Source organism: Saimiri boliviensis, chromosome 1 (genome assembly GCF_048565385.1).
Source record: "Saimiri boliviensis isolate mSaiBol1 chromosome 1, mSaiBol1.pri, whole genome shotgun sequence".
NCBI lineage: Eukaryota > Metazoa > Chordata > Mammalia > Primates > Cebidae > Saimiri > Saimiri boliviensis.
This window is the reverse complement of record NC_133449.1, coordinates 262,805,918-262,878,006: the sequence shown is the minus strand read 5'-3', so window position 1 is coordinate 262,878,006 and position 72,089 is coordinate 262,805,918. Positions and strand designations below refer to the sequence as shown.

At 38.3% G+C, this 72,089-nt stretch overlaps 1 long non-coding RNA gene across 2 annotated transcripts; it reads left to right on the top strand.

Moving 5' to 3' along the window:
- The first annotated feature begins 21,083 nt into the window (after positions 1 to 21,083).
- LOC141581273 (uncharacterized) lies at positions 21,084 to 54,055 on the top strand. 2 transcript variants are annotated; one of them, XR_012513841.1, is made up of 4 exons: positions 27,892 to 29,235; positions 30,276 to 30,382; positions 33,935 to 33,974; positions 53,675 to 54,055. It is a non-coding gene; the product is annotated as an uncharacterized LOC141581273 (long non-coding RNA). The 2 variants fall into 2 exon arrangements; XR_012513842.1 differs by lacking the exons at positions 27,892 to 29,235; positions 33,935 to 33,974; positions 53,675 to 54,055 and adding exons at positions 21,084 to 21,248; positions 24,303 to 24,457 and having other exon boundaries at positions 30,276 to 30,741.
- Positions 54,056 to 72,089: the final 18,034 nt, after the last annotated feature.

Below are 72,089 nucleotides of genomic sequence, written 5' to 3'. Positions count from 1 at the left end.
ATGTGTGTGTGTGTGTGTATGTTTGTGCATGTGTGTATGTACACGTACACACACACACAGAAAAAAAATAAATATCTTTCTTTTTGCATATGGTTTTAGTTTCCTATGGCTGCTGAAACAAATTGCCACAAACTGGGTGGTTTAAAACAATACAGTTCTGGAGGCAGGAGGCATGAAATCAGTTTCACTGGGCTGAAGGTGTGGGCAGGTGGGGAGGTCTGGTTCCTTCTAGAGGTCCCGGGGAGAAGCTGTTTCCATGCTTTTCCAGCTCCTGGAGGCTGCGTGCTTCCTTAGCCTGTGATCCTTTCCTCACAACAGTCCAATCTCTTCCTCTCGTTGTCACATCTCCGTCTCTTCTGTAGTCAGATCTCCCTCTGCTTCCCTCTTATAAGAACACATGTGATTACATACAGGACATCCCTAGGTATTCCAGGAGAATCTCCACATCTCAAGCTCTTAATCACCTGTGAAGACCCTTTTGCAGTATACAGTGACATTCTCACATTCCTAAGACTAGAACCTGGGTATATTTAGAGACATCATTCATCCAATCACACATACAAATACTTATTTCACTTTTTTTTGACAGCATGAGGTAAAAATTCACTTAATTTTTCCAAATAATGGTCCAAGTTATTAAAACTATAAATATAAATTATTTAACTTTAAGAACTTTCAAGTTTAAGATGTTACTTTTATCACATACTAAGTTCCCTGTCTTTTCTCCATACACTGGCCTTTTCTAAAGTGAACTAATGACAAACTAATTTTTTTTTCTTTTTTTAATTGCATTTTAGATTTTGGGGTACATGTGAAGAACATGCAAGATTGTTGCATAGGTACACACATGGCAATGTGGTTTGCTGCCTTCCTTCTCCTCACCTGTATCTGTCATTTCTCCCCATGCTATCTCTTCTCACCTCTCCACCCCCATCCCTCCCCCATTTGCCCCCAACGGACCCCAGTGTGTAGTGCTCCCCTCCCTGTGGCCATGTGTTCTCATTGATCAACACCCGCCTATGAGTGAGAACATGCGGTGTTTGATTTTCTGCTCTTGTGTCAGTTTGCTGAGAATGATGGTTTCCAGGTTCATCCATGTCCCTACAAAGGACACGAACTCACCGTTTTTGATGGCTGCATAATATTCCATGGTGTATATGTACCACATTTTCCCTATCCAGTCTATCATCAATGGGCATTTGGGTTGGTTCCAAGTCTTTGCTATTGTAAACAGTGCTGCAATGAACATTCGTGTGCATGTGTCCTTATAGTAGAATGATTTATAATCCTTTGGATATATATCCAGTAATGGGATTGCTGGGTCAAATGGGATTTCTATTTTTAGGTCATTGAGGAATCACCACACTGTCTTCCACAATGGTTGAACTAATTTGCACTCCCACCAACAGTGTAAAAGTGTTCCTATTTCTCCACATCCTCTCCAGCATCTGTTGTCTCCAGACTTTTTAATGATCACCATTCTAACTGGTGTGAGCTGGTATCTCAATGTGGTTTTGATTTGCATTTCTTTAATGACCAGTGATGATGAGCATGGATTAAAGACTTAAACATCAGATCTAACACCATAAAAACCCTAGAAGAAAATCTAGGCAAAACCATTCAGGACATAGGCGTAGGCAAGGACTTCATGACCAAAATGCCAAAAGCATTGGCAACAAAAGCCAAAATAGACAAATGGGACCTAATCAAACTCCACAGCTTCTGCACGGTAAAAGAAACAGTTAGTAGAGTGAATTGGCAACCAACAGAATGGGAAAAAATTTTTGCAGTCTACCCATCTGACAAGGCGCTGATATCCAGAATTTACAAAGAACTAAAACAGATCTACAAGAAAAAAACAAACAAGCCCATTCAAAAGTGGGTGAAGGTTATGAACAGACACTTTACAAAAGAAGACATACAGGAGGCCAACAAACATGAAAAAATGTTCATCATCACTGGTCATTAGAGAGATGACCTATTATAATGATTTTATTAATCGAATAATTCTAAATGTCTTGTTCAGCAAATTTTCTTTAAATTTGGATATAAGAGGTAATAAAATGGAAGAATGAACTTGTTTGTTTTAGGAAAATGATTACCAAATTCCTATCTACTAATTTATTCTCTACCTGAATGTTTACATCAGAAAATTATTTTATGAGAATGAGCTATTTGAATTTATATGTGGTATATAAGAATCAACAATAGGAAAGAAACAGATAAAGAATAAATAGCACCTACTGAACTCTTCCAAATACTACATGATAAGCCACTAAGAAAAAAGACAAATCAGGATGAGAAAATAAGCCAGAAAGGGTAAAAATATTTATATCAAAATCTTTGTGCCAATTTTAGCAAGTGTCAGCCACTAAAATTTGAGAATTATCTTTGAGAGGGATCTTCCTTTCAGTAAAGACAACCCTGGCAGTTAAATATCATTTTTCCTTGTCTGTCTTCTGGACAACTCATGGAATTAATAATGTTCAACTATTTTAATTGAAACAAAACTTTTGGCATTGTAATATAGTTGTTAATCTTGGCAAATAAATATATAATTTTGCCAACGGAACACATTACTTGATAGAACCTCCATGTTGAATTTGTCAGGCCCATTTCTAGAGAGTGTGTTACCAATTAACTGGTTACATAACGTATACTTTTTTATTTTAAAAAAGAATAATGCATTTGTTCCTATGCCACACTGTAAATCAAGGAGTTTCCATTTAAAGATTTCTTTGTTAATTACTAAACTATGGAATTATTTCTTAATACGTTTGTAAATTAATTTGAATAAATTCTCCATGTCTGTCCTTATCTTTTAAGTGGGCTTTATTTTTATAGCTGTTTTAGATTCACAGGAAAATTGAGCAGGTAGTACAGAGAGTCCTCATATACCCTCTATCCTTCACCACCACCTCATACACAGCCTCACGGAATATCAACACCCTGAAACAGAGTGGTGCATTTGTTTTATTCTGTGACTGTACACTGTCACATCATTATCACTCAAAGCCTGTGTTATATGTAAGAGTTCCCTCTTGGTATTGTACATGCTATAGGTTTTGGCAAGTGCATAATAACATGTATCCACCATTGAAGTCCCAAACAGAAGAGTTTTCCTGCTCTAAAAATCCTCTGTGCCCTGTTGATTTATACTTCCTCCTCCTAACCTTTAGCAACCACTGGTCTTTTTCCTGTCTCCACAGTTTTGTTTTTTCCAGAATGTCATATAGTTGGAATCGTACAGTATGTATCTTTTTCAGATTAGATTTTGTTCACTCAGTAATATGCATTCGAGGTTACTCCATGTCTTTTCATGGCTTGATAACTCATTTCTTTCATAGTACTTACTGATGGACATCCAGGACATTGGATAAATAAATATTTATTCATATTTACATGAATAAATATATTTATTCATCTACAGTTGTAGTCTGTTTTGTGTTGTCATAATGGAAAACTGCAGACTGGCCAATTTATAAAGAAAAGAGACATATTGTAGTTCTGGAGGCTGGAAAGTCCGAGGTAGATGGACCACAGGTGGTGACAGCCTTCTTGCTGTGTCATCCCAGGACAGAAGGCAGAAGGGCAAGAGAGCATGAGAACAGGAACAAGAAGGGCCCAAACTCGCTTTTATAACAAGCCCACTCTCATGATAACTAGCCCACTCCGTGATTACAACATCATAAAAGAGTCATAATTGCCTCTTATTAGGCTCCAACCCCCAATATTGTTACATTTGGGATTAAGTTTTCAACACATGAACTTTGAAGGACAAATTTAAACCATAGCCCCTGAGGAAGAGAGCCTTGGTTCTTCTGAGTTTTGGCAATGAAGAATACAATTGTTATACATATCGGTGTATAGCTTTTTGTGTAGACATGTTTTCAACTGATTTGGGTAAATGCCAAAGAGCACAATCGTTGGATTATATGGCAAGAGTATGCTTAGTTTTGTAAGAAACTGCCAACGATATTCCCAAATGGCTGTGCCATTTTGCATTCCCACTGGCACCAGATGATACTTTCTGTTACTCCACAACCTCATCAGCATTCAGTGTTTTCAGCGTTCTGGATTTTCACCATTCTAGTAAGTATGCAGTGATATCTCAGTTTTAATTTACAATTTCCTAATGGCATATGAGGTTGAGCATCTTTTAATATGCATATTTGGGCCACTTGTGAATCTTTTTTTGAAGTATCTGTTCACAGCTTCTTCCCATTTCATAATTGAATTGTTCATTGCTTATTGGTGAGATTTAAGAGTTCGTTACATACTGTGGATAACAGTCCTGTATCAGACATGTCTTTTGCAAATATTTTCTTTCAGTCTATGACTTGTCTTCTCATTTTCTGGAGTGATTGTTTTTGCCTGTTTTGCTTGCTATGTCATAAATCTGACATTATTTAAATGTCTTTCTCCTTCCATCATGACTGTTTATTTAATGTTAACTGCAACAATTGTTTAATTCATGTTTACTTTTAGAGGCATTTGAAAGAACCTTCTGATACATTCCAATACTCTTTAATATAATGGTAATATAAAATTTTTAGTTTAAATTGTGTAGGTGACAAGTAGTGAAATGTAACAGAGTCACCTTGTGATGAATGTTAGGTGGCCACAAAAAGTTTATGTATCAGCTAGTGGCGTATTTGGGCACACCTAAGCAAAAATCAATGGTTACCTCAGCAAAATGACAAAGTACTGCATGCCATGGACTTTCTGGGTTGCTTATGAATAGCTGAAACATAAAATGTTAAATACACAAATGTTGAGAAAACACCGTATTTCAACTAAAAAGAAACAAATGTATTTCATCATGTTTGCCAATGTCTGATTTTCCTCTTAAAGTTTTATAACCTGGAGTTTGTAGAGCCTTGGGAGGTGAATAAATACATGATTAATGCTCCTCAAATGATCTATTATGAAGGACTACTATATTTTTCAATTGGTTATGGATTGATAAATTTGCCTCATAGGCACCTCTCTCTAATAATATGGCTACATATGTTATACTGTACGTCAGTGGAATGATTTTCAGCTTTGCAAGACATTTTATTTACTGTTTTCTATTGTCTATGGGTACTGGTAGAGAGTGTTAGTGAAGTTGGTATTTATATTTTAATGGGAGGAAATAATCCCAGGCTGGCAGACACAAATTCAATTCCAAACCTCAGACGGTGGATGGGCTATGCTTATCAAAGCAGACAGAATGCATGTAGTAGAGAGATCTGAACACAGGACTAAAATATAAATGTAAACCACCAGTAATACACTTGATTTCAGTTTAACTGAAAGGACTCTAGTCTGACCTCCAGAGACCTGACGTGAGCCATCATGATATGAAGTCAAAATCTTTCACCCAAAATCCAGACCTGGCATCCCTTCAATTAAAAAGAAGTTGGGTAGGATGGATCATTCACTTCATAAGTACTTGCCGTAAATTGCCTTTGTACTGTTCTCCAATGCATTCATTTATCAGAGTAAATGTATACCGGGAAAAGGAAGGTAACTGGACCTTTGGGTTGAATTGGTCACAAACTCTGAATCACGTTCGGTTCCTGAGACCTAGAACAACACAGCCAATCAGGAAAAGCGGAGCCTTGTGAAGTGAGCTGATAGATATAGGTTAGATCTGATTCTATCTCACAGTAAACCCAGTAGAATACTGAGTTCATTGCCAAGTCTGCTTGAAACATATTATATAGCCTTAAGACGTAGATTAATCCTGGCCTGAGTTCCTGGCACTGTGGAGTGCCATGACAGTCTTGACAGGATTATCTCCAAACCCTTGAATATGGGAGAGTAATGAGTTACTAACTTGTTTGAGGAAAACTTATTTTGGGTTTTCCTTTAGAGTCAAAACAAATGTCAAATAATATATCACTTAATATCCTTCCAGTTATTTTTCTGTGTTAGTTAAGTTGTTTTCGTTGTTTATACTTTAAAAACTTAAATGGAACATATTTAAATAATCTCACATAATCCTCAAAAATACCAAGATTTTGGCATTATTATTTTCATTTTATAACTTAAGAAACTGGGACTCAGAAAGGTTAAGGATATTGCAAAATATTGCATGAAAGTAACTGGTATATCCGGAGTTGGAAGCATCAACTGTTTAATGACAAAGTCAATTCTCTTGGTGCTCATAACCTCTTAAATCCAGAGTTTTCTTCCTTATGAGGTTTTTAAAATTTATTTTCTTCTTCTTCTTCTTCTTTTTTTTTTTTGTGTGTGTGTGAAATGAGGAAGTAGGTCATTTTCTAAGAGTAATGGGGATGGTGTTAGACTAGTAGAGAGTGAAGATGAACATATGAAGTAGAAGTGGAAAGAGTCTTGTAACTCAAAGTGTGATTATCAGTCGAGTAGCTTTGGCATCCCTTAGCAGTATGGTGATAGAAATGCAGATCTCAGACCCCCTCCCAGATCTTCTGAATCCAATCTGCATTTTTAAATATCCACAGGTGATTTGCATGTTCGTTAAACTTTTAGAATCACTGGGCCAAGCAGACTTACTGTCAGGCAGCATTGAAGGGCCAGTTTAGATGGAGACTAGACGTTTATAAGCATCAAAATTAATGATATCAATGACAAAGCCCAAATCCTACAAAAACGTTAGATCCTTGCTTTCTCAGCCTTTTTTGCATTTGTATCAAAAACTTACCATCCAAACCTCGCCACTGAAACCCTAAGGGAAAATGCTCTGTAAGAATTTTGGAAGAGATTTTCCCCTCATTCAAGCTGCTGAATAGAAGCACACTCCTGTTTTTTTTTTTTTTTTTTTTTTTTTTTTTTTTTTTTTTTTTTTTTTTGTCTGAATATTATCATACGTACTTGCGATACATAGATCAATAGCAGTCACGTGGCAGTCTTGAAGGCATGAGCTGAAAGGTCAAGCCAAGGTAATAACTGATTAACCAACCTTAGAAGTAGTATTCCTTTGGATTTCTTGTCATAAGAGGTAGTAAACATTTTTATTGTTCAAAGCATTTCACTTTTATTTTTCTTTCTTTCTTTCCTTTCTCTCTCTTTTTCTCTTTCTTTCTTTCTTTCTCTCTTTCTTTTCTTTCTCTTTCTTTCTTTCTTTCTTTCTTTCTTTCTTTCTTTCTTTCTTTTTCTTTCTTTCTTTCTTTCCTTTTTTCCAGACAGAGTCTTGCTCTGTCACCAGGCTGGAGTGGAATGGCGGCATCTTGGCTCACTGCAACCTCCATCTCCCGGGTTCAAGCAATTCTCCTGCCTCAGCCTCCCAAGTAGCTGGGACTACAGGTGTACACCACCACACCCAGCTAATATTTGTATTTTTAGTAGAGAAGAGGTTTCACCATGTGGGCCAGGATAGTCTCGATCTCTTCACCTTGTGATCTGCCCATCTCGGCCTCCCAAACTGCTGGATTCCAGGCATGAGCCACTGCTCCCAACCCACTTGTATTTTTCATTGCTTACAGGTAAGAGTATCCTAAGTTAAAAAAAAAAATTATGGTTTTTCTCCTGAAATCCTCAGAATATTATAATACAATAAAATGAGGGAAATTACAGAATTACTGGTTGAAACTTTGTAGGGTGAATGTGTCCAGATAAAAACATTTGAAGATTTAGGCAAATGTTTGCCTATAGATTTGCACCATAGGGTTGACACTGGGCAGGGATGGGATGTGACAATAGCCAGGATGATGTTAATACATTAATCAAACACAGAAGTTAACATTTAATGAGATTAAAATGTTGTTACTTTAGGATTGAGAGTTAGAGGAGGAAGTAGAGTCAGAAAAAAGATATTAGAATTTAAAATTTCAGAGAGGAAACAAGTAATGTTGCTGCCCTGGATGACAGTGGATGATAGAGAATAAATGTGAATATCATTGATGTAAGGTTTATTGCCGATGTAAAATGAGGAAACTGAGGCAAGTATGAGAATATGAGAAGCCAATTTATTCAGCTCCTGGGTGAGGTTCTAAGGTCCAGGAAGGGGCCAAAGAAGTCACAACTGGCTGTTTAGGTCTTGGGTTTTTATGGGGAGGGAAGGCAATTGATTGGCTATTGGGGAAACAAAGCAAAGGTAATTTTATTGGCTGTTAGGAAGCAGGAAGTACCTGAAACTAGTTGTCATTGGTAGGTGGGCGGGACTTTGGGTAAGTGGGCCTTGATTGGCTGTTGGGGAAACAAAGTGAAGGCAATCTTATTGGCTATGAAGAAGCAGGAAATGCCTGGAGCTAGTGGTTATGGGTAGGCTGGCGCGACCTTGGGTAAGTGGGCCTTCCAGGGCATGCAGAGCAGACTGCTACCGGGTAGGATCTGATGGGGCCTCTTTAAAAAATTTTTCCTGCAGGGTTTATCAACAGCGGGCTGGGGGTTGAATGCATAATTTAGTGCTAAATGTGGGCTTGGGTCTGGTAGGCGGGTGCGGGGAAGCAGTGAGGCTAGGCCAGATAACGAGCTTGGGTGATGACGTAGTTATCAGGCGTGGAGAGAGATGGATGTGTCCATTTAACCCTCTGTTGGAGTTAAAATTGGAGTTTAGGAAGTCAAAGAAGCATAAAACTAGCTTGTTGGATGATACGAGCACATGGATATTGGAGAGACTTGGAATTGTGATAGTTCTTAGGTAAAGGCAGGACTTGATGGGTATGGGCATGCTTGGGACACTGGAGAACAACTAAATTGAAAACGCTCTCACAGAGGAGGGCACTTTTGGCTTGCACCGTGTAGAATGGGAATTCTCCATACCGTAGAGAGAGATGCAATCGTAGGCATGCTTGGCAGAGGGAACTGCATGTGCAAAGCTCATAGACAGGAAAAACCATCTGAGGGATGGTGGGTAGTTCTTTGCTGCTAGAGCAGAGAAAGAAATAAGGTTTGGGTCAACTCGTGAAGCGTTTGTAAGTTACAACAGCAAGTTTGGATATATTCTGGATAACACTTATTGCTGATGATAGTTATCTAATCTCAGGGAATTTAAAAGCTTTTATTCTTTTTTATAAAAAATGCTCCACATAAGAGATGCACCCCAACCTTTCCTTTCTTCCCTCCCTTCCTTCCTTCCTCCCTTCCTCCCTTCCTCCCTTCTTCTCTCTCGCCCTCCCTCCCTCCTTATTCATTACTTGGGAAAGTTGTGAGAAAAATAGACCTGACCTAATTACAGATGTATTTTCTGTGTATTAATGAATACTTTTGGGAATGGGTAGATGTAGTTTATCTCTGAATAAAGGGGAGGAGAGGATGAAATGAATACATATCTTCCAGAATAATAATTATTTGGCATATCAGTCAGTTTTTGCTACAATAGTATATAACCCTAATATCATGGCTTATGGGTAACAACAGTGGCTTCTTGCTGTGGTTATCTGCAGCTCTCCTGGACTCTATAGGGCTCTAATGGACTTCTCTGGTTCTGCCGGATCTGACAGGTTTCATTAAGCCCTTTTTAGTTCTGTTGGATACTACTTAGCACTCCCAGGCCTTGTTGGGCTCTACAAAGTTCTGCTGCGCTAGATTTAGCTCCATGTATCTTTTCATTCTGGCACCCTGGCTGAAGATGTCACTAATGTTGGGGATATACAGGTAATCATGATGAAAGGTCAGAGCAAGAGGCCAGCAGCAAAGTCTTCTGCTCAATATGTTGTAGTCTCTCTTTGACCAAACTCTAGCCAAGGGCTTCTGAGTCCTCTTCTCAACTAGGCCTCGATCTGGCTTATAAAAATTGCAGACTCGCAGCACAAATAATTTTGTCTACACTTCCCTATCTACCTCACCAAACATGAGACTTGAACAAACACTAGCGCAGTATTTGTTCTAACAGCTGACAGCTAAAGTGTGTCTAACCTAACAGCCCAAAGCTGCACCCCTAGGATGATTGCAACATCAACTTAAAGTACCTGCCTAAGAAAGCTCAAGCCTGTTTAAAAAATTTATTGCTTGCTTCAGCCCAATCCTGGAGTTAGGAAGATAGTCCCTCTTTAAGGAAGCTTACAGTTACAAATTCATTCTCTGTTTCTTTGAGATACAAATCTTCTTCCACCCAGAACTATCTTCTCCAGGACGTGAGAACCGTCTCTTTACAGCACACACATTCAGAGATAACTCTCACACTACCTCCCAGAACCCAAGTGGATAAGGAACAAACTTGAACTTGACAAATTAACTTGCATCATTGCTTCCTGTCATAAAGATAGAGAAATTTGTTTCTCCTCCAGATAAGTGCCAATTAACAAACTTACGTGGGAGCCAATAACAAACTTTAAATGGGAACCAATTAGTCATCTTGGCCAACTCTTCTTCCTGCTTTTCATAAATTTGCACTTCTCTGACTTTGCTCAAGCCCTTGCTATACCCCTCCTTACTCCCGCATTCTTCCTTTAAAGCTCCCACTCACCTCTGCACAAATCAAAGTTGAGTTCAGTGCATGCTGGACCATGTTCCCTACTGTAATAATTTAGTGCTGAATAAAATTTACTCTCACCACTTTAACTAGTTTCTGTCTTTATATCTGATAGAGGCAAACATTATATCAACTCATATTCCAAATCATGACAGATGATCAAGCCCCAAGTCAGTGGAGGCAAGGAGACATGACAAGATGGAAAACAAACAGATAAAGCAATCACAGCACACATGCACTGTAATGAAAATGAGCACAAAAGATACCAGAAGGTGGTCTAACATAGGAAGTCAGTGTTTTTGATACAGCAAATATAAATGGGAAAGCAGCAATGTTGCTCTCTTAATTATAGATAAATCAACATAAGATTTCCTCAAGGGAACTAAACCCGTAAATGAAGTTAATGTAAAAATTTTAGTATCAGAAACATGTAATTGATATTTATCCTTAACTCCCGTTTAAAGAACACTGGAGCACTATTCCAATGTTCTTTAAATGAGAGCCAATTAGTTGTACTGACTTTTTAATATTAAACATTTGTATTTGATAGTTAAATATAGAAAAAGCCGTAACAATCTCTGGCAAATCAGGAGTCTAAAATGTATCTAAGATGCCCTATCTGCTGTTAATTCTGTTGCAATAATTTTCCCAGATTTTCATCTTATTTAACAACAACAACAAAAACTTTGTGATTGTCACTTGAGGTACTGCGTCAGGTCTTTTACAACCATAGTTTTTAGGTCATGCTGGAAAACATAACACCAGTTGTTTAGCACCATGTTGTATCTAGGAACATTTTTCAGCCATTTAAATCTCAGACTCTCCCTGCTATAGTAGGGAGTACGTAATGTACTGTTGAGTGACGTTCACAGCCTGGTGTCAGGAAACAGTCTCAGAAAATTAAAGTCCAGGCTAGTGTGTTCTGGATATTATGTTTTGTGACATTTGACTTGGAAAAAAAGAAAAAAAACAAAACTACCATGTAGTGATAAATTTGATATGACACAAGGTAATATATCTTCACTTTAAATTCAGTGAGCTTTCCATCTTCATCCATTAGTTGAGGAGGGCAATAGAATAATAAGTGGGCAATTGTATTAATGATGGGTAGTTAATGGGAGTTAGTCCGGTGGAAGAATCTCAATGAATAACTTTGTTTGGCACATCATATCATTACCTATTAAGTGGAAAGTTTACTTGTGTTTTGTGGATGAAGGAATAGAAGGGAAAGTAAAATAAATAAATTAATAAGATTGTTTGCCCTCCATGAATTTGTTGGGTAGTGAAGCGTTCTAGGAATTGCTATTCAACATTTATGTGTTTGATGTTGATGATGACGTAGCCTGTTCTCACAACATAATAGTGAGTAGAGAACAGGGAAAGGAAGAGGAGGAAGCCTGCCCTTTAGAAAGAAGAATTAGATTTAAGAATTATTTGAACAAATTGGAGACTTGTTTCAATTTGAACACTACCAAAATAACATTTAAAGAGAAGCAAATTTAGAAAAATTAATGGTACTTGTAGTACATCAGGAGATGTTGCTTTATGTAAATGTGGCTAAAATTTACATGATTATAGCAAATCAGAAAGGAAACCAAATGATCTAAACAACTGGGCCAGATTTAAAATAAACCAAGAATAACAATGCCAACAATAACAATGTTAACAGAATCATAGTTAAAATCATAATTGGTCTCAGAACGATAATTTTTTTTTATGATAGTCTATGTCATCTTATCAGAAAGTGACTTTAACAAGAATGAGAGAGAGGGTAGTTTCCTTAGATGACTAACTAAAAGGGGCATGGCTTTAAAAAAAAGGTGAAACAATCTTACCCTGAGATCTTTTTTGCAAAGAAGAGTTATTTAAAAATGCCATTTTGCCTCACTGGGATTCTGCAGTTTAGGGGTGAAACCTGCCTTATTCCTCCTGTTGTATGGAATCTACAAATGCTGATAAAGAATCCTGATGCTGGCATTGGGGAAATGACATGAGATTGCCCATGCTGTCCATTGTGACATTCCTACTACTCCAAGTCTCCCGGACTAGGCATAGTGTCTTGATGCCAATTGTGGTGATGTTTCTTCTCATCATTTGCTCAAGAGACTCATAGTAGGTGATCAAGTCATTCAAGAAAAACCATCAGTACAGTAGAAAAAATAGGGTTTATGTAGAGAAGTCTTGACTGACAGATCCTGCTTCCTAATGAAATCCTTCTACCCTGGGCATGCTTGGGCTTCAAACCTAGGGGATGCTCTTACTGGCACAAGGCTTTTCCCAGAATCAACCCAGTTCCTGGTACAGCTCTCTGGATGCTGTTTACTAAAACCTCAAATAATTGGCCTTGTCAGGGTACGGAGGAGCCTCAATGAACACAAGAAGGTGTCCAAGGGCTCTCTCGGTACAAGTATTATTACAGTTTCAGCAACATTATGGTTTTTGTTTGTTTGTTGTTTTGAGAGGGAGTCTTACTCTGTCACCAAGGCTGGAGTGCAATGGCGTGAACTTGGCTCACTGCAACCTCTGCCTCCCAGGTTTAAACAATTCTCCTGCCTCAGCTTTCTCAGTATCTGGAACTACAGGCACCTGCCACCATGCCCAGCTAATTTTTGTATTTTTAATAAAAATGGGGTTTCACCATATTGGCCGAGCTGGTCTTAAACTCCTGACCTAGTGATATGCCCACCTTGGCCTTCCAAAGTGCTGGGATTACAGGTGTGAGTCATGGTGCCCAGTCAACATTATGGTTTTAAAGTAGTTGGACTAGATGATTTTTTCAGTCCTCCCGGCTCTAACCTTCTATGAGTAAATTTTGCAATGGACCTGGGAACACACCCATCCCATTTCTCTGGGAAAATGCGTGTAAATCCAAACAGGCTCAATCAATGGACTTCTGGAACATAATCCATTAAAGTTAGGGCTAACTAAATAGACATGAAACATACATAGGCTTTGGAAGACAATATCTTGTGTCCATATTTGGCAGAGCCCCTGGTCACTTTGCTACTCCAACTGCTAAAATAAGCACTGTGCGCCACAGTTCAGTGTGTCCGGTGTATACCTAGGGCTGTGTTTTGAGTTTTTTGTCTGCAGTATCCTCACTCCCTGACTGGTATTGCAGGATAAGCCAATATGTTTTAGGCAGGAAAGGAAAAGCCTAATAACCAGTATCCTATTTGAAAAGATGATGCATTTAAGAAGAATAATTCTATAATTTTTTTTTTTTTTTGAGAAGAGTTTTGCAGTTTTGCTTTGTTGTACAGGCTGGAGTGCAGTGGCACAATCTCAGCTCACTGCAACCTCCGCCTCCCAGGTTCAAGCAATTCTTGTGCCTCAGCCTCCTCAGTAGCTGGGATTAGAGGTGCCTGCCACCACGACCAGATGATTTTTTGTACTTTAGTAGAGTGGGGTTTCACCCTGTTGCACAGACTGGTCTTGAACTCCTGAGCTCAGGCAGTCCACCTGTCTCAGCCTCCCAAAGTGCTAGGATTACAGCCATGAAACACTGTGCCTGGCCAGGAAGAATAATTCTTGGAAGCAAACTAGTAGAAAAATATTTCTTTTTCTAGATATAAAACTTTGGTCATTCTGATATACATATATTTCATTTCATACATATACCTACACCGCTATTTCTTTTTTCGAGTGTGTAATTCAGTTAATAAATAGACCCTCTTAGACTGGGAATAAAGCATGACCTTCAACAAGATCTTTACTAATTCTCAGACGTTATTCTATTCTTATGTTGTTTGGATCTGTCCATTGGTACTATTTGAAGTGGATAATTGGTTTTTAGCAAAACTCTCCTTCTATGTAACAAAATATTTTGTTTACTAATCATAAAATTAACAAAGAAATAGGACCAGTGGCCAGAAAGAAAAAAAGAGAATTCTCAATTACTGCACTTCACACAAGTATAAATTATTTCGCTACAAAAACATGAAAAATAAAATAAAACAGCATAGAAAGGAAAAATATGGGCTAATACTTTTACATTTTATTGGTGGATGTTTTAAAACGAAGGAAATAAAAACAACCACATATTGATCTGTCATGGTAATGAATAACACTGTGTTATTATTAGTATCTGTTATATTCTTAATTTCTGAAAATTTGAAATAAAATACTAAGAAAACATTCTTTGTGTATTCATATTTAATAAACATCATAGTCACATTTGTTCCTTAATATCTGTTCATAATTGAGCAAAGAACAACTTTTAATAATTTTGATTAAAACAAAATTAAACAGGCCAGGTGCAGTGGCTCATACCTGTAATCCCAGCACTTTGGGAGGCCCAGGCGGGTGGATCACGAGGTCAAGAGATCAAGACCACCCTGGCCAACATGATGAAACTCCTTCTCTACTAAAAATACAAAAAAATAAGCTAGGCATTGTGATAGTCCCTGTAGTCCCAGCTACTTGGGAGCTGAAGCAGGAGAATCGCTTGAACCCGGGAGGTAGAGGTTGCAGTGAGCTGAGATTGAGTCACTGCTCTCCAGCCTGGGCAACAGAGTGAGACTTTGTCTCAAAAAGAAAAAAAAAAAAAAATAGCTTGCAGCAACAGTTATATAAAAAATATTTCTAAAGCATTTTTAAACTTTATCTTTTAGAGTCATTTGAAATTTACAAAAAAGTTATGAAAATAGTACAGTTTCTATATGCCTACACCCCATTTCTTTCATTAATATTTTACATTAGAATCATACATTTGTTATGAGTAATTAACTAATATTTATACCTTATTAAGTAACGAAAGGCCATACTCTTTTTAGATTTCCTTGTTTTTACCTAGTATTCTTCTTCTGTTAGAATGTTAACAATCCATAACAATCCCACTTCACAGTATATTCAGGAAATTGTAAAACTGTCATGTCTGTTTGGATTGATTTTGATGGCTGTCAGATGATATATTTTGCTACGGTTTGGCATAGTTTAAAATCACCTGTGGTATTACATATTCCTGCATTTGAATAATAGATTTGAAATGATCAACGTCACAGTGATTGTAAAATTAAAGAAACAGAAATTGAGCTCTTAGTCTTGAATGAATGCACAACACAATCTAAATGTGTTAGGGGGCTGATGAGTTAACTTGGCTTTCCCCAGATCAATTTCCATTTAGAACACGTTTATTAAAGGAGATGTATAAAAATGTACTAATAAAAGTAATAAAAATGTGCCAGTTTGTAGGTTACTTACGCATTATTAGATTTCAACAGAAATCAAGGTAATTGTTTAGATTTAGAACTTAGACCAACAACCAAAAAAATTTTTTTCAGGGAGGAGTATTTTATCACTGATGTGAAAAATTGCCAGCTAAAGCAGGCAGACATTATTGTCCTTATGTTTCCAAATTTTTATTTTAATAGTTTTTGGAGTACAGGTGGTGTTTGGTTAGATGGATAAGTTCTTTAGTGGTGATTTCTGATATTTTAGTGCACTCAGCACCTGCGCAGCGTACACTGTGCCCAGTATGTAGTATTTTATACTTCACTTCCCTCTTAACTTCCCCCACTAGTCCCCATAGTCCATTATATCTTTCTTATGCCTCTGCATCCTCATAGCTTAGCTCCCACTTGTAAGTAAGAACATATAATATTTGTTTTTCTATTCCTGAGTTACTTAGAATAATGACCCCCAGCTCCATTATTGCTGCGAAAGATATTACACAACATGGAATACTACTCAGCCATAAAAAGGAATAAAATATATTATTTTGCAGGCATCAAGAAGGAGAGAAGAGCTGCAGATCTTTGGGGGACCCAGACCTGGGAGCTCCCTAAACCACAGCTGTGACTCCCCCACAGGGAGGCCTTATGTTTCCTGGAGTTTTCAAGCTCCTGGGCACCACTGAATTTCCCAGTGCCAGTGGCGGAAGCTGCTTGCAGTGTGTCTGGTCCAGCCACAGCCTCGCAGTGAGCTGGCACCTGTACTAATAACAAAATATATTGTTTTGGTCATTTTTATGGCTGAGTAGTATTCCATGGTGTATATCTATATCGCATTTTCTTTATCCATTTGTTGGTTGATGGGCACTTAGATTGGTCCCATATCTTTGAAATTGTGAATTGTACTGCTATAAACATGCATGTACATGTGTATTTTTCATATAATTTCTTTTCCTTTGGATAGATACTTAGTAGTGGGATTGAATAGTAGTTCTACTTTTAGTTCTTTAAGGAATCTCCATACTGTTTCCACAGTTGTACTAATATACATACCCATCAGCAGTTTAAAAGCGTTCCCATTTTAGCATATCCATGCCAACATCTACGGTTGTTGTTTTTCTTAAATTATAGTCATTCTTACAGTAGTAATGTGGTATCTCATTGTGGTTTTAATTTGCATTTCCTTGATAATTGCATGTGATGTTGAGTATTTTTTTTTTTTTTGTACTTTTGCGGGTTGTTTGTGATCTTCCGACAATCTCCCTCCCCTGGTTGACTGCATCCCCTGCAGACCACTACCGACACCCACCTCTCTGTACTTGGTAAATTTCACTGGGTCAGTCTCCACAGCTCCTTAGATGCAAATCTTCACTTCCCTCAACTATTTTCACAAGAAGTCTCTTTACATCAACCCAAGCAAGCGTTTTGAGAAGTTTTAAAAGACATAGTGATGACGTGGTGTTACCAACACAGGGCACACAGTTTGGTCTCATTCCTCTCTAATACATGCCTACCCCCATTCATTTTTCCTCCTTCCTCCTGTCACTGTATCCACTCTAAGGCCCCTACATCCTTTTTCTTCTCCACAGCCAAAACTACCAATACAGTTCTTAACAAAATTTTGTCTCTCCATGCAAATGTTATGGGATCTTTGGTGGTGTTGCTTTTCTGGCTGAAAGCCTCTATGGCCAGTGACATCTCTGCCCAAATTTTGCTCTGGTCCACGGGGCCCACTCATCCTAGCAGGTTGCACTTGGCTCGCACTACCGGCCTGGATCCTATGCTTTTGAAAAGACTGGAAAGGAGTGGTGAGGGGTGTGAGAATGAGCAAGCATGGGGTCTGGCCACTGTGCACAGTCAGCGATGCTGGCTGCTGCTGCAGGGCAGGCAGCTCCAGGTGCTGGCACAGGTACTGGCTCACTGCGAGGGTGTGAATTGGCCAGGTGTACTGCAAGCTGTTTCTACTGCTGTCACCAGGGAACATGGCAGTGTTTGGGAGCTTGGAAACTCTAGGAACCACAGGGCCCCAAAGTGGGAGTCACAGCCCTGGTTCAGGGAGCTCACAGCTCTTCTCTCCTTCTCTGTTCTCTCCTTCTCATAGCCTACAAAGAGTGTGTTTCAGCCCTGTTTGTGTTACCACTCTTTTAGCCCCACCATTTGGTGGGTCCTGAGTTCTTGTCCTCTGTTCAGGAAGAATGAGGAATGCAGACAAGAGGAGGGTGAGCAAGACAAAGGAGTTTTATTGAGCAATAGAACAGCTAGGAGGAGACCCACAGTGGGCAGCTCCTCTCCACAGCCAGGGTGTCCCAACTAGTGTTCAGCTTTCAGCAGAGAGGTAGTTCTAGGCAGGTCATCCAAATGAGTGTCTAGCTCTCAGCAGAGAGGGTAGTTCCTCTCTGCAGCTGGCCATCCCATCATCTCCCATTGTCTCTCAATCTTCTCCATCCTTTGCTCAAGGCTGGCTGAGGCCAGGGTTTTTATGGGTCTCAGAGGGGAGGAAGTGTGTGCTAATTGGTCCATGGATGGCCATGGAGGACCAGAGACAAGCACTGCAAGTTCACCCTCTGGTTCATGGAACTGGTGGCCCAGCCCCCAGGCTTCCAGTCTCCCCGACTTGAAGGTGGGACTTCACAGGGGACCGACCCACTTCCATTGAAGAGCCTATCTGCCTCCTGCTGTTGTTTATGGCAACCAAGCTGTTCATGCCAAGGGGTGCCTGTAGGCCAGCACCAGGCTGTCCTCGGTCCCCCTCAGACTTCTCCCCTTGCTTGTTGGGGCACAAAGTCTGGAAAGGGCTGAGGTGGCGAGTGGCTGGCATGTCAGTGCTGCCCTGAGCATGTCCACACCTGGTCAGGCTTTGACAATGCCTGGGCTTGCACTGTCTTTGCTCTGAGATTGGAGTGGACACTGAGAGTGAGGAGAAGCCGGGCAGTAGGAGCAGGCACTCCCAGGCCTGCAGAGGGTGGGGGCCTTCCCAGGACCTCAATACCCACGTCCAGAGCCATGTCAGGGGAGCTGCAGATGCACCCGGGGAGCTCCTGCCCCATCAACTTGGAAGGGGCAGGGCTCCTGCTTGTCCCCGGCTTCCACTGGCTCCATGAAGCATGCAGCCCCAGCTGTGCCCCCTCACAGCCTGGTGTGCAGGCTCCAGGTCTTTGCTGGGCCCCTCTCTGTCCATTCCTCTGTACCCACCCATGCCACTCTCTTGTGGCCTGTGGCTTGGCCTGGCCCCATTATGGCTGCTCCCAGGGTGGGCTCCTGATGGCCTGCCACTGTCATGACAAGGAACCCTCATTGGGGCTGTGAAGAGAATGGCATTTAATCTATTTTGTCACATAAATGATCAGACCATATGTAATTATTTTCATAGAGTAATTTTTCCAATAGAATTCTACCTTCTAGAATAAAGGATATTGGTAGTTGGTATTAGTCATTTGTGTTTTTGTAGCTATAAAAACATCAAAAGTAAGACATGAAATGACTCCTCCTTTTTAGAAAGATTCACTGTAAACCTAATTGCATAGTTTGTCTCGGATGCTTAAAAACTGTTGCACCTAAAGCTTTATCATTGATTAAATTCCTTAACTAACATTTTTGTGAATGCAAAGGAAAGGCAGGAACCCATTTAGAAATTCTTTGTATGTTTACAAGCAATTATTAAGTGCCTGGCTGACTATTAACCAGATCATGCTAATTTCATTTGTCTAACTGTCCTCCTAGTTATGATTTTCCAAACTAATAATTTCCCTTACTCTATTCTTAACTTTTCTGCATTTCTTAACATTAATTTTACTTACTTAATTGTGATTAAATGTTGAAAATGTACCCAAGTATTTAGCCTTTTTTAACTGCTTGTAACATTTAGTAAATGTGCTTTGATCCTGATCACATTAATTTAGTGGATTCTAATTTTACATAAGTACTTTAAATGTCTTCCATACTTAAATTTTGGTTATTTCCTTTAAACGACCAATTTCCTGCTTTTGCTTGATGTAGAAGAGGGTGTTTTCTATTTTTGTTTTGAATTTTACTGTTCCCCAGGGCTTTCTTAATTATGTTTTTCTTGGGTAGGCAACATCTTGTCTCTGGATTTTTAAATCATGACTAAAGTGTACTCAGATAGCTTGTGATTTGTTAAAAAAAATATTTTTTTTGAGACTGAGTCTCACTCTTGCCCAGGCTGGAGTGCAGTGGTATCATCTCAGCTCACTGCAACCTCTGCCTCTTCGGTTCAAGCAATTCCCCTGTCTCAGCTACCTGAGTAACTGGGATTACAGTCATGCACCATCATGCTATACTAAATTTTAGTATTTTTAGTAGAGATGGGGTTTCACCAAGTTGATCAGGCTGGTCTTGAACTCCTGACCTCAAGTGATCCACCTGCCTTAGCCTCTCAAAGTTCTGGGATTACAGGCACGAGCCACCACGCCCAGCCTTAAATGAATTTTTTTAAATAAAAAATTTGGGGCCAGGCACGGTGGCTCACACCTGTAATCCCAGCACTTTGGGAGGCCGAGGTGGGTGGATCCCAAGGTCAAGAGATGAAGACCATCCTGGCCAATATGGTGAAACCCCGTCTCTATTTAAAATAGAAAAATTAGCTGGGCATGGTGGCATGTGCCTGTAGTCCCAGCTACTCGGGAGGCTGAGGAAGGAGAATTGCTTGAACCCAGGAGGTGGAGGTTGCAGTGAGCTGAGATTCCCACCACTGCACCCCAGCCTGGTGCCTGGTGACAAAACGAGACTCTGTCTCAAAAAAAAAAAAAATTGGTTAATGGATAACAAAAACGCTTTATAGTACATCACTGCACAGCCCAGTATCTAGAGTTTTCTTGGTGATACATAATTCTAGAAATTATCCCTTTTCATATTTGTTATTTAATTTGTCATAGTGCAAATCTCAAAGCCTGGTAGTAGTAGCCACTGAAATGTCATGCTCAAAGAAGAAGGTAAATAATGTTTTTAAGTGCATTTGCTAGTTTTATGCTTTACAGAAAATATGTTATACTATTCCTCAACTGTCATAATTAGTTCCCATTTAGACATGAAGATGTGAGGCTCGTAAATGTTCACATACTTGGTCAAGGTCAAATCAGCGAGTAGCTGTGTTCCTTTCACTTCCTACTCAAGCATGTATTTTCCAACTTTTGAAGAGCCCTTGAATTCAGAGACTATAATTTTTCAGTCTATTAAGGTGTAAATTTTAAAGAAGAATAATGAGCCAAATGTTGATTTTTTTGTAAGACCAGCTCTACAGAAACTTTTTTTTGTCGTTCTTTTTTCTCATTCATTCTTATCACGGTGATGACTGCCGTACCACGTTGTATCTCTCCTGCTCTTCTTAACAACTGAATTTTGACACTGCTCACACCCGGTAGTGGGAACTGTGTTCTCTCTACTTGCATGTGTTTGTCAAGGATGTTAATACTTTGTGATTTTTGAGGTTGACTTACAAAAGTTGATTTTTAACCTTGTTCTCTTGGGATACTCACTGAATCCAGCAACCATCCTGTTAGGTAGCCCAAGCAGCTTGCAGGTAAGTCCATATGGAGAGAATTCGGGTCCAGTCATGAACAGAAACCACTGAACTGCCAGTCAATAGTGAGCCATAACTTGCCAGCCTTGTGACTGAGTCATCTTGGGAGCAATCCTGCAATACCAGTTTAACTGGCCAGCTGATGCTATGTGGAGCAGAGGTAGGAACTTCACAATGATCTCTGTGAAAATTGAAGATACATAAGTGAAATAGACTATTTATTTCTGTTGTTTTAAGCCATGGCATTTTATAGTGATTTGCTATTCAGCAATAAGCAGGTGTCAAATGTTCTTTTGAGTTAATGGAAAACTTACTTTTGAAAACTATTTTCATTGCACTACATTTCTGAATGTTTCCTTCCCATTACACAAGCTAAAAATAACCCAAGAAAAGTTGCCCAGCTCCTGGAAGACTTGCACAAATCTGAAATTTTTGTTTTGTAGTTTCATTCTTATGCTGTTGTATCATAAAATCGTGCTTGTCTGTTTTGACCAGAAACATCCAGGAAAAGGGCAGTTACATTCATTTGCTCTGGACTTGGCTGCAGTAGGATGAATAGGCAAAGTAACCTTTGTACAATAGTTAATGGTTTCCAAGGAATCTATCTGAACATCAGACTGCTGAATTGCTAAAAGTTATCCAACTCCTGTTAATTTTGTAATTGAATAGAGGTTTGATTTAACTTGTGGAATTTTGCTTCTAAGAAACCAGCTTCTTTTAATTCAGAACACATCTCCTTTCAGTATTTCTTGTGTGTCATCTTAATAGATATTTTTAAACATTTGTCTTAAACATTTTCTGTAAAAATGTATTTTTTCTTCATTCTTCTTAGTCTTGCCATGTTCCTGGTCATAAATATCAAGATGATGGTTTCTAGTTATCCAGGCTTATGTGGCTATTTGACAAGCTCATACTATTATCGATGGTTGGGCACAAATTCTCAAGCCTGTAATCCCAGCACTTTGGCAGGCCCAAGCAGGCAGGTCATGAGGTCAGAAGTTCGAGACCAGCCTGACCAACATGGTGAAACCCTTTCTCTACTAAAAATACAAAAAAATTAGCCAGGCATAATGGTGCACACCTGTAATCCCAGCTACTCAGGAGGCTAAGGCAGGAGAATTGCTTGAACCCAAGAGGCAGAGGTTGCAGTGATCTGAGATTGCACCGCTGCACTCCAGCTTGGGCAACAAAGTGAGACTCTGTCAAAAACAAAACAAAACAAAACAAAACAAAAGATTATCAACTACACTGTCCACTCTATATTTTGTCATGGCATTAATAGGCCATATCCTGCAATGCCATTAAATCACAGATATGTTAGGATTCTTATTAACTATTTGATAGAAGTACTTGGACAGGAACTCAGGGAAGTCACACAGGTGAGTTATTCTTTATTGACAAGTAATACTGATAAGTAATTGACTAATTATTATTACTTTCTGTATCTAGGAACACTAAACCCTAGTGTCTAGTGTCACAACTGCCTTAGCCTTGGCCTCTCCCCACCCAATCCCCTGGAAAACAAAACTTGAAACAGTAGCTTGTGTGTGGGTGACTTATTTAGGAAGTGACCCTAGGTAACTGAGATGGGGACTGGAATAGAGTAACATGGAAGGAAGAAAAGCCATGAGTAGTGAGTGGTCTGTTTTCATGCTGCTGATAAAGATGTACCCAAGACTGAATAATTTATAAACAAAAATAAGTTTAACGAACTCAACAGTTCCACATGGCTGGGGAGGCCTCACAATTATGGTGGAAGGCAATAGGTATGATGTCTTACATGGCGGCACACAAGAGAGAATTAGAGCCAAGTGACAGGGGCTTCCACTTAGAAAACCATCAGATCTTGTGAGATTTATTCACTACCGCAAGAACAGTATGGGGGAAACTGATCCCAAGATTCAGTTGTCTTCCACCAGGACCCTCCCAAAACATGGGAATTATGGGAGCTTAATTCAAGACAAGATTTGGGTGAGAACCCAGCCAAACCATATTACCATGGTAAGAGTTATTTATCACATTGGTCACCACTATAGCTACCACTTCTCTGGGAGCTTCTCACAAGAAAGTGTCTCTCAAGGAATAGAAGACAGGGCACTTATCTCTTGATCCATCCTCCATTGGCCAAGGGTAGCCTGTGGTATATTAACTCCCTGGTGCTTCCATGTTTTTTTTGCGTCTAAGCACGAAGTGGTCTTTGTAAGGCTCCTTTCTTGCTGCATCAGAGGAGAACCAGAAAAGGGAGAGAAGTATGTTATGTGTGAAGTCGAGATAATTATTTTCTAGTAACGCCTATGCAAAGGACAGCTTTTATCATGGTAGCTGGGATCTAAGGTAGCCTGAGAGGATATATAACAAAATATCAAAGACATCCAATATCATTCTTATGAGAAAAATAGAGGAGAAAATTTGTTGATATGTTAGAGGTCTCTTTCAAAACAACTTTTTAAAGGCCAGTGTACAAAGAATAGTGCTAGATCCTATTAGTAATACATGAAAGAATCCTGTAAGAGCAGGATCTGGCATATTAAATATCAAAGTTATTTGCGAATTTTAAAATTATATATATATGTATATAAAGAAAACAGATGAAAATAAAGGACTGTTAAAGTATTTTCTAGTTATAACTGGATTATTAGAAAATGTAAGCAGATGTTCACTTTAGTGGTAACTGAAGCTAGAGTAAAATATTTAAAAATGTTTATACGTATTATTGTGTGTATGAGAGGGGGAGAGAGAGAGAGTGAGTTTGGGTGGGTGAGTAAAGATTGACGAGAAAATTGAAGTGTATGAGTCATTAGTCAGGTGAGAAGACCCAGTATAAAGCAGAAATGTATCCAGTCACAATGAGGAAGTTATTAGGAAAAACTGAGGAGCTGTTACTTGTAGTCAAGGCTGGCTACATAAGTTGCAGAGCCCAGTGTAGAGTGAAAATACATGGTCCATTTTTAAAAAGCAGGAAAAAGTTGTGGTTAGAACACAAAAAACTTTTGATTTGTTCTCATAGTCCTGCTCTCAAATAGATTTTTAAAAATTTGCTTTAAGTTTACTCTAAGTATGAAAAAATTAGAATGTCAATCATTAGCTTAAATGTTACCTTTTGTCCTTGTATTGTACAATGCCAATTCTAAAGGTAAATAGCACATTTAAGTCATGTGATATCACCACCAGTACAATTTCTATTTCATGACTTGTCGCTGGTGGCTGTCTCAAGCTGGCTGTAGACACAACTTTGAGCTGGACTTGGGAAGATTGGAAGGAGGCACCTTGAGCATGGGGATTCTCACTGGGCAAGTGCACAGCTTCGCAGGCACCGGGAGTTCTACCCAGTGGGCCGGCTGCTGGACCGATTCACTTAATTTCAGCCAGGTGAGGGGTCTGGGTTTGGGGGGGCAGGCATCTAATCTTTTCATAGTCCAATGACCCAACCTGTGGCAGAAAGATGACCCCCAGGGATCTTCAGACCTCTCCACCTGGATGCACTCAGTATCTGAATCAGGTGTCCTGTATTATTCGTTTATATTAGTTTGGTGGAAAAGTAAGTGCGATTTTTGCCATTAAAAGCAATATTTTAAATTCCTGAATCTTGGATTTGATATTTATCCACATCCAGTTGGCTGTTGTCTGATTTGGCCCATTGTTCTTTCTTTCTTCTTTTTGAGATGAAATCTTGCTCTGTCACCCAGGCTGGAGTGCAATGGCACGATCTTGACTCACTGTAACTTCTGCTACCTCGGTTCAAGCCGTTCTCCTGCCTCAGCCTTTCCAGTAGCTGGCACACCAAAATACAAAAAAACACCCAGCTAATTTTTGTATTTTCAATAGAGAAGGGGGTTCATCATGTTGGCCAGGCTGGTCTCGAACTCCTGACCTCATGATCTTATCTGTGTCAGCCTGCTAAATTTCTGGGATTACAGGTGAACCATCTTTCTAACTTGCGGTGATACTTTTGATCCTTATTCTATGAGGTACGTACTTATCAGTTGTTTTCTCACAGACCTCTCTACGCTTTTTAGGAAGTACCTGTCTTCCTGTTTTACATGGAAAAATTGATGGGCTCCAAAATTTGCTCTTATCCCAAATCACAGTGCTAATTATAATAAATGGTTCTTCTAATTGCAAAGATCTTCCCTAGTTGACAGGCAGTTTGGGCTACAATAGTAATATTTTTATTCCGTTTCAGAAGAGTTATCCATGACAACTGAAGAGCTCTCATTTGCTCTAAGGAGTTGATACCATGTGTTTGGCATTCAATTCTCAATGCTGTACTTAGAAGGACACGAATTCACTGACATCTGTCTAATAGGAATGGTAGATAATTTCGGAAGCAAGGTCTATGAGGAACAGTTTAAATTCATAGAAGAAAAGGAGTTGTGGGAGCCATCTAGCTGATTTTTAAATATTTAAAGACCTGTCCTATGGAAGAGAAATTTGATTAATTCTGAGTGCCCTCAAAGACAGAACTAGTCTTAATGGATAGATGTGTGATGGAGGTAAATTAGCTTAACAGAAAGAAACTGTGGACAGCCGCAGTTGCACAAATGTGATTCATGACATAGGATGTTTTCCCTCACTGGCGGTATTCAGGCTGGAGAAGAATACTTTGTACCAAGGCCACTGCCCCAGATTAAATTTGTCCTACGGTAGTGGAATTGAGAATGAGTAATAGGAAATGGTTCCTAGAGCGTGAAGCACCATTTGTTGCTCTGAGAAGTATTATTTCTTGTTATAAAGTATTGTGTTAAGAAGCACACAGTATCTATATTATTTTTTAGGGCTGCTGTAATAAAGAATCACAAACAAGGTGGCTTCAAAAGACAGAAACTTAATTGTTTCATGGTTCTGGAGGCTGAATGTCCAACGTCAAGTTGTTGGTGGGCCATGCTCCTGAAACCCGTACAGAAGAATTCTTCCTCGCCTCTTCCTAGCTTCTGAAAATTGCCATCAACCTTTGTCGTTCCTTGGCTTTCAGCTGTATCACTCCCATTTCTACCTCTGTTGTTACATGCCGTTCTCATGAGGACGCCAGTCATGTTTGATTAGGGTCTCCCCTAGTGATTTCCTCTTCACTTGACTACATCTACAAACACCCTATGTCCAAACAAGGTCACCTTCACAGGTACCAGAGTTAAGACTTCCAAATATCTTTTTGGAGGACACAATTCAGCCTAAAAGTGTTCCAAGGAGGGTGATATTCTGCACTTTGTTTTTTCCCCTGGCTGTGTCTCTGCCATACTTAATTATCTAAGGAAGACAACTCACCTCCTGGAATTCCAGTTGCTGTTTCTGTAAGATGAGAGCAACGCTTTTCTTTGGCAATGGATCTGTGTGAACAAACAAAATATTAACAAACATGAACTCTAAAAACCTCTCATATGTGGATGCCTTTATTGCAATTCACTTTATATATGTGCATCTCCAAATTATAACTTTTTCTTCTGAGCAAATTAAAGCAAGAAGTGCTTCATTTCTAACACATAGGAAAGTCTCGGTTACCACAGGACAAAAGGCAGGATTGACAATGAGAACATGAAAAACAGCACAGACGGATTTCATTTTGGAGGAGCCTGGGAAAATGAACTTAGTCAACATGATCTAGTCAGTCTACATGAGGAAAAGAAAATGCACACACACATACACACAAATATAATTTACTCTAAAATTTGTGTTCTGATTTGTCACTGTGCAGTCACTTTGTTCTCACATCTTATTGAAAGGCTTTCTGGTGACCTAAATCTGTCATTTTCTCCCAACAGGACCTGTTTTCTATCTTGTCTTTGGGCCCCAGCTACTCTTTAGGCTCACTGTTGATTACCTTCAGTGATAATTTGGGGTGACAGACAACATGTTTCCAAACAAAGGGGATGAATGGTCTGGAATTTGAGAAAAGAATAAAAAAAAATTCAGTCTGAAATTATGCAGACTAGGAGAATGTGTTCTGAAAGGCTTAAAGTAATGGATACAGACCAAGAGTGGCAAAAGAAATCTTGAAAATGAATAAAAAAGAAGAACTCATAAATCCTGATTTTAAAGTATATTTCAAAGCTAAAGCAATCAAGACAGTGTGGTACTGGCATAAGGACAGACACAGAGATCAATGAAATTGAATTGAGAGGCCAGAAATAGACTCTTACATTAATAGCCAATTCATTTCCAACAAATCTGCTAAGATAATATGAAGAGAGAAAGGATGGTCTTTTTAATAAATGGTGCTGGTACAGTGGAATAATCACATGCAAAAGAGTGAACTTGGACATCTAGTTCATGCCATATACAAAAATTAATTCAAAATGGATCACAGACCTAAATGTTAAAAACGTAACTCTATAAACTGTTAGAAGGAAACATGGGACTAAACTTCTGTGACTTTGAATTAGGAAATGGTTTTATTTATTTATAATTATTATTAATATTTTTGATTGAAAAATCACAATTTATACATTGAAGGGGTAGAATGTGATGTTTTGATATATGTACCCAATGTGGCATGATTAAGTCCTATCTATCACCTCAACTACATATCATTTTTTATGGCAAAACATTTGAAATTTACTTTCTTAATTATTTTGAAATATATAAAACATTATTGACTATAGTCACCCTGATTTGCACTAGACCTTAAAATCTATTGCTCTTGTTTATCTGAAACTTTCTACCTTTCGATCAAGACCTCCCCATTCCCTCTCTCTGGGAATTATTACCAAGCCTCTGGTAATAATTGTTCTACTCTCCACTTCTATAAATTCAGCTTGATTAGATTCCACATATAAATGAGTCATGTGGTATTTGTTTTTCTATGCCTAACTTATTTCCCTTAGCATGTTTTTCAGATTTGTCCTTATTGTCACAAAGGACAGTTTCCCCACATCCTTTTAAAGGCCAAATAATATTCCATCGTATATACATAAAGAACTGGTTTTTTTGATACTACATCAGAAGAACAAATGACGAAAGAGAAAAGTAGATAAACTAGACTTTAAAATGTTTTATGCTGCAAATGATACCATCAAGAAAATGAAAGGGACAAGCTTCAGAATGGAAGACAGTATTTGCAAATCATATATTGGATAAGAGACTTGTATCCAGAATACATAAAGAACTCTGACAATTTAATAGTATAAGACAAATAGCCCTATTTTACAAAGGGAAAACTTTCAGTAGACCTTTATCTTAATTAGACATAAAAATGGCAAATAAGCACATGAAAAAATGCTTAACATCATTAGTCATTAGGGGAAGGCAAATCAAAATTACAATGAAGTTCTTTATACTCACTAAATGGCTATAATAAAAAAGATGAACAGTAGAAAATGTTGACAAGTTAGTGGAGAAATTGAAATCCTTATATTTATGGCTGGTGGGACTGAAAAATGGTACATGGTGTCTCATGCCTGTTATCCCAGCACTTTGGGAGGCTGAGGCAGGAGGATCACAAGGTCAGGGGATGGAGACCACCTGGCCAACATGGTGAAACCCTGTCTCTACTAAAAATACAAAAAATTAGCTGGATTTGGTGGTATGTGCCTGTAGTCTCAGCTACTCAGGAGGCTAAGGCAGGAGAATTGCTTGAACCCAGGAGGCTGAGGTTGCAGTGAGCTGAGATTGCACCACTGCACCCCAATCTGGGTGACAGAGTAAGACTCTATCTCAAGAAAAGAAAAATAAATAAAAAATAAAAATAAAATAAATACATAAATAAAAAAGGTGCAGGAGCTTTGGAAAATGGGTTGACAGCTTTTTAAGATGTTAAACGTAGAATTACAGTTTGACTCAGTAATTCTACTCCTCTAAATATACTCAAGGGAATTGAAACATATGTCTGCACAAAAACTTGTGCATGAATGTTCACAGCAACATTATTTGTGGTAACCTCAAACTGGAAATAACACAAAAGGTCTATCAAATGATGAATGGATAAGCAAAGTGTGGAATAGCTATATAATGAAATGCTGTTTGGCAATAAATAGGAATGAAGTGAAACTGACCTTTGAACTGCATGGGTCCATTTATACAAGGATTTTTTTTTCCACTAAATGCAAATTGAAAAATTCAGTATTTATGGGAGGGCTGACTTTTCATATATTCAGGTTCCGCAGAGCTGACTGATGCGAGGAGCTCCTGAAACCAATCCCTGTGTATACCAACAGGTAACTGTATTGACACATTACAACCTGGATGAAGTTTGAAAACATGATGCCAGATTAAAGAAGCCAGTCACATAAAACCATAAATTGAATGATTCTGCTTGTGAGAATGGTCCAGAACAGGCAAATCTACAGGGACAGAAAGTAGATGAGTAGTTACCCAGGGCTGGTGGGAGAGAGGCATGGAGATGACTACAGATGGGAATGGACCTTCTTTTTGGGCAAATGGAAATGTTCTAAAAGTAGATCATGATGCTGTGAATATCCTAAAATCCACTTAATTTTACACTTTCCATGGGTGAACTGTATGGTATATGAATTGTATCTCAGTGAAAGTGTTAAAATATGTTATAGGAGAAAGTACCAGATGGCATGTCCTTTCAATAGAATAGTCAGGAAAGGGGAATGTGAAGAAGTAATATGTAAAGTGAGTTCCTAAAGATGTTTAGGAATTAGTGACGTGAAATGTAAGGAGAAGAATCTAACAGAGGCAACGATGTGGACAAAAGTTGGAAACGTGTTTTGTATTTAAAGCTTGTGGTAAGCAGAATGCTATGAAGGCCCCCATTATCTGCACACTGATGTTCTTGTGCTGAATAATCTGTTTCACTTGAGTGTGGGGGAGACCTGCAACTTGCTTCCAGCCAGTAGAATAAGGCAGAGATGAAGAGATTTTCCAGGTGTGATTCAAGTCCCTTCAGTGTGTCTCGAGTGACTTGAATCAGTTAATTTTGCATTGGTCACAGTGAGATCATCCTAGGTGGGCCTGACTTAATCAGATGCGAGCCTTTCCTAGAAGGACTGGGCTTTCTCTAAGCAGAGAGCATCTCTCTCCATTGCTGACCTTGGAGAAGTAGACTGGCATGCTATGTGAAGACCTGTGGAGAGGGCCATATAGGGAGGAACTAGAGGTGATCTCCAGAAGTGGAATGTTTCAGCCAAAAGCCAGTAAGAAAGCAGGGACTTGGATAATATAGATGCAAGGATATACATTCTGCAGACAACATAAATGAGATTGGAATCTGCTTCTTTCCCAATTACAGATGAAAAAGACCTCAGAGGACACCTTGACTGCAGCCTGGTGAGAACCTGGACAGAGGGTTCAGCTAAAATCCATGGAGTCCCAGGACACACAGATTTTGAGATAACTGTATGTGTGGTTTTAAGCCACTACATGGGCAGTAATTTTTTATGCAGCAAATTAGATAGAATAGTGCTATCAGAGCTTTTAGAATGGCAGGATAGGAAGTGGGAGGATATAGGAGTAAATGAGAATGGAAGGAGAGGTGTTACAGAGGCAAAGTCAGATCAAGGAAGAGCCTATAGTCTATTTTACAAATGAAAGGGAAAGTCATTGCTGTCTTTAAAGCAGTAGATAGGATATGACTTAAATTTTTTTTTTTTCTTTTTTTTGAGACGGAGTTTCGCTCTTGTTACCCAGGCTGGAGTGCAATGGCGCGGTCTCGGCTCACCGCAACCTCCGCCTCCTGGGCTCAGGCAATTCTCCTGCCTCAGCCTCCTAAGTAGCTGGGATTACAGGCACGCGCCACCACGCCCAGCTAGTTTTTTGTATTTTCAGTAGAGACGGGGTTTTACCATGTTGACCACGATGGTCTCGATCTCTCGACCTCGTGATCCACCCGCCTCGGCCTCCCAAAGTGCTGGGATTACAGGCTTAAGCCACCGCGCCCGGCCCTTAAATGTTTTTAAGAGATCTCTCAGAGTATTTTCAAGAGAATGGGTTGGAGATGGGCAAGAAAGGAATTCGTGAGCAATTGAAACACCAAAACGATTACAGTGAAGGGTTTAATTAAATAATAACTTCCAAGGTATAGACGATGAATTAAAAAGCAGGAAAGCTTTGCAGGAACTGAAAAAGTGCAGGATGAAGCAGACGTTAGAGAAGCTGGAAATATTTGGGATTAATTTCTCTGATTGAAACAGTATCCTGGAAGACATGTATGCTTTTTGTTATCAATAATTATTGTTCTTTATCCCTCAAATTGCTTCTTAAAATTTTTTTTTTTTAAATTTTTAGTTTTTATTTTAACCTCAAGTTCCAAGGTATATGTGCAGGATGTGCAGGTTTGTTACATAGGCAAATGTGTGCCATGGTGGTTTGCTGCACCTATCAACCCATCACCTAGGTATTAAGCCCAGCATGCATTAGCTATTTTTCCTAATGCTCTTCCTCCTCCCACCTCACCCCCGACAGGCCCCAGTGTGTGTTTTTTCCCTCCCTGGGTCCATATGTTCTCATTGTTCAGCTCCCACTTATAAGTGAGAACATGCTGTGTTTGGTTTTCTGTTCCTGTGTTGGTTTGCTGATGAAAACAGCTTCCAGTTCCATCCTTGTCCCTGCAAAGGACACGATCTCATTCCTTTTAACGACTGCATTCTATTCCATGGTGTATATGTACTACACTTTCTTTATCCAGTCTATCATTGTTGGGTATTTGGGTTGATTCCATGTCTTTGCTATTGTTCAGACCTTAGACATGCAAAGTTTTTTTCCTACCTTAAAGAGAAAGAAAATAATAAGAAAAAGAGTGGCAAAGAGAAAGCATAACATACAACTGTAATTCTGTTTCCCAACTTTTCCTCCTCACTCCTTTGGCTCATTTACTTTCAAAGACTGAGAGGCACTGCCTTGACTTGTTTTGCAGTCTGCTTTTGCTTTTTCCTCTGAATGGAAAAAAGTGTCTCTCTCTAAAAGAAAAGAAAAGCTGGACGGAGGGAACCTTAACCCATTTACCCTCACTTTTACAAAACAGGTCTAATTGTAGAATAGTGTAATAATCTATACTTTCCTTAGGAGGCCAGGTTTTTCCACTTGGCGGGGGGTATTTCAGCCACGATGTTCAGCAGAGAAAAATGAGCCACTTCTTCAAAGATTGTGTGTCAAACGGGTTCCAATTCTGCAGGATACATTTTAATGGCAACTTTATTTTAGGAAGAGTAGCACTCATCTGAAATCGAATACAAGGGATGCCCGCATCCCCAGTTACTGATTGTAATTGATCGATCTGAGGCATTCCTCAATTAGGGCACTGGATCTGGGGCATTCCCCAGTCAGTACCTTGTAATTTCCTTGTGCCCAAGATGCATGATCATCTTTGGACCTCCCATGTGCTGGACTTAATCACAATACCAGTGTCATGGGTACTCAAACTTACTGCCTGCATGCCTTTAGTGACCACCATAAAGACATGTGGACTGCTGGGATGGATGGTTCCTACCAGCGTGTCCCTGAACCAGGCCAGTGAGGCTTGGGAGATGGGTGCCAATATTCCCTGGCAAAAGTCCAATTAATATAGGCCCGATTATAAAACTGCCCTAGGAGGGTCAACATCTAGGGAGAGACCTCAGAGCACACAATTCAAAGAAGGTGGGACCATGTGGCTGAGGCCGTAACAATGCCCTCAGGACCCGGGCCTCCTCCCCTACCACATTTTCCATGATAGGAAAATGCCCTAAGGGTTGTGGGGCCTGCATTAGCTTTTTGGGCCTAGGACCAGGTTTGACTATGATCTTTTAGATGGAGAAGTTCTGCCATAGGGAGAGCCATTCCTAAGAAAGAGAAATAGTACGTTATTTGATTCTGGCACTATTCAGTTGCATTAGGAAATGTTCGGGTGACACAAAATGCAATGTCCCTTAGCCTTCAGCTGGATTCCCCAAAAGATTCCCCCACTCAGGTCTGACCCCACCAGGGATTTGAACCAGTGACCTCATGGCTGCTGGCCCTACACCTCAACTACCATGCTAATAGGCCACCTGTGCTAGAGGGCTGCCAGGTGTGTCACCCATAGCTGTTGCCTGCAGCCTCTGCTATGTGCCAGAGAGGAAAGCTCACCCCACCCTTGTGGGATCCCGGTTGGCATCTGGATGCCAGAACCACATGTGCATTGGGCTCCCTCCCCACTGATTTGCTCCCACTGGCAGCGCTGGCAAGCGTGGCTGCTGCACACCTGGTAACTTGGCCCAGAGAGACAGCAGAGGGATAGAGAGGTAGCAGAGAGCAGACAGAGAAAGAGTTTGTCAGTCTTCCTAAATTTGGTCTTTGATTATTTATTAAGAAGTTATCAATCCATTTAATAAATACTTGAACATTGTTTTGTCTTACCTATGTTCTAGGTTCTGGAGTAAACATGACAGAGTTGCTACCAGCCTCTGTAAAGTTTCTTTTTTAACTTTCCCATAGAGGAGACAGGTGACAACAAAAACATGTGTATCTTTGTGTAAGAAAAAATTGTATTTGGTAATGTAACAAAGAAAACCAAAGCGAAGTATGAAAGTGTAGAATAATGGTGGGGAAGTGCTATTTCAGGTCTATTCCTATTTGAGGAACATGCTGAGCAGATACAACAATGAAGTTGTTACTGAAGCACCAGGAGTTCCGTCTGGGACCTGATGCTCACTGCACAGAAAGTCAATCACTAAGACAATGATTATTGCCAAGGAAGAAGGTTTTAATTGGGTGCTGCAGCCTAGGAGATGGGAGCTAAGTCTCAAATGCATCTCCCTGACTGACTAAAACTAGGGGTTTAAATAGCAGGGAAGAAATATAACAGTGTGTAAAAAAACAGGAACTAGGGAGGAGCAAGGAAGCAATCATAATGAATGAGGCTCTGGTATCTCATTTTCTGGATGCTATGACCTGGTGAGTTTCTGTTATTTGATACTTTTTTTTTTTTTGCAGCCTAAAGGTCATTTCCTGAGGAACAAACAGATAAAACAATGTAAGTTTCAAGCTTCAAAACCAGAGGGCTAATTTCTCAGTTTATCCAAAGAAACATTTATAGGACTACTATTGGGTCGATTTCAAAGTGAGGGCCTTAACTGAGCAAAAGCTTTGTTACAAATTATGAGGACCAGGTGGTAATCTGTGGGAAGTAAGATTAGAGAAGCTAGAAAATGGCCAGGTCAATAGAACCCTCAGTCCCAACCTGTTTAAATATGTTTCTTCATATTTCAGTGCATAAAATTTAATCTATTTGACTTGGCATGTAAGGTTCCTCACTAGCTCTCTTCTTTGCTGTTCTCCAACTTTATCTTTCGTAGTCCCGTTACACAAATTCTTCACATCAGCCTAACTTAACCATTCTTCAAACCACCAAGGTGCTTTCATTGCATTGCTGCCAGAATGTTCTCCCTCCACCAACCAATATCTCCTATTCAAAGCATATTCATCCTTTAATGTCTAGTTCAAGAATCCACATCACCTAAAACGGAAAGTCCCCCTTCTCTGTGCCATGTATAATGTTACATCTTCTTTACTGGAGACTTTGTGTGTCTGTGTGTGGGAATATTACATCTTCTTTACTGGAGACCGTGTGTGTGTGTATATCTTTCCTGTGGTACAGTACAAGTTCATAGAGGCTCACTGCACACCACACCTTTGTATTGTCTTTCGTGTCTGGAATAGAGCCTTACAGAAATTGAAATATAATTTAAAGGTTATTTGAGAATCAGATGTTATAGATTTGGAAGAAAAATGATTTCACTATACTTGTAAAGTTGCATTTATTCACTTCTTCAGGATCAAATGGTATAATGGATGTAATCCTATATTATAATTTACTTCTATATTGTGACTTACTGATACTCAGTAAATGCTTATCATACGAGTGAAAGAATGCCATAGGAGTGGTAGGAAGAATGGTCTATGTTGTTTTCCAAGTGTGGTAAATTCTCATATCCTTGAGCAAGAAACATTCGAATTGCTTTTCATTTGGAAGACTACATTGTGTAAAATAATTCATCAATTATGAACCTCCCACTCTAAACAATGAAACTATAAAACAATATCTATCTTAATGTAACACATATTTATTTTAAGAATTCTCTCCAGTGCGCTCACAAGGCTTTATCAGTATTATGCTGACAAGGAAATTGTATAGCTTGTTAGAAGCACACTTAGGAAATTAGAATTGATTTTACCTCAAGGCCTTTGCAAATTCATTTTCCAAGACCTACTATAATTTTGATTCTCCAGAGTAATTCAAGTAGCTTTTTACCCATTTTCTCTTTTTGTTTTTTTTATCTTATTCTTATTCCTTTCTGTTTTCTTTCAACTTTTGAGGGTTTTTTGTTGTTGTTGTTGTTGTTGTTGTTGCTTTTTAAAAATATGCACTGTAGTCCTCCTTTATCCAGTGGGAGGATAAGTTGCAAGACTCCAGCGGATGCCTGAATCTTTAAATAATACTGAACCTAATGATTGTCAGTCCAAACATGTTCCTGTTCCTGTCTTCCATCCACAAATTTAACCCGTTTCATCTTACCTAAGCACCCTATCACACACTGTGACCGTAACATTGACAGCAAAACTATCGCACGTCTTTTTTCTTCTTCACAATTTCATGTAGAGATTTGTTCTTAGCATAGATCTTAGCAAACTTAGCATATTATTTTTAATTTTCCCATTAAGTTGAAATTTTCACCTTTTCACTTAAAGAGGAGCACTTTATGGTTTCTCTTTGGCATATCTGAATTGCCAGCACTACTTCTCCTGGGATTTGTGGCCACTGTGACACCAGTATGAGGATAGTCGATCTGGTAACTGAGATTGCTACTAAGTGCTTCACAAGTGGAGAGCATCTATACTGTGGATAAACTGAACAAAGACATGATTCTTGTTCTGGAAGAAATCGAATGACATGGCATGAGATTTCATCATGGTACTTAGAACAGCGTGCAAACTAAAACTCAGAAATGGTTATTTCTGGAATTTTTTTATTTAATATTTTTGGATCATCATTGGCCTCAAATGAAATCACTGAGGGTGAAACTGTGGATAAGGCAGGGATTACTGTACTAACTTTAAAGGTCTAAATTATGATACAGATCTGTTTGTTTTAATATCCCTAAAATAATATTAATTACTTAATAATGTTTTATTTAATGTTATTTAATAATAATTTTAATTTAATAACAGTGTTAATATCCATAAATAATACTAACTGAAATACAGAGATTCAGATTAAGGAATATGACACCAAAATGATAATAATGTTTTTATGTGAATAGTTTTTTATCATATCATAAGATACCATAATTACAATTGCCATGGTGTACTTCTTTGCATGCTTGTGCATACTTTACTTAAGCAGTTCCTATTTTAAGGATCATATTTCTGGTTTAAAAAGAATTCATATCTTCCACCAACAGATGCTTCCATGAAATGATTTTGCAAGAAGTGTTGAGCACTTAAGGATGCCACAGAACCCAATTCCAAAATAACTGGTGTAGAATTCAACATTTTGATAAATAACCACGTCTCTTTTATTTTGAAGAGAATATAAGTTTATCTTAAACCTATTATCTTAAACCTCTTATTTTGAAGAGAATGTAAGTTTATCTTAAAGTGTGTAATTTGGAATCTGGATTTGTTGAATCTATTTTCATGCATACCACTGTGATGGTTAATTTTATGTGTTAACTAGATTGGGCTGAGGCATGCCTGCATATCTGATAAAATACTATTTCTGTGTGCTCCTGTGAGAAAGATCAGTCCTCACAAATGTGGGCAGGTATCCTCCAATCCACCAAGGACCAGAGTAGAGCAAAAAGGCGGAGGAAAGGCAAATTCTCTCTCTCTCTGTGAGCTGGGATAGCCATCTTTTGTCCACAGACGTTGGAGCTCTAGATTCTCAGGCCATCAGGCACTGAATTATACCACAGGATTACCTAATGTTCCAGCTTGTGTACAGCACACAGTGGGACTTCTTGGCCTTTCTAATCACATGAGCCAATTCCAATAATTACATATCTCTTTATTTATATATTTCTATATGTCCTATTTGTTCCACTTTTCTAGAGAATTCAACTATCCCTAGGTAGTTTCTGAGAATCAAGTTTAATGCTATTGAATGGTTTGAAAAGATAGTTTTATAGATATTTGTCTTTTTCTTCTTCTTTTTTTTGAGACAGAGCCTGGTTCTGTTGCCAGGTTGGAGTGCAGTGGCACAATCTCAGCTCACTGCAACCTCCGCTTTCTGGGTTCAAGTGATTCTTCTGTCTCAGCCTCCCAAGTAGCTGGGACTACAGGCATACACCACCACACCCAGCTAACTTTTTGTATTTTTAGTGGAGATGAGGTTTCACCATGTTGGCCAGGATGGTCTTGATCTCTTGACCAGGATGGTCTTGATCTCTCCATCTGGCTGGGCCTCTCAAAGGGCTGGGATTACAGGTGTGAGCCACCGCACCTGGCCCCTACTTTTTCTTTTTTTTTTTTTCAATTTGACTACATGCCACAATGATCACCTTGAAGGCTCAACGCTCTTGGCTATACATAAGCCTATGGAATGTTTATTATTGATGGAGAGTTTTAATAATGTAGTATTCTGGAGTAGTCAAACTAAAGTTAATGTGGACCTCCTTCAAGAGAGGCCAAAATGTAGGAAAGGGAAGAAGACAGGAAAGATGCAGACTTTACTGTCATTTAAGAGTTGCTGAAATAAATTTTGATATAAATAGCTCTTCAAAGTTGTAGGGATAGGCAGGAACAATATTTTAATTTTTTATTTCATCAGGGCTATAAATAAAACTATGCCTTTGCATAAACTTCAAAGCACAAAATTTCTAAAAACATTCAGAAAAGATGACTTTCATTGAAATAGAATCTACAGAAATTAATGTTTTAATTGGACTTTGACAAATTATAGGCAGCAGTGCCTCACAGGCAAATTGATTTTTTAGATCTTTATTTTCTTGCATTAAAATAACCACACATAAAATGATTATAGGATAATTAATAATGAACTACTGTGAAATAAAAGGAAAACTTTTATCTTTGAAATTTTTCTCAATTCTCTAATACCAGGAATATTTGCATTTTGAATGAAATCTTAAAACATATTGTCATAAAAAAGCAATAAAACATGTTTACTGCCCTTAAGAGTATGTAAAACAAGCTAGGAGCAGGGAAATAAGTCAATGTTATTGATTTTTTCCGCTAATTATTACTGTTTTTGTTTAAATTCAGATAAGGGTATTATAGAACACATCTCACAGAAAATAGTTCAATGCTATTATTTTGCTTTTGTTTAAATTTTATGAACAATCACCACAAATTGGAAAATCCTGTCTGATGCCATTTAATTATGGTGAGAAACATACTTTACATGTTTCAGTTTTGAATTATTAGTGTTGAGTCCGTAAAGATCTCACATTGTTGCTAAAGCATAACTTGTGATAGCAATCATTCCCTAATCAAAACTGAATATTTTGACGCTAGGCAGTTTATAATTTAATGCAAAAGTTATATTAAAAATGAATAGGATAACTCAGACAACTGTGGAAGTTTTCAAAATCTAGAAATTTGACAGTATATGGATAGAATGCTCAGTAATTATTTTTATTTTTTTATGTCCTTATGGATTTTTAAAATGTTGAGGTAAACATCAGGTATAAAGTTATATTTCCTCTCCTCCACAAACTAAATGTCCTTTTAGTTGATGGGTTTGCTTTAGATAATGATAACTCACATATATGATGTATTTGCATGAGATCTTAAGGTTCAGATAATTATAGGCACCTGAGCTATGCACTGGGCTCACAAAACGATTTGTAAAACTATCAAAAATAGAAGAGGCAAATGAAAAGTTATAAATAAACTGAATCTCCATATTCATCACTAGGATCAACCAGACTAAGTCATTTTTCCTGGATACGTTTAGGCCAAATAGATATGAAATGGTGGGATTAGACTGAAAAATGTTCTGTTTTAATCCTAAGAGCACACACTTACGTCAGTTAAGTAATTTAGTTATGACCATTACATCATTAGCTTCAGGGAATTGCTATTTTTTGTTTCAGTTCTATTCTAGTCTGAGTTACACAATTATTGTACTGTATTGAAGCAATTTTAATTTCAACAAGCCTATGTGAAAGTTTTGTTTTAGAGTTAAATAGAATCTTTATTTTGCATCGCTATGATAGTGGGTGGAGGGAAGCTATAAAATGATATCTCAAACAAATCTAATTTCAGTTTGTGATAAGAAGATGTGAACTGCAGCCAGAAGCTTGGACTTTTAGCTTAAAGTCTACCTCATTCTACTTGTTTGGCTATGGAAATCACTTACCCTCACACATTTCTGTTACTTCATCTATCAGAGGGCAAGAATATTAGCTACCCACTCATAGACTACAGATTGCTCGAGGGCAGAGACTTGTTTATCTTCAAGAATTTTTCCTTAGTGTCTTTTATGGTGCTGGGCACTGGTAGATATAAAAAAAAGTTGGTTAAGCCTTTAATACCTAAATAAAACTGAAGTACTAGGTGTATAAATTATTTTAAAATATAAGTATTAAATAATTATAATATTATCAAAAGTCATGTGTATATATATTACAGAGACAGTTATCAAATAAGTTTGATTCCTTGGGTGAAATTTGAGAAGTTAGCAGTATGTTTTAGTCGAAATATCACTGTACGGCCATCCTTCGGTATCCATAGGAGATTGGTTTCAGGACCCCATGGGTGTCAAAATCCAAGGATGCTCAAGACCCTTAAATAAAATGGTGTAGTATTTGCATATAACCCATGCACATACTCCTGTATACTCTAAATCATCTCTAAATCATATATAGTAAAATGCTATGTAAATGTTTGATATACTGTATTATTTTTAAATTTGTGTTTTTTATTGTTGTGGTTTTAAAAACTGTGTTAGAATATTTTCGATCAGCTGTTAGTTGAAGCTGCAGGTGTGGAACCTGCTGATAAGGAGGGCCGACTGCACTCGGAAGACCCGGGGTGCCAAAACGGCCTATCCACCGGAGTCATGAAAACATGGAGTTTCCTGAATGAAATTATTCTACAACGTATTACAATTTATCTTTGTCATTTTATGGATGAATAAATTTTTCCATCATTCGAGAGCTCTTAATACCCATATCTCCTGCTTCCTTCTCCAAGCTCTTCCTTCCCTCACTTGGCCAAGACCCCAATGAGACTAACTGGAGGTCTTCTTTTGGAGCTTGAGTTAGGCAATCACTAGACTTTCTTAGTATTATGGTTTGCAGATAATTTAAAGAGAAAAAGAATCTTTCTTTGTTGGTTTTCACTAATTATTCACATCCCTAGTAAATTAAACCAAGACTTAACTCAGCACCTGGATGGATGGATACTTGTTTTCATCTTGCCAGTAATTATTTCTCCATAAAAAAATGAACAACAAAGCAACAACTCCATGATACATTTAAAGCAAGAAATAGAACACTTAATTTTGATTCAATGATTTTCCAACAGATCTGTTAGTTTCTCAGGTTCAGACTCATCCTAGTTTTTTCACAAGGGCCTCGGCTTTCTGAGAAATACATATTGTGTACTGATGTATATTTTAGTGAGGCAGTGGGAGGCTTACTCGTTATTTTGTTTCTCGTTTATCTGTGTAGTTGGGAAGGCAATAAATGGAAAGGTGAGTCAGAAAGACAGGGTTTTAATCACTGTCAAATCTTACTTGGAGACATTTAAGCAAGAAACTCTGTAGGCTGGTTTTATTACCTATTCTGAATCTCAACCTGAGGTCCCCAAACCCCTCTGACTTCTTTAGGACATAAGAGGAATCGGAACACTTTATTACATTTTAAATAAAGCTTAATTGAGGTCAGTTATGCCTCCCTCCATTAGGACACATGGTCTGAAATAAAACATTTCTTTACTTTTAATGACAATAATAGCAGCTTAATGTAGTCCCACAAGTTGTCTTATGCTGAGTAGCTATACTGATTGAAAGTCATTATGTGCATTAAATTATTTAGGTAATAAATATAGTTTGTTAATAATCAATAAACAATCTTTTAAAGCAAAAGGCTTTGGGAGAAACAAGAAAGACTATATTTCTGGTAGGATCAAAGATGAGAAGACCTTGCACTAGGTCATTTCTAGAGTGTTTCCAGCTCTAGGAGTCTAAGCCAGGGATTGGTGAACTTTTCCTGAAAGGGTCAGATAGTATGCATTTCAGATTCTGTGGGTCAAATTGGCTCTGTCACAACTACTGTTTTGCTGCTGTAGTGTGAAGACAGCCACAGAGAATATGTACATGAATGGGTTTGTTTGTGTTTTAATAAAACTTTACTTACAAGGACAAGTAGTAGGCGAAAATTAGCCAGCAGACTAGTTTATTGACATGTGTTTTCAGTGATCCTTGAAACTCTGGGATTGTTCACTCATCAAACAAAGGAATATAGAGACAGAAAGATAAACAGGAAGAAGTCTGTTTTGTGTCTATTAAAAGCTTGTGCGTCTGCTTCCTGTTCCAGGTACAAAGATAATAAAATTACTCAATATCAATTATATTTTAAGGTTTTAAAAACTATTTTAAATAATTGAGGTTCTCATGGTACTCTGTTTGCTGCCGTAAGGTCAAGTCTAGATTCATCCTGGCCATTGTTGAGAATATATTTTTATTTATTCCAAAGAGCATGTTGCAGGGCTCCAAGCTGAGCTCTCCTTTTGAGATTCCTAACTGAGGCAAGTAGAAGACTCAATACTATGGACAGAATGTCCCAGAAGATTCGTTTTGCTTTCTAAGGCAGAAGCTCCTAGCTGTGACTAAACATGTAGGTTATCTTTCTTCATGTTTACCAGAACTTCTCATTTGCCACTGCAATCCAGACTACCTGGATTACATATTTATTTTCTGGTCTTTTGCAGCTAGTTATGATTCTGTGTCTATACTGTGACCAATGGGATTTGAAGAAAAGTGTTATGTATAAGTTTAGAGAAGTGTTCTGGAAGGGAGGTGGGGTGCTCTTCTTTCTCCTTCTTCCTATTGGTTGAAATGTAGACACAATGGCTGCAGTTCCAGCAGCTACAGTGGACCACGAGGAGAAAGCCACATGTTGAGGATGACAGAGTTGCAAGGTGACAGGAGCTAGCATCCCTGGTGATGAATAAAGCTCAAGGCTTTTTTTAAGTGAGAAAAAAATCAGTGTCTAGTTTTAAAAAATCATGAGATTTTCTTGCTTTAGAACAGAATTCTAATAGAAACATCTACTTTCCCTCAAAAAAAAAAAGTTATTTTAGGCATCACTTTAGAAATTAACACTCATCTAGACCTGGAGAAGCCCCTACATCCTTTCTGATGTGCATAGCACTGGAATTGTCGGTTCATTTCTAAGTCATTAGCATAGGTCGGGACTTTTCAGCAGTCAGCCCTGTGACTTGGGATAGAGGCAGGATGAAGAAGAGACTAGTCCACTTCAGCATGTCTCTCAGTGGCATTAACTTCTTTCATGACATCTACAGGGTTAGGTTGGATTGGGATAAAATATGTGAGGTAAGGCCATTTCATTCTTCTTGTGAAGACATTTATCCAGCTATAGGGTTTAGAAGAAAGCTAGTCCTTCCATGGATTCTGTGAGATTTCCTCCTCAGTTTGCTTGATATCTTAGTTTTTCCTAGTTTTAATAAATATCTTCTTTGGTATGCAAATGTTGGTATTCTTTTTCCCTGAGGAAGTTCTCAACTTCCTACTGCTTTAGTCCAAGAATTACTCATAGTGGGGAGGCCATTATCAACATATGGGTCAGCATCCTGGTCTATATTTCTGTTGGTATCACAAATGGACTGCTCTTCTTTCATTAATTCCACAAATATTTACTGAGCATTTACTACATGTCAGCCCCGATGTGTAGCAATAAAATGGTAAGCAACATAAAATAAATTTCATTGATTCATCCCTTTTTATACTTTTTTTTTGTGAGAAAAATGCTTTTTTACTCATTTTTTGATTTGAACTCTTGACTTACGATGTTTTCAATCTTTCTTCTTTTTCTATAATCCATGATGTTGGCGTGTTCTGGAAACAAAGAGGATTTTTCCCGTCTAAAGAGATCCCCACTAAAGATGTACCCCAAGTGCATGGGCTGCTTCTGCTATTTTGTTGCCCTCACAAGTTGCTATTAGTAAAATTGAAGCTTTTTATAAAACTGAAACTAAATATAAAGAAAATGCTCTTCCATGCAATCCAAAGAATTCCATAAGATTGAGTAAGATCAAGTCACCACATATGATAATTTAGTCAGTAAACAATGCTATGCACCTGAATTAGAAAAGAAAATGCTAAATGTGGACTCATTGAGAGTCCAGATGGTCATCTTGTCATCACTGAGTCTTTACAAGAGCCACTATAAGAGATCTGCACTCCATAACTCACCATAATATAGTCAAAATGATCCAGAATATGATAAAGTATGGGGATTATTGCTCCAAAGTTGCAAAAAAAAAAAAAAAAAAAAAGGCTTATAACCAGTGTCCCGCTTTTTATATTCCTAATTTGAGAAAAGGTTTCAGGTGGTACATGTCTAGTATCTGTGAGATCATTTTCATACTTACAAATAAACCTCATTTATCTGCCATTTTTCATGGGTTATCAGTATGTTATGTAACTGTATGCCTATTCTCAGGATAGATTGGAGCCTTTCCACCCAGGAAGGCGATGCCACAACTGTAGGAAACACACACACTCACACTCAAAACTAGAAAATGTATTTCCTTTCTGAAGTGTCCCTGGAGAGATTTCTAGTGATAGGAGAACTCTACTGGACAAATAATTAAACAGTTAAATAACGTTTGACAAACAAAATGATACTCTCATTGTCTTTTATCATCCTAGTCTTCTATAAAGGTTGAATGGACAAATGGTATCCTAAAGCTAAAGTTGGCTATATTAATGGAATTCATTGAATTACCTTGGCCAAAAGTTTTACTACTAACTTCAATGGTCATTAAATCTACCCCTACTGGAATGCACAAGCTGATATCTTTATAATAGTAACTGGAAGACCTATGCCCTTCATGATAAAACCTCATGTATTTCTTATACTTGTAATCGCTGATATGACTCAATATTGTAAGGTTTTCATACATTATGCCAATGCATATTTTCATTAGGTGAAAGAAGGTTTCTGTGACTCGCTAATTCATGATCAGATTTTTTCACATCTAGAACCTGGAGATTGGGTCTTTTGGAAATGATACCAAAGAAGGACTGCCCTTGAACCTTGTTGAAAGGAACCATGCTAAGTTTTTCTCATAAGTTACACTGCAGCAAAACTTCAGAGCCTTGAGTCTTAGATCTATGTTTCTCAACTGAAGAGGGCCCCTCTCAACTTGTGGAACTATATGCCAGTTGATAATCTCAAAATAAAGCTGACCAGAAAGATCTTTCTCCAGAAGCAGATGACATCTTAAATGCAAACAGCTTTCCCAAGAACCTCCTCTCTCTGTCATGAACCTATTTCTTTTTTTATTTCTTGCTTTTCCTTTTTATCTTTGCATGGCATAATAATGCCATGAATAAAATCTAACAGGCTGGGATCTCACGCCTGTGATCCCAACACTTTTGGAGGCTGAGGCAGTCAGATCACCTGAGGTCAGGAGTTCGAGATTAGCCTGGCCAACATGGGAAAACACCGTCTCTATTTTTAAAAAATGGAAAAACTAGCCTGTCATGGTGTCAGGCACCTGTAATCCCAGCTACTTGGGAGGCTGAGGTAGGAGAATTGCTTGAACCTAGGTGGCAGACGTTGCAGTGAGCAGAGATTGTGCCATTGCACTCCAGCTTGGGTGACAACAGCGAAACTCTGTCTCAAAATAAATAAATAAATGAAAATAGAATCTAACAGTCAATAATAGCTTTTGCAGAAAGTTTAACAGAATGCTGGATTTACATGCTAAGCCAAAATATTTGCATGACTTTAGAGATCCTTCTGCCCACATTGTAACTAGAATTCCAAATGCAATCATCTGTTTAGACTGCACAGCTGTTTTCTTCTATAAACTTCTGGACCCATGTAGTTTTAACCCTTGTTTTGACCTAACCCCAATCATGGATTGGGCTGACTAGGTCTGCTTATATTGCAAGAAGGTTATGTTATATATTTTTTAAAAAGAACGTAAATAGGTATATCTGCAAGAATGCCAATGTACCTATGTAGTTTGACAACCTTTCAACATGTAATAATTCAGCATCAGTCTCTCGGTTAAACTGGAAACTGCCAATGTCTATTCCAGCTAATGTCTGCATAAAAGAAGTCACTCAAGATAGAACTTTATGCACACCCCCTGGGTATATCTTTATCTGTTAAGGACTTACCTCTCAGCCATATATTTGGGCCACCCCCTGTCTTTACAGATGGAGAATTAAAGGCCAATGCACACTAGACATTTTGTTCTTTTATCTATTTATTTTTGCTAAGTAAATAATTTTATTTTTTTCAACTTTTATTTTAAGTTCAGGGGTACATGTGCAGGTTTGTTACATGGGTAAATAGCATGTCATTGAGGTTTGGTGTGCAAATGATTCCATCACCCAGGTAATAAACACAGTATCCAGCAGTTTTTCAACCCATTTCTCCTTCCCATATCCCATAGTAGTCCCTAATACCTATTGTTGTCATTTTTATGTCCATGTTTACCCAATATTTAGCTCCTCCTTTTAAGTGAGAACATATGGCATTTGGTTTTCTGTTCCTGCATTAATTGACTTATGATAATGGCCTCCAGCATCAACCATGTTGTTGCAAAGTCCATGGCCTTACTCTTTCTTATGCCTGTATGGTATTCCATGGTGTATATGTACCACATTTTCTCTATCTAGTCCACTGCTGATGGCCACCTAGGTTGATTCCATGTCTTTGCTATTGGGAATAGTGCTGCAATGAATATGTAAGTGCATGTGTCTTGTCTGTAGAATAATTATTTTCCATTAAGTATATATCCAGTAGTGGCATTAAAGAAACTATCACCAGAGTAAACAGACAACCTACAGAATGGGAGAAAATGTTCACAAACTATGCATCTGACAAAGGTCTAATTTCTATACTCTATAAGCAACATAAACAATTCAACAAGCAAAAAACAAACCAACTCATTAAAAATAGGCAAAGGACATGAACAGACACTTCTCAAAAGAGGATCTGTTGAGAATGATGAAATGACCATCCATGTGGTCAACAGATACATTAAAAAATGCTCATCATCACTAATCATTAGAAATTTTAATAGTGCATTGTTATTCCATATCCAATCAGAAGCTAAACATTGGTCTACCCCTCTAAATGTATTATAGATCAAGCAAAAACATAGAAATGTTTAGAGAGGCCAAGAAGAACCTGACCACAGGCCTTGATAGATTTTTTCCACTCTGTCTGTTACCATTAGCGTGTACATTTTTGTTTGTTTGTCTAACTGTATTTCTACATGACTGTCCCTACTTCAGGAAATGGAAGCATAAACTCATCTTTTCCCCCTGTATCTTTGAGTCTTCATTCTGAAGAGTGCCATGTCATGTAAAAATGATCAAGTAAATTTGTTATGCTTTTCTCTTGTTAATCTGCCTTACGCTATAGGGGTGTTGGCCAAGACCCTTAGATGGGGAGGAAATGAATCACCTTCTCTCTACTCCAGTATGACAGTGCTGTAGCAGAGGACTCTGAATCTTGTTTGATTCAAAGTACTAACCAGTTTATGCATTGCTTTTTGCTCAAATAAACTTTATTAAATTTATTTTGCTGAAGGATGTTTTTCAACAATATTATTCTACTATGAAGATATTTTTAGTGGTTCCTCATCACCTACAGGATGGTGTTCAAACTCTACCTATGAATGTCTCATCCTTCATGAATTGAACCTGTTTACCTCTCCAGCTTTATCTTCCACTACTTCTTTGCCTGTCTTTTATAATCCTGAAGTTCGACACTATTTCAAAGGCTACATGCATCTCATAATGTTTTTCAAGTCTACGTTTTGACCATGCTATGATTTTCCCTGGAATTCTCTTCTTACTTCACCCCTGCATAGGTAGTGCCTGCATATTTTACAAGGCAGCTCAGATACTATCTCTTTTATGATGATGTCCCTAACACATTTTTCCTCTATGGGGCCCAGAATCTTGAGCACGTTTCCATATCTGCATTTATAATACATTTCCTATTTATATGTCTTACTTTTCCATTAGAAAGTAAGCTTTCTATGAGCAAAATTATGCTTTCCTCTTTATTCAATACATTTGTACAAATTTGTTTATTGTTTGCTGAATTTGAGTGCTGAATTCTTCTGGTGTTTTCTCCTTTAGGGCAGTTAACTTGTCTTTGGTCTGGAATAAAGCAAAATCTCAACAACAAATGTTGAACTATAATTAGACTAACTTTTTCCTCTTAACCTAGGCCTTGTGTTGTTTAACCAAATTTGAGTATTTTGTCCCTCTTCCTTGTGATGTTTTTAGGAGGAGCTTCTATTGATTAAAAAAATAAATTATTTGTGACTTACCTGCACTGTACATGTCAGATGCCCTCCTATGGCAAGAAAAATAAAAGAAGCATGAGTCTCACAGGGCTTGAGGTGTCCCGACCTACATGGAGCCAAAGGACAGATACCAGAGTTGTATTAGATACTATACAGATTAGGCACTATACATTATCAGTTCTTGTTTTGACTTCTGTCTTGATAGGACAAAAGGAGCAGAGTTATTTATTCTTATAGGAAAGCCAGTTAAGCTTGAGAGATACAACTATATAATTTACAAAAGAAAAGATGGATCCCAGAACAAACTGAAAGTTATTGTACAATTTCCAAAACATGAAGACAGTGTAAGATCAAGTGGAGATAGTGTGGGTTTAGAGTCAGATAGGCCTGCATTTAAATCTATTATTCTTATATTTTATCAATTCATCCTAACATTCTTTCAGCGAGTAATGATTGTGCATTTGATATGGTTTGGCTCTGTGTCCCCACTCAAATCTCACCTTGAATTGTAATCCCAATGTGTCGAAGCAAATACCTGGTAGGAAGTAATTGGATCATGGGGGTGAATTTTTCCCATGCTGTTCTTGTGATAGTAAGTTTTTTACCATATCTGGTGGTTTAAAAGCGTGGCACTTCCCTCGTCACTCTCTCACCTGCTGCCACATAAGACGTGCCTTGCTTCCCCATCACTTTCAGCCATGACTGTAAATTTCCTGAGGCTTTCCTAGCCATGTGGAACTGTGAGTAAATTAAACCTATTTTCTTTATAAATTACCAAGTATCAGGTAGTTCTTTATAGCAGTGTGAAAATCACGAGTAGATGATGTTTGAGAAAAGAACTGAATAGCGAGAAATACCCCACCTAGAACTCTTAGTACATAGGCGCTGAGAAAAGAAAGATTTGAGTGGGTTAGAGGATGGAAAAATGAATCAAGGTGGCTGTGGAGCAGTGAGGGAGGGAAGAGTGGTAGGCAGAAAGTCAGAAATGTAGAGGAGAGACAGAATATGTAGAAACTTGAAGCCCATCAAAAGAAACCTGAATTTTATTGTAAGAACAGTGATAGCTTTTGGAGCACTTCTGATAGATGACTAATAAATACTTTACATTATAACATCATTGTGGTGGTCATGTGGAAAATGGAATGTAAATGATGAGAATGCATAAATGTAAAATTGGACATTTTGGAAGTACTTTATTAGAATAGATATTTGCACATGTTAGACAAACTAAAAGAAGATTGACTTATTAACAAAGCAGCAATTTCTCATGTTAATTTACTTTATATATAAAATAAATAATGAAACTTATAACTCTGTAGACAAGGGGCTTTATTAACCTAAAAATTAAAATGTGTTAGAAAGTGCAGGCCACTTTAGACTCGTCATTCCTGGCTCAGGAGGGCGTGCAACAAAGTTGTATCCCAAATCGAACATGGCTCAGAATGCTTTGGAAAACTTGATTAATGTGAGAAAAAAGGCAAAGGACATTTGTCAGTGTTCCAAGAAAATAAAGATATTTTCTCTAATAAATAAGGTGCAATTAACTATAATAGTAATTAAAAATAAGAGAAATGGTTTTGTTGTATGTTTCCTCTTCAAAAAAGTAGTTTATGATAAGAAACTGAGCAAATGATAAATTTCCCTGTTTAAGAAAGAGTTGTCTATCTTGCCCCATTTGACAAATGACCAGGTAGTATAAAGGAGACACTCCCTAAAACACTGTCCACATTCACCACTCAGAATAGGAGAGACTGAGAATGTATAACTCACTGAATTTCATGTTTGAAAAATTTTTACCAGCTTAATCACACTGAACCTCAGTTGTATAAATCTGAAATAATACTGCCTTCCTGAACATTCTTATAGAACTCTTTTGTGTACCAGATGAGGTAATGGTGTTCTAAAAATTATGTACTTTTAGAAAATGTAGTATATCATTACTATTACACAGTTGTTCATCTTTTTGAAAGTAAGATAGACAGTGACATGAAATTTGTTTTATGACATGTCATAACATTTTAAAATATGGCATTAAAAAGGAACTGCCTGGAGAATAGGAGATAAAAATGATAACAGCTTATATAAGCTTGAAATAAATCAAATCAAATGATAACAGCTTATATAAACTCGATATAATGCTTGATATAAATCAAGCATTTTCTTTATGGCAGGCAGTAGGTTAAATCGTTTTCATGATTATATCATGACATGCTCACAAAACGAGCTATTATTGTCCTTCATTAGAAGGAAATTGCAACTTAGAGAAGTTATGCAACTTGCCTAGGGTAAAAGTAAGTGCTGGTAATGCATGATGGTTCTTGAATTTAAGCCAGTTAGTTTGACTCCAGAATTTGAGCCCTTCAACTATATTGCCCTACTACTTCTCCGATTTTGAAATTGATTAAATTAACTGTATAAAAATCATGGAACTGGCCTTTGGTGTCACTTGGAAAAAGGATTGTTTGCTTCATATAACAAACAATTCAGAAATGTTATGGCCTATCACAACAGTGCCTCAGATCTGACTCAGATCTGCATGAGCCCATTCTTTCTGGGTATAGGGTAGACTGGGACATAGATTGAGCCTCATGGCTACACGTAGATTTTTGTCAAGGGCCTTGCTTTGGTCAGAGGTCATTGGTCCTTCAGGCTTGTTATATTATTAAAAATAATCTATTCAATAACTAACTAAAAGCAAGCCTTGCCTTAAATGAAGCAGCAATGGGTACGTCACAAACCACGGATTATGATTAATCTAAAATTTAATTCTTACTTAATGTGAGCAAAATAAATGAAAATAAAAGAGAAAATTAAATCTGAGTGTTTCCAATTTAAGAACTTTTAAAAACACCCTTCCAGAAGCATCTGAGGAGAGGACATTCTCTCCCCCAGTGTGTGGCACTCTTCTTCCAGCTAAGCCACCTGACCCACTGCCCTTCTACAAGTTCCTGTGTTACTTCTCAGTCTCACCTGATGACTCATCTTGACCAGAGGGTTTTTTTTTTTTTTTTTTTTTTTGAGAAAGAGTCTTGCTCTGTTACCCAGGCTGGAGGGTAATGGCGAGATACAGGAGAGATACAGGATCACTGGAACTTCTGCCTCTGGGTTCAAGTGATTCTTCTGCCTCAGCCTCCCGAGTAGCTGGGATTACAGGTGCATACCACTATGCCCAGCTAATTTTTTGTGTCTTTAGTAGAGATGGGGTTTCACTATGTTGGCCAGGTTGGTCTCAAACTCCTGAGCTCAGGCAATCGGCCCACCTAGGCCTCTCAAAGTGCTGAGATTACAAGTGTGAGCCACCATGTCCAGCCTAGTCTTTTTGTTAGAGGTCAGTGGTAAAGTTTCTCTCTAAAATAGAAAACATCTAGCACTTTATTTTATTAAAGAACTTTGAAGAGAATTTAGGTAACTGGACTTGTGGGAAAGTTTTGAATGATCAAGTGTTCCTTGTTTTTTGTTTTTTGAGACAGAGTCTTTTTGAGACAAGACTCTGTCACCCAGGCTGGAGTACAGTGGCATGATCTCTCTCACTGCAACCTCTGCCTGTCGGGTTCAAGTGATTCTCCTGCCTTAGCCTCTCAAGTAGTTGGTATTACAGGCATGTGCCACCATACCTGCCTAATTGTTTGTATTTTTAGTAGAGACAGCGTTTCACCATGTTTCCCAGGCTGGTCTTGAACTCCTAAGTTCAGGCAATCTGCCTGCTTCAGCCTCCCAAAGTGCTAGGATTACAGGTGTGCACCACCATACTCAGCCTGAATGATCAGGTTTTAAACACGTAGAGAAAACAAGGTAAAGGGGATACACAGTGGCTATAGATCAACCCTCTTGGCAGAAGTAGGACCAAAGCCCCTACACTAATTGACTAAATGTAGGCTATGGTTGCTGGTAGGTAGCCTTTCCTACTACCCAGCAGTCAGCAAACCTGAACTTTTGTTTTCACCTTTCTTTGAACTAACACTATTCGTTAGAAAATGATAAACAATCTGAGTTTAAGTTTTCCTTATCTTTTATTACTTTTTTCTGAGACAGAGTCTTGCTCTGTCACCAGGCTGGAGTGCAGTGGTGCAATCTGGGCTCACTGCAACCTCTGCCTCCCTAGTTCAAGTGATTCTTCTACCTCAGCCTCCCAAGTAGCTGGGGTTACAGGCATGTGCCACCACGCCTGGCTAATTTTTGTGTTTTTAGTAGAGCAGTGGTTTCACCATGTTGGCCAGAATGGTCTCCATCTCCTGAGCTTGTGATCTGCCCACTTGGGCCTGCCAAAGTGCTGGGATTACAGGTGTGAGCCACTGCACCTGGCCAGGTTTTCCTTATCTTTAAAATCAAGAAGCTTGAGCAGATGATAGTTTAGCTTCTTTTTTCACAGAGAGAGAGAGAGAGAGAGAGAGAGAGAGAAAATGAGAGAGAGAGATTCTTAAAGTATTTTAGAATATTGAATTATGGGCTGATTTTATATAAAACTATTTTCACTTTGCATATTGTGGAATATGTAAATATCATATTCAACAATATGGATTGGGTGAATACTGAATACCCATAAGAAGTATGACTGAATATCACATGAAGACAGACTTTCTGCTTTGAGGGTTTATATTGCAAAAGTCCTCCCTAAGTAGGTTGCTGTGTACGTGAATCAGATGCACATTCACAAATACCTTTTGTTGAAACTGGGTTCTCTACACTCTCTGAATAAGCCTCATGCCTTTCCTTCTCTGTTTCTGCTTTCACTCACTTCACTCTTTTTTAAATCCCCTTCATAGCTCCTTAGAATATTGCAAATGTGAGTCCTTGTTCACTCAACTTGCTTGAAACAAGATGACTGAACGTGAACTGTAGTCAGTTGGCTTTATCTTGTCTCACTCTGGGTGATTCCTCTGCCCTCACTGAGGACTGAAGGAGATGTGGGATGCTTCCGTTTAAATAAAAGATAAGTTTTTGTTTTAGATTTTGCAGCTAGTCTGACTCATCATGGTCATAACGGAAAATATGTGTCTATAAGACTCAAAATAAACAAGATCATTTATGACTGATGTTTAACATTAATTACTTCCTTTTCTGCAATAACAATGTGAAATAGATTATTAAAATACTTATTTTATAAATGAGAAAACCAAGGCTCAATGAGTTAAATAAGTTGACTATGGTTGCACCAGAAGTGAGTTGCTAAACCAGAATTATGGCCAAGGGCATGCATGCCACAGCCTCTGCTTCTTGAAGTTTGCTCATCAAATTCCCTATACATGCCTTAGATTAGTGATGAGAAGTAGAACACATCCAAGCTTTCAATGAACCCTCATGCTTCCTAATCAAAACAAATGGATTTAGAAAGAAAACTTATTTTAACTGTTGAATTATAAGAAGAAAATTATTTGCATTATTTATTTGGCTAATATCCTAACTTGAATTCCCTATATAGCTGATGAAATTACTTCCTGAAGCATTTCATTGAATTTAGTGTTATAATTATGTAAATGAATCACTTTTCATGTCTTACTAATATCAGTAGCAGGGTGAATTCACCACAGTTGTAAAAATTTCTGAAGCCAAATGGCATTCTAAGAGAATTGAACATAACCCTTTTTTTAGACATGTATTGCTGTTACCTTTAATAATGATTTATATATGAATAAAAACATACATGCTGTACATATTTCAAGTAGTAAAAATTCAAATTAATGGGGGCAAAAACAGCAACAAAATAATACCCTATAAGATTTTTTTTTCTTTCTTTGAGAAATATCTAAATTTAGTTCCAAGGTAACTTCTTTAATATGGTTCAGCCCAAATTACTAGTTATTAATTGTTCTTAACTTTCCTTTCTGTTTTGTATTATTTCCTTATTTTGAACTCTAATTCCTCAAGAGATGAACTTAGATGTGTATCATGAATGTTCAGTGCTATCTGCATTCACCTTTTGGGCAACTGTTCTGATGTAAAACTGATGGTACATGACAGTGCCAGGAAGATGTAGATTACTATAATCAGTGCTGTATATTGTCAGAGTATAAATGCATAAGAATCAAATGACATTCCTTAAAGACTGGAGTGCAGTGGTGCAATCATGGCTCACTACAGCCTTAAACTCCTGGGCTCAAGCAATTCTCCTGTCTCAGCCTCCTAAACTGGTACTACAGGTGCACAACAGTGTGCCTGACTAATTTTTATTTCTATTTTTTGTAGAAACGAAGTCTCATTAATGTTGCCTAGGCTGGTCCAGAACTCCTGGCCTCAAGCTATCCTCCTTGCCTGGCCAAAGACCTGGGATTACAGGAATGTAATTCTTCATACCCAGCCAATAATGTGTTAATAATTGACTTTTAATACAAGATCAATAGGCTTGGATGAAAAGATACTGATCCTCTTATGGAATCCTTTGGTTTCATAGATGAGAAAACCTGGGTATCTGTCAGTCTTCTGACTTCCAGTCCTGTGTTCTTTTACTCTACACTCCCTCTGCTTAGGACCTTAACATACTCTAGGTCAACTGTTTATCTGATGTTATAAGTCACTAACTGCCTATGTCTTGCTCACTCAAGATGATTGTGATGGCCATGTGGAAGAGTTGCACATCTCTACTGCTTGTGTCAACTACTGATGACAAAACTCTCTAAAATAAACAAATTGCTTACTCAAAAGCTATAAGAGTGCTAGAACTATGTATTTGTTGTTATATATAGTAGTAATATGTTTTTAAAAAAAGAAAAAATTTTTAGGGAGCCTCAAATACCATTCCACTTTGTTAGATGGACTTTTTCTTGTTTATGTCTGTTCATCTCCTTAGACATTTGTAGAAAATAAAAATAAATAAAAGTTCCTCTTCAAAGCTTTCCTCTTAGTTCATTAAAGATAATAGCTTCTTTAAATGTTAATTTACTCTAGACTCTTTGTTAATACTCCAGAGTAGCTGTTAGTCATAATAAAGAAATAAGTGTATCCAATGTTCTTAATTCTTACACTTTAACCTAGATATTTGCCTGGACAAGCCCAGGGAAGCCTTAGATGACAGTGTATTCCTCTTCCTTATTTGGAAGTAGTTTTGCCTCTCTAAGCATTCCTCAAGTTAATTCCTCATCCTTTGTTCTCCTCTGCCTTTAGTTATTTAGGAAAGTTTTAAGTTGTTAGCCAACCAGGTGCAGCCTAGACTGTGAGGTCCAGTTCCAGCTAATGGAATCAGGACATAGCATTAGGGTGGATGCAGTAGATATAAATTGCCCTGTCTCTTTTGCTTGGTGTACTCTCGTGGCAAACTGCTGGTGAGTGTACCCTTTCTGCAGAACGTAAAGTTGCCTTGTTGAGATAAAATTTACATTTTTGTGGCACCAAAAATTTACATATAACATTTAAATCTTAAAATTTAACAGTGTTTTCCTATGACATAAAAATTCTGTTCAAAGCCAAAATTTACCCTTGCATTAGTTTATTAATGTTAACCCCAATTTGTTTAAATGAAATCTTAGAGATTACTTTTTATCCTAACCAATTTGACCATGAGGTGAAATCTTTACCAACCTTTTATAATCCTTTTACTAAAGGGCAGAATAGTATCTTAAGACCTCCTTGCTATGCTTTTACTTCAATGCTCAATTTATGAAAAGACCATATAGATACTATGGGAGAAGATGGTGTAGTGCTTCTACCAGGCATTTCATTGCAAGATAACCCAAAGCTAATAGGCTTATTTTGTAATCAGCCCATCCCTGGCTTTGAACAGGATTTTCATATCATGGTAAAGGCTAATGAAAGGTTTTTGCCTTTTGAGTCATCATTTTGGCAAGATAATTTATGGCAATCTGGAAATTGTCCTTCCTGATACCTGGCTTTTTGGATGGTTCAGAGGATCCCTGAAACATTCAGAAAAGAGGTAAATAGGATTATTTGACATATTTAGTTACACAAGATTGCCAAAATGATGTCCAACCTTCTTTAAGTTATATTTTGGTGGATAATACTAATATATGTTCAAAAATTGTATGGGATTTTAAAATTCTAATGTCTAAGTATATGCCATCAATCATAATTAAGGGTAAAGTTATTGTAAACTACAGAGATAAACAAACTTCTTTGTCGGTCATGTTTTAACTATAACTATCCTGGAAATGCTGTCATTCACAGTTGTTGTCTTGCTTTGTTCTTTCTCAAAAGACGTTTATAATCAAGCTATGTTAAGGACTTTAACAGGTGTTCTCAAATGCAGGTTTTTAATAACTTTGAAGATCGTAACATTGGAATAGAGACAGAACGTACGGGACTTCTAAAGAACTGACATGTTCACAAATACCAAGCAAAACAAAAGTTAACTAAATAGACTGCACTCAGAAAATTTAAGCAATCTTTTTAACTTTTGCTTGGAATATTGCTAATCCTTGTTTGGTTTTCAGAGTCAAGAAAACTTATTTTAAACTATTTATGGCCTTTAATCATTAAGTAAAATATACTACTGTGAACAAAATTTGGAGCATGTTCATGCTTCTCTGCCTAGTTCCTCTCGAATTTGAAGACTATCTGCATCAAGCTTGACATGCAGAGCCAATAAAACGAAATGCTCAATTTATGAAAAGAACATATGGGACTTCTCCCTTGGGGAGAAGTGGCCACATACCTTGTCCACATAGCCCCCGCACAGGGTTCCCAACCTGTGGTCAGTAAAGAATGTCACTTTCTAACAGGTCTGGAACCTCCAAGTTTATCTTGAGACCTCAAGGGGAAAGGATCACCCAACTCACAGAAGCAATCAAACTCCAAATGGTGCCGCAAACTGAACCACACATGGACATGCGATTCTTCTGAGGAATCTTAAATCTACCCCAGGAGGAGCCCTAGCTGCTGTTCTCCATGCAACGCCCTTTTCAGCAGAAAGTAGCCAGAAAGAATCATTGCCCAAAATCCCCTAACAGTAGTTAGTGTGACATCTCCACTGGCGGGAGGTGGGGGGCTGGAGGGGGTTGTTGTAGGAGTTAATTATTTTAGGCAGATAGAAAAAGGGGCCCTTGGGAATTTTGGTTTTTAAAGTGGCTTTGAAAAAGTTTCTTGCACAGCCCCAGCTCTTAGAGCTGAGTGGCAATCTTTGATATGCAAATAAAGGCCATTAGAAACAGGGTCCACCCAAACATGGCAATTACAGCTGTCTTCTTCCCCTTCCCCCACATGTTCCTGGCAACATGGCCAACCCTACACAGCCCAGGTGTGTAGAACACTGTGGTAGTCTGCATTTGCATATTAAAACGCTAGGGTGGGAGGACTAGCTTTTTCCGCAGGCTTCTGAATGACATGCCTTGTCAAACCAATCCCTTAAGCTCTATGCAAATCAGACACTGCCTTCCTCCTCCCTGTGTATGTATACCTGGCTGGTATCCATGGCAGCTGGGGCTCCCTCTTTCTGCTTTGGAGTCCCCCTCCCTTTGTCTCTGTACAGGAGAGCTTCTTCCTTCTCCCTTCCTTCTTGCTCCTTCTTGCCTATTAAACCCTCCACTTCTTAAAACAAAACAAAACAAAGTGTTTTCCTATGATAACTTCATGGTATTTAAAAATAGCACTTTAACACTGCTTCACACTTGAAAACTCTATATAGTGCGTTTTGGCCTTAAGAGACTCTTAAAACTAACAAGATATTACATCAGTAAATAATAAAACAAATTTAATGTACACATCTCTGTTTGATGTCATACCCATTAGCAACCATTAACTTTCCAATGAAGAAATGCACTTTTTAGTGGTATATGACGAACAGAGCCCATTTCAAAATGCCATTCAATATGTACTCAGTACCAAATCAAATATGAATGATTCCAATTTCAGGGCTGTCCATTTCCCATATTCTATTATGTTCTTGATTATTTTAAAAAGGACAGTTTGTTTTTCTCAGTCTAAAAATAATTTGAGCTCTTAGTGTTTTCAAAAAGCACTACATTTACTTTGAGCTCTTACTATTTTAGAAAAACAGACAAAAGAGATAACTGGGCTTTATCTACCAGAATACTTTCCAGGTAAATGCGCTACATGCCAATTTGTAAAAGGTAATTATCCTCTAATCCATTTCTTTCACGCTTTTTAGTATACAAAGTAACTTTTCTGTGTAGCATCAGGGAAACATAAGACAGGTATATGAAAAACAGTTGATCTCCACATGATAGGATGCACATAAATAGGATCAGACAAAGGAGATGAGGGAAGTGGCACATTTTGTCCTGAGTACCCACGGGTTTCCACTTTGCAAGCCTCTTGTCTAGGTCAGTTGAAGCTCCAGCCATCACAGACCTTTCCCTGGAGCATCCTGACGAAGACAGTTATCACAGGCCGCGCCTCCTTCTCCTAGTAAGCCTGCCATTAGCTCTCTCATTCCCTCCTTCGCCTGCCCCCTTTACTCAAGTCTTCTTTATGACTTTTCCCTCAGCGGACTTCCAGATTAAGTCACACAGGGACGGACTTTTTTCACAAGAAACCATTTGCGACGGACGAAAAAGGCCTTTGTTTATACATATCATTTAATCAGATGGTGCCTTGGAGAGGCAATGCCTTAATGGTGGAATGTCAAGCTTCATCAGGAGGAAGTAAGAGAGATGACTTAAAACACAGGCTTTCTTGATTTCTCTGCTCAATTGATATAGGTAGCTATCCTATCAAGCTGGTCAATTACGAAGATATGCATCTCCCAGTCAGTTAGCATTTTACTAATTCATTCAACAAATATTTGCTGAATGCTAAGGGCCAGGCACTGTCCTAGGTGTTGGCAAAACAGCAGTGAATAAGACAGGCGTGATTCTTGCCTTTGTGGAATTTATAGTCTGACAAGGTAGTTATTAAACAAGTATGTGAGGCATGTAATGAAATATGAAGTACAAGCTGATATGGGAACATATGACATGGAATGTTAACCTATCTGGAGAGGCAAAGAATGTCTCTGGGATAAAGTAAGAGTCCCAAACAAGGACTGGCTAGGTAACTTAGCCACCCAACTGTGTCCCAAATGACCGCCATCTTATTGGCCAAAGGTATTCCCCTGGCTTTCTGCCTGGCTCTTCTGTCACTCCAGTCTAAATGATGGCTGGCACAAAAACTAGAGAAGTCATACCTTTTGCTAAAGATTGACATTTAGTTTTCATTTAAAATTATTTATCTGGTTGTTTTGGTTTGTGCTTTATTAAAGGATAGAGACTTATGGCATTATTTTTAAACGCAGACCTCTTCCCATCGCAATTTTCATTACTTTGATTGACATAAAGCTGAAGGTTTGGAAAATAAATAAATGCTTAAAATTGTTAAAGATTAATATGAAGTGACTGAGACAGAAAGAATGCTTCAAAGAAAAGAGGAATTAGAATATTTACTCAAAACATAACTAAATACTCGGCAACCGAAATTCAGAAGAAAAAAGACTTTAAATGACCTGGTAAGAATTACAATTCACTTTATGTTGGACACTCTGCTTTAAGACACTGACCCCTGCAACTATCTCAATGGTTTTGTATATTTCTCAAGGTTAGAAGATTGCTTTACAAAAGGAATATTTTAAACTTCGTGCTGTTAGAAGTTTTTGTTTTGAAATAAGAGGAATATTCCTTAAATGATACTTCCTGGATGGCCATGAGCTAGGCACCCTGCCACTCATTAGGAAAAACTAAATACACACGACAGAAGGAGCAGTGCCTGTGTGCTGCCTGTGTTCTTTTTTTTTTTTTTTTTTTTTTTTTTTGAGACGGAGTTTTGCTCTTGTTACCCAGGCTGGAGTGCAATGGCGCGATCTCGGCTCACCGCAACCTCCGCCTCCTGGGTTCAGGCAATTCTCCTGCCTCAGCCTCCTGAGTAGCTGGGATTACAGGCACGAGCCACCATGCCCAGCTAATTTTTTGTATTTTTAGTAGAAACGGGGTTTCACCATGTTGACCAGGATGGTCTCGATCTCTCGACCTCGTGATCCACCCGCCTCGGCCTCCCAAAGTGCTGGGATTACAGGCTTGAGCCACCGCGCCCGGCCGCCTGTGTTCATTTTTATTGCTTTATTCATACTCCAAGTGTTTTCACTGCTCTGAAAACTTCCATGTATGCTATTTTGTTACAAGGATCATTCAAAAATATTTTTTGAAAACAATAGCACACACAGCTTTATGACTTATTTAATCTTAATATGTCATAGAATTCCCTAAATCACTTGAGTATGTTTTTCATTTGGCCACTCCAGCCAACGAACACTCATCATCCCATGTTCACATAGAAAACATACATCATTTTTTAAATATTGATATTGAGAAGTGAAAAGTAGATACTTTTGATAAGACTTTTATATGTTCTCTGAATTTATTTAATTAATATTTTTAAAGTTAAAATTAGGCAAACATTAATGTACTCAGTAAAAATATTAGAAATGTAAGACGTATACTGATGATTCCACCACAACGCCACTGGGAAACCAGAGACAAGCACCTGAAACATCAAAAACCAAATACACCAGGAAATGAAAAAGAAACTATGACAGTGTAAAATGAACAGAAAACATCAAAGACAAAAAAATGATTGAAGTGAGAAGAATAAAATGTTTATGATTAATGTTATTAAAATCAACTCAAAGTGGATCAATACCTCAATGTAAAACTTGAAACCATAAAAGTCCTAAAAGAAAACGCAGGAGAAAATATTAGTGAAATTGGAATGGGCAGTTGATTTCTTAGATGTAGCACTAAAACCACAAGCAGCAAAAGCAAAGTAGACAAATGATACTACATCAAATTTTAAAATGTCTCCATAGCAAAGGGAACAACTGACAAGTGAAATGCAACCTGCAGAATGGGAAAAAATATATCCAGGCTTTATATCAGATAAGGGGTTAACATCCAGTGTACATAAGGAAGTCCTACAATTCATGAAAAATAACTGAAATCCAATTTTAAAAAGGTCAAAGGGCTCAGAAAGTTTTCTCAAGAATACATACAAATGAGTAACAGGCATGTGAAAAAATGTCCAATGTCACTGCTCATCAGGAAAATGCTAATCAAAACCACAATTAGACATCACCTCACATAATCGCACACCAGTTTAGGGAGTCTGAGGTGGGTGGATCACCTGAGGTCAGGGGTTCCAGACCAGCCTGGCCAACATGGTGAAACCCTGTCTCTACTAAAAATACAAAATTAGCCAGGCATGGTGGCGGGCGCCTGTAATCCCAGCTACTTGGGAGGCTGAGGAAGGAGGATCACTTGGACTTGGGAGGTGGAGGTTGCAGTGAGCCAAGATCGCACCACTACACTCCAGTCTGGGCAACAAAAGTGAAACTCTGTCTCAAAATAAAATAAAACAAAAGGAAATAAAATAATATAAAAGGAAATCCTATTACATGCAACAATATGGATGTATCTTGAGGACATTATGCTAAGTGAAATAAGCCAGTCACAAAACGACAAATTCTGCGTGATTCCATTTAGATGAGATGTCTAAAGTAATCTCATTGATAGAAACAGAAAGTACATCAGGGCTGGCAGGGGAGGAGAAAATGGAGTTGTTCAATGGGTGTAGAGTTTCAGTCATGAAAGAGGAAAAACATTTTAGAGCTCAGCTGTATAGCAATTTGTTTATAGTTAATCATACTGCACTGTACACTTAAAAACTGTTGAGAGTATACATTTTTATGTGTTTTTTTAATCACAATAAAATACAATACCACCTAATAAAAGCTATTAGGATAAGCTAAGAGAGTGTGTATGACACTGGAAAATTAGTTTCTCTATGAAGTAAGTACTTACATGGAGATATAGCAACCCAGAAAAACACAAAACAAAATGAAGTTACACAATCTACGGTTTTAAAACTCATTTATTATGACTGTGATGCTTCTAATGGAAGCAAAATGGATAATTCAAGCTTCCACGTAAGAAAAATTAAATGTTTCCTTGCTAGGGAAGTGCATTTAAGTGTTCTTTAAGTTCAAAGTCTGACCATCATAGTTATTTGAATTGTTAAAGAAACTCTTCTGGAAAAAAGCATTTAATAAGAGTCAGGATGATAATACTTACTATAATCCTGCTCAGTCCGGGCAGGTTCTGATCTAAATGCCAGGTCCAAGCTCCCACACAGCCAATTAGGAAAGCTTTTCTCAATATTCAAAGAGAGAAGCCAAAGAGCTAAATGAGATGCCACTGATGGCTTCTTCCCATGAGAAGAGACTATTTTTACAATTATTAAAGATTCTTAGTGGGTATTATTTTAAAGTTGCTGAATAGTCTTGGTGTACTAGGGTGTCAAAATCCTAGAAAGTGTTATCAAAATTGAAAATGAATAATTAAATTTTTAAAATTAATTTTTACATTAAAAATTTTTACATTTATATTGACTGTAAAATATGGTATATAAAATATAAAATATGGAAAATATGGATCAGTGTCTGATTTATCTAAATAGTTGTAAGAAAATATGTTTAGAAAAGTATGTAGTGACAGTCAATTCAGATATCACTTTTGGTAAAAATAAAATCTTTTGAGTGTGATAAAAATGAAAGGAAGTAGTGAAAATAAAATAGATGTAAAATAAAAAAGGCTAAAAATCATGGATTACACTTATCTGAAATTAGGTATGTTGTCTTCCATTTCCGTAATATTAAAAATACTCCCTTCTGCAGCAATTATTTAAAAACCTGTGGGAAAGTGTTGTTTTAAAAAATATGCAAGCCAGATGCAATGGCTCAGGCCTGTAATCCTAGCCCTTTGGGACTAAGGCAGGTGGATCATGAGGTCAAGAGATTGGAGACTATCCTGGCCAACATGGTGAAACCCCATCTCTACTAAAAATACAAAAATTAGCTGGGCATGGTGATGGGCACCTGTAGTGCCAGCTGCTTGGGAGGCTGAGGCAGGAGAATTGCTTGAACTTGGGAGGCAGAGGTTGCAGTGAGCCGAGATCGCACACTACACCCCAGCCTGGTGATAGGGCGAGTCTCCGTCTAAAAAAGAAATCACATCGGAAGCCTGCATAGACTGCCTGCTAAATTGTTTTTTATATGACTGTATCATCATTTCATCTTCAGTTTATCTTGTCTTTTGGCCTATTAGTTCTGACAAAGACTCTCTTTGTAGCCAGACTTTAGTTAAGTCTAAAAGGGCTGAGCTTTTCAACTTGGACTTGACCTTGATCCCTGTCCTGTCTTTGGTTTCCTAGTAAGTTTTAGCAAGAATCCTGCTAAGTTGGATTAAGTCCCCTTACCCTTGATATCGAATCGCTCTTTTTCTTTCCCCATCCTTGATGTCTAAGTCCTAGGCCTGTCTTTAACAATAATCTTATTTGGTGTGTTTAGCAAGAATACATACCTCTACTCTCGGTGTCTTGGTTATTTACCCTCATCAAATGTCTCTCCACCAACACTCTCACATTAGTCATTGGCTGCATTCCAATGACTCCACTTGTTCTTGTATTTGGAATTAATCCCAATCTCTCTCACCTATTGCAATAGCCCAACAAAATAGTCTTGAATAAAGTCTTCCTTAGTGTTTTTAAAGTGTTAGAATAAACGTTCCTACTACCTTTGTTACCGAAACACTGGGGGTTTGGTGGTCCTGTTGCTGGACCCACAGAAAGCCAATCACTGAGACAATGAATATTGCTAGGGAAGAATGCTTTAATCAGTGCCGCAGCCAAAAGAGATGGGAGATCAGCCTTAAATCCATCTCCCTGGACTGCTAAAATTAGGGGTTTATATATTAGGGAAGAAATGTAACTATGTGTGGGAAAATAGAAATTGAGGAGGGGTAAGGAAGCCATCAAGATGAATGAGGATTCTGGCATCTCATTGTCTGTATGCAGTGATCTGGTGAGTTTCAGTTCTTTGATAATTTTTGAGAGGCCTGACGGTAATTTCCAGAGGAAGGAACTCATAAGACAAATGTAAGTTTCAAGCTTTAAGACCAGAAAGGTCAATTTCTCTGTTTCTTTGGGGACAAAAAGGGGGACAATTGGGCTAGTTTCACCTTTATAAAAATTATTATTATTATTATTATTATTTTGAGACCGGAGTTTCACTCTTGTTACTCAGGCTGGAGTGCAATGGCACGATCTCAGCTCACTGCAACCTCCGCCTCCTGGGTTCAAGCAATTCTCCTGCCTCAGCCTCCTGAGTAGCTAGGATTACAGGCACCTGCCACCATGCCCAGCTAATTTTTTGTATCCTTAGTAGAGACGGGGTTTCACCATGTTGACCAGGATGGTCTCAATCTCTTGACCTCGTGATCCACCCGCCTCGGCCTCCCAAAGTGCTGGGATTACAGGCTTGAGCCACCGTGCCCGGCCTATAAAAATTATTAATTCCTGTTGAGTGTCCCCCATATCTTTTCTGTCTGTACCATATTATTTCCTGAATTTGAATTCTAACAGAAAAGCATCTTTACTTTTTACTCCATTCAGCATAATGCCTTATTCAAGCTCTTGGTTTATGTTTTATAGCTAAATGCAACATGCTCTGGGCAGAAAGCTAATACAAGTAGATTAAGTATTATAAAGAAGAAGATAATTATCTTTTAAAAACATATCTAATAAGTACAAGAAAAGTAGAAATAGGTGACAATAGTTACAATATAAAGCAGTTAATTTTAGAATAGACAAGGACTAATTTTAACAAGGGGATACAATAATCTACAAACTTACTAACTCAATGTCTGGTAGTGCTCTTAAATAATTTTTTAAAAATGTTTATTTATTGATTTCTATTTTTTAGAGACAGAGTCTTGCTCTGTCACCAGGCTGGAATGCAGGTGTGCAATCAGAGCCCATTGCAGCCTTGAACTCCTGGGCTCAGGAGATCCTCCCACCTTCATCTCTCAAGTAGCTAGTACTACAGTCCTAGGACTACAGTCATGCACCATCACATCTGATTTAAAAAAAAAAAAAAAATTGTAGAGATGAAGTCGGCTGCATTGCCCAGGCTCATTTCTTGGCTTCAAGCAATTCTCTGGCCTTGGACTCCCAAAGGAATTATAGGTGTAAGCCACTGCACCTAATCAAATAATCTTTACATCAGGATTAGCAAAATATGTTCTACAGTCCAAATCTGGCCTATTGTTTCTTGTTTCTTCTGGTAAATAAAGTTTTATTGGAACACAGCCATGCTTATTTGTTATGTAGTGTATATAGCTGCTTTAATACTACAATGCCAGAGTTGAGTGGTTGCAGCAAAGAGCGTATGAACTGCAAAGCTAAAAATATTTACTATTGTATTTACAAAAAAAAGATCTGTTTAAAATATTTATGCTCTTTTTCTTCTTTTATGATCAGTGTTAGCTCAACTCTTATTATTCCAAAACAGTTGCTCTACAGAAGCCCTTTAATGTTATATAAAATTTGGAAAAATTGTATTTATGAACTGATCTTGAATTATATTGCTGTTTACCAAGTAGTGTGATATATACTACTGAATGCTATAAAACTTTCTGGGATTTAAGAAGGCAAATGTCTGTAAAAATACAAAATATAAACAAATTATGATCTATTATTGTGAAGATAAGTAATTTAGAGAAATTACCTTTGTGACTTGTTTCATAATCACAGCTAGATATAATGATTACTACCTAGGATAACAAACTATTTCAAAAATAACAATCAATCAGTCCATATGTTTTGAATTCTTATTGATTTTCTAGGTAAGTGATTATATAATAAATGACCTGATTACTTGCCAATGTCAGCTTCATTTCAAATACAAAATATTAGTTGAGCCACTAATGCAGTATATATATTTCACAGGCTTGAACATGACTGGGTCTTAACCCATCATAACCATTTGCCCATCTAAACTATGCCTTTTTTGACTGAGCATTTGTAAGTTTTATATTTCCATTCTTAACATCTCTTTCTGTTCTTTATATTCCTACAACCCCATGTCTGAACTCTGTACATGGGGATTTGATCAAATAATTTATACCAATAAATTATTATAGCTTATATGAATAGTATTTGATCCTCTCAACAGTTCCTTGCAATGGGCAGAGTGGATATCCTCAGTTTCCCTGTGAAGAAATTACAGCAGAGAGGGGGAATGGTTCGTTTCTAGTTAGACAATAAAATCAAATCACAGCAAAAGTAGGTCTTTTGATTCTAAATGCGGGGCTTAAGTCTTTGAAGATGCAGTTTTCCTAGACAGAGAATTAGTGTATTTTAAATGTGCAAAATGTCACAGTATAAAATCGTTATGCTTATTACTACTATTGTTCTTCATAATGCAGCCCTTTGGTTCACACATTGTAAATGCAGGCTAAAATTTGGGTACTGAAAGAATCGCAATTCATAGTTATGTTAAAAATGTCTGTAAATCATATAACTATGATTTAATCAGGCACCATACTTTATTTTCAAAGAACTTGTTTTGGGTTTCTTTGAGAGGACCAGTGAGTTGGATAAGATCATTATAGGAATTCATTTTATATGATATTACTTTATCCATAAGGGAAATTGGGTAAGTTTGCAAGATAAAAGCAGTGGAAGTAAGATGTTTAGGGAGTAAGGGTGAGATACAGAGGCTAATGATATTTAAGGTATTGTAAACTCCCTGTGTAAGCTAGAACATGCTTCTTTGTAGTCCCAATGTTGTATCTCCAGGATTTTGATTACTCTCATGTATCAGTATATATATTTGAGTATCTGCCCACTGAGCTTGTTCTTATAATAAATATATGTATTTCCAATTGTGGTCAGAGTAAGATAAATTCCTAGGCAGACAGGGGCAGGTACCTGGTGAAGCCCAACCTTCAGGGTAGAGACAACCTAAACCTGAAAACTGGGTTGCCAGTTCCAGGTAGAGTCCATAACCTGTAGTGAGAACTTCCTTGATGCCTTTCAGCCAATCAGATGGTGCTTTTACCCACCCATGGACCAATCAGCACACACTTCCTTCATTCTGAGCCCATAAAAACCCCAGATTTGAGACCAAGGCAGGCCGATCACTGGAGGTCAGGAGTTTGAGACCAGCTTGGCCAACATGGTGAAACCCCGTTTCTACTAAAAATCCAAAAATTAGCCAGGTATGGTTGCGGGCACCTGTAATCCCAGCTACTTGGGAAGCTAAGGCAGGAGAATTGCTGGAACCTGGGAAGGGGAGGCTGCAGTGAGCTGCCCCCATTGAACTCCAACCTGGGTAACAAGAGCAAAACTCTGTCTTGAAAAATTTTTTTAAAACCCCTCAAAGCCCAGATTCAGCTGTACTCAAACATGCTGTGACTACCTGCCAGCAGGTAGGCGCTACCCACTTTGGGTCTCCTCTCTGCTAACTGTTCTGTCATTAAATAAAACTCTCTTCCACTTTGAGGATCCTCCAGTTGTCCGAGTAATCTCATTTTTCCCGGGTAAGGAACAAAATCTTGCGACTCAAGGAAGAGTGGGCGCTAAAAGTGTTGTAACACTTTCCTGGCCAGTCCCCACTCTCCCCAGGTGAAGGTGCAGGCGGTAGCGAAAGGGACTGTAACACGTTCCTGGCCGGCTCACCGAGCTGCCGGTGGTGACACACTCCTGTTCGTCGGACTGCAGGAGTGAAGAGCAGTAACGCTCTGGGATTGGGATTCCCTGAGCTAGATCTGCAACACTGTGGCCCTCTTGCCCTCTACCGGCATAGGGTAGCTGCCCCACATGAGGGGAAGTGGTGGCAGGGCCAGGCCAGCCCAGGAGCCATGAGCAGGAGCAAGACAGCGAGACTGAATGCTGAAAACACACCCCCTACCCCATTCGTCAAGTTGCTGGGGGCAGGAACGAGAGAGATGTAGCACGACCCCTACCCCAGCTTGAGCAGGTGCCTGGAGCTTCCTGCCTCACTGCAGCAGCTGGTGCGCCTGTCTGTGTGCTCACACCCGCTTTACCACTCCATGCCTGGCCCACTCTACCAGCGTGGGCTGGTAGTGCAAGTTGAGCGCAGCCCGCTGGACCTCCAGCGAGCGGGAACTAAACTCAAGCAGAAGTACTGGTGGCCACAGAAGTCTCCATCTGGTGAAGCGACACCTGAAAAATCCTGTAAAATTTCCAGCAATTTCTATGTGTTTTTGTTTAATTATTATGCAAATTAAATAAAAATAAAATAGAAACTAAAATAAGGAGAAAACAATATAAGAAGCAATTTTAAATTTTAGTTATTTGAAGTCACCAAAAATAAAAATGAATCTGGAGAGACTTATTTTTGGAGGGATAGAATGTGAATAAATATGAATCAGCATTTTACCCCTAATTCCTATGTAACTTTACTGTGACAATTATTTCTATGGGCTATCATAAGCTGATGAAGATTCCCACCAATGTATGTAAACGCGAGTAAAAGAAATCTATCCTGGATTTTCCTTACTTACTAATTCAGGATACTTAAAAAAATCTCAGGCACACATTTAGAGGTTTGTTTGCTTGGTGATTTTATTAGTATGTCTATGTAGCCCTTGAGGTCAATTAGTTATTAACATAAAATAATTATATTTGTACAATTTTATCAATGAGTTCAAAATTCACTGAAACTCGGAAAGTTTTTAAATGAGTTAGAAACTTTTTTTTTTTTTTTAATTGCATTTTAGGTTTTGGGGTACATGTGATGAACATGCAAGATTGTTGCATAGGTACACACATGGCAGTGTGCTTTGCTGCCTTCCGTCCCCTCACCTGTATCTGTCATTTCTCCCCATGCTATCTCTTCCCACCTCCCCACCCCCCCGCCCCTCCCCCATTTCCCCCCAACAGACCCCAGTGTGTAGTGCTCCCCTCCCTGTGTCCATGTGTTCTCATTGTTCAACACCCACCTATGAGTGAGAATATACGGTGTTTGATTTTCTGCTCTTGTGTCAGTTTGCTGAGAATGATGGTTTCCAGGTTCATCCATGTCCCTACAAAGGATGTGAACTCATCATTTTTGATGGCTGCATAATATTCCATGGTGTATATGTACCACATTTTCCCTATCCAGTCTATCATCGTTGGGCATTTGGGTTGGTTCCAGGTCTTTGCTATTGTAAACAGTGCTGCAATGAACATTCGTGTGCACGTGTCCTTGTAGTAGAATGATTTAAAACCCTTTGGATATATACCCAGTAATGGGATTGCTGGGTCAAATGGGATTTCTATTTTTAGGTCCTTGAGGAATTGCCACACTGTCTTCCACAATGGTTGAATTAATTTACATTCCCACCAACAGTGTAAAAGTGTTCCTATTTCTCCACATCCTCTCCAGCATCTGTTGTTTCCCGATTTTTTAATGATCGCCATTCTAACTGGTGTGAGATGGTATCTCAATGTGGTTTTGATTTGCATTTCTCTGATGACCAGTGATGATGAGCATTTTTTCATATGTTTGTTGGCCTCCTGTATGTCTTCTTTTGTAAAGTATCTGTTCATATCCTTCACCCATTTTTGAATGGGCTTGTTTGTTTTGTTCTTGTAGATCTGCTTTAGTTCTTTGTAAATTCTGGATATCAGTCCCTTGTCAGATGGGTAGACTGCAAAAATTTTTTCCCATTCTGTTGGTTGCCGATTCACTCTACTAACTGTTTCTTTTGCCGTGCAGAAGCTGTGGAGTTTGATTAGGTCCCATTTGTCTATATTGGCTTTTGTTGCCATTGCTTTTGGCGTTTTGGTCATGAAGTCCTTGCCTACACCTATGCCCTGAATGGTTTTCCCTAGATTTTCTTCTAAGGTTTTTATGGTATTAGGTCTGATGTTTAAGTCTTTAATCCATTTGGAGTTAATTTTGGTGGAAGGTAATTTTGGTGGAAGGTAATTTGGTGGAAGGTAATTTTGGTGGAAGCAATGGCTTGTAGTTCTCCTTGAAGAGGTCCTTTACGTTCCTTGTTAGTTGTATTCCTAGGTACTTTATTCTCTTTGTAGCAATTGTGAATGGCAGTTCGTTCTTGATTTGGCTCTCTTGAAGTCTATTACTGGTGTATAGGAATGCTTGTGATTTTTGCACGTTGATTTTGTATCCTGAGACTTTGCTGAAGTTGTTTATCAGTTTCAGGAGATTTTGGGCTGAGATGATGGGGTCTTCCAGATATACAATCATGTCATCTGCAAATAGAGACAATTTGATTTCCTCCTTTCCAATTTGGATACCCTTTATTTCTTTTTCTCGCCTGATTGCTCTGGCTAGACCTTCCAGTACTATATTGAATAGGAGTGGTGAGAGAGGGCATCCTTGTCTAGTACCAGATTTCAAAGGGAATGCTTCCAGTTTTTGCCCATTCAGTATGATATTGGCTGTTGGTTTGTCGTAAATAGCTTTTATTGTTTTGAGATATGTTCCGTCAATACCTAGTTTATTGAGGGTTTTTAGCTTAAAGGGTTGTTGAATTTTGTCAAAAGCCTTCTCTGCATCAATTGAGATAATCATGTGGTTTTTGTCTTTGGTTCTGTTTGTGGTGGATTACGTTTACGGACTTGCATATGTTGAACCAGCCTTGCATCCCCGGGATGAATCCTACTTGATCATGGTGGATGAGCTTTTTGATATGCTGTTGCAATCGGTTTGCCAGTATTTTATTGAAGATTTTTGCATCTATGTTCATCATGGATATTGGCCTGAAATTTTCTTTTCTTGTTGAGTCTCTGCCGGGTTTTGGTATCAGGATGATGTTTGTCTTGTAAAATGATTTGGGAAGGATTCCCTCTTTTTGGATTGTCTGGAATAGTTTCAGAAGGAATGGTATCAGCTCCTCCTTGTATGTCTGGTAGAATTCAGCTGTGAACCCATCTGGACCTGGGCTTTTTTTGGGTGGTAGGCTCTTTATTGCTGCCTCGACTTCAGACCATGTTATTGGTCTATTCAGGGTTTCGGCTTCTTCCTGGTTTAGGCTTGGGAGGTTGCAGGTGTCCAGGAATTTATCCATTTCTTCCAGGTTTACTAGTTTATGTGCATAGAGTTGTTCGTAATAATCTCTGATGATGGTTTGGATTTCTGTGGAATCTGTGGTGATATCCCCTTTATCGTTTTTTATTGCATCAATTTGGTTATTCTCTCTTTTCTTTTTTATTAATCTGGCTAGTGGTCTGTCTATTTTGTTGATCTTTTCAAAAAAACAGCTCCTGGATTTATTGATTTTTCTGAAGAGTTTTTTGTGTCTCTATTTCCTTCAGTTCTGCTCTGATCTTAGTTATTTCCTGTCTTCTGCTAGGTTTTGAGTTTTTTTGATCTTGCTCCTCTAGCTCTTTCAATTTTGATGATAGGGTGTCAATTTTAGATCTCTCCTTTCTTCTCATGTGGGCACTCATTGCTATATATTTTCCTCTAGAGACTGCTTTAAATGTGTCCCAGAGATTCTGGTATGTTGTGTCTTCGTTCTCATTGGTTTCGAAGAACATCTTTATTTCTGCCTTCATTTCATTGTTTATCCAGTCAACATTCAAGAGCAAGTTGTTCAGTTTCCATGAAGCTGTGCGGTTCTGAGTTAGTTTCTGCATTCTGAGTTCTAACTCGATTGCACTGTGGTCTGAGAGACTGTTTGTTATGATTTCTGTTCTTTTGCATTTGCTGAGGAGTGATTTATTGCCAATTATGTGGTCAATTTTAGAGTAGGTGTGATGTGGTGCTGAGAAGAATGTATATTCTGTGGATTTGGGGTGGAGAGTTCTGTAAATGTCTATTAGGTTTGCTTGTTCCAGGTCTGTATTCAGGTCCTGGATATCCTTGTTGATTTTCTGTCTGGTTGATCTGTCTAATATTGACAATGGGGTGTTAAAGTCTCCCACCATTATTGTGTGGGAGTCTAAGTCTCTTTGTAAGTCGTTAAGAACTTGCCTTATGTATCTGGGTGCTCCTGTATTGGGTGCATATATATTTAGGATCGTTAGCTCTTCTTGTTGCAGTGATCCTTTTACCATTATGTAATGTCCTTCTTTGTCTCTTTTGATCTTTGTTGCTTTAAAGTCTATTTTATCAGAGATGAGAATTGCAACTCCTGCCTTTTTTTGCTCTCCATTTGCTTGGTAGATCTTCCTCCATCCCTTTATTTTGAGCTTTTGTGTATCCTTGCATGTAAGATGGGTTTCCTGGATACAGCACACTGATGGGTTTTGGCTTTTTATCCAATTTGCCAGTCTGTGTCTTTTGATTGGGGCATTTAGTCCATTGACATTTAGGGATAGTATTGTTATGTGTGAATTTGATGCTGTCATTTTGATGCTACCTGGCTGTTTTGTTGGTTAGTTGATGCAGATTCTTGATTGTGTTGATGCTTTTTTACCATTTGGTGTGTTTTTGGAGTGGCTGGTACTGGTTGTTCCTTTATATGTGTAGAGCCTCTTTCAGGAGTTCTTGTAGAGCAGGTTTGGTGGTGATGAAATCTCTGAGTGCTTGCTTGTTCACAGAGGATTTTATTTTTCCTTCACTTATGAAGCTTAGTTTGGCTGGATAGGAGATTCTGGGTTGAAAGTTCTTTTCTTTAAGGATGTTGAATATTGGCCCCCAATCGCTTCTGGCTTGTAGGGTTTCTGCTGAGAGATCTGCTGTGAGTCTAATGGGCTTCCCTTTGTGGGTAACCCCACCTTTCTCTCTGGCTGCCCTTAGCATTTTCTCTTTCATTTCAACCCTGGTGAATCTGACGATTATGTGCCTTGGGGTTGCTCTTCTTGAGGAATATCTTTGTGGTGTTCTCTGTATTTCCTGGATTTGAAT